The sequence below is a fragment of the Microchirus variegatus genome (assembly GCF_963457635.1).
Source record: "Microchirus variegatus genome assembly, chromosome: 23".
NCBI classification, from domain to species: domain Eukaryota; kingdom Metazoa; phylum Chordata; class Actinopteri; order Pleuronectiformes; family Soleidae; genus Microchirus; species Microchirus variegatus.
The window spans coordinates 9,336,071-9,397,018 of record NC_139824.1 but is presented as its reverse complement, the minus strand read 5'-3'; the positions used below and the strand labels follow the sequence as shown (position 1 = coordinate 9,397,018).

General features: G+C 39.5%; 2 protein-coding genes across 2 annotated transcripts; one reads left to right on the top strand and one right to left on the bottom strand.

Moving 5' to 3' along the window:
• Positions 1-865: 865 nt before the first annotated feature.
• tbck (TBC1 domain containing kinase) lies at positions 866-32,625 on the bottom strand (the record flags this gene model as incomplete). Its single annotated transcript, XM_083909752.1, has 25 exons — positions 866-976; positions 4,557-4,716; positions 6,321-6,484; positions 11,210-11,382; positions 18,921-19,082; positions 21,126-21,162; positions 22,935-23,020; positions 23,777-23,860; positions 23,944-23,994; positions 24,167-24,293; positions 25,094-25,156; positions 25,242-25,340; positions 25,478-25,607; positions 25,728-25,777; positions 26,749-26,848; positions 26,941-27,079; positions 27,773-27,921; positions 28,275-28,336; positions 29,020-29,081; positions 29,168-29,228; positions 29,340-29,481; positions 30,046-30,119; positions 30,241-30,355; positions 31,063-31,135; positions 32,433-32,625. 25 exons carry the CDS (start codon positions 32,623-32,625, stop codon positions 866-868), a joined length of 2,667 nt encoding a protein of 888 aa, XP_083765878.1.
• A 677-nt stretch (positions 32,626-33,302) lies between these two features.
• LOC310944062 (aminoacyl tRNA synthase complex-interacting multifunctional protein 1-like) lies at positions 33,303-44,301 on the top strand. Its single transcript, XM_083909769.1, has 7 exons — positions 33,303-33,413; positions 35,856-35,986; positions 36,893-37,006; positions 39,043-39,207; positions 40,599-40,810; positions 42,213-42,381; positions 43,999-44,301. Coding segments are annotated over exons 1-7 (960 nt in total). The 5' UTR covers positions 33,303-33,411; the 3' UTR covers positions 44,166-44,301.
• Positions 44,302-60,948: the final 16,647 nt, after the last annotated feature.

Genomic DNA, 60,948 nt, shown 5'->3' with positions numbered 1-60,948 from the left:
GAGAAGAACCCCTTTACTCAAAGAGCTGCACATCACAGCAAGACTGAAGTTTGCCCGTGAACATTTGAAAGTTAAAGATGAGCTTTGAAAGTCTGTGCTTTGGTCTGATGAGACTAAACTGGAACTGTTTGGGCACATGGATGTGGCGTTTGTTTTGCAAAGAAAGGTAGAGGCCTTCAACCCAAAGAACACAGCTTCCACAGTTAAACGTGGTGGTGGGAACATAATGCTGTGGGGCTGTTTTGCAGCCTCGAGCACAGGGAGCCATGTTCGGGCGCATGGCATCATGAAAAAAGATAATGATGTTGAAATTTTGAGGAATAATATGCAGAAATCTGCACGTAGTCTATCCTTAGGTCGTCTCTGGGTCTTCTAACAAGACAATGACCCGAAGCACACATCGAAATTGGTCTAACAGTTCCAGAAGGATACCAAAACCAAGGTCCTGGAGTGGCCCACACAGAGCCCAGACCTCAATCCTATTGAGAATCTGTGGCGGGTGCTCAAGGTGAATGTTGATGCTTGGAAACCATGCAAATTTGGACCAACTGGAATGGAAGAATGGACCAAAATCCCTCAGGAGACCTGTGCCAACCAACTCTTCCTGTTGCAAACCATTCCTGGTCTTTTGTTTAGATCAGTGCAAACCTATTTCAATGCATGACATGATAATCCAGTAAGAAAATAACAAATTAATTAAAAAATAAAACATTATTCATATGATTTCATTCCAGTTAGTCATTCACATTTAATTAAAAAGTGTTAAAAAAAAAAAAATCTAAATACAATGATGACATGTTTTCCTCAAAATGCAATATAGAGTCCTCCACGTTGTTCCCTTTGTGTCTGAAGCTGTGGAATGGAGTCAAATCTGAGGGGAGGGGACAGTCAGGAGTCCAGTGGGCTTCAGCTTGTTGATCCCTCCGTCCAAGATACAAACCCGTGGGAAGTTTACCTTGACCAGATGAGCAGCGAACTGAAAGACATTTAGAGAAGAGAAATATGTACTCAAACATTATTATGTGAAGACACCTGAACCACTGCAGTTGCGTTACAAGACTATATAAGGAAAAGAATGTGGTACTGTGGACCGTTGATACCTTTGATAATGAGGGATAGGTAGATACTAGAAAATATGTAGTAATTTGCCTCTGGGGACTTGTGTGTTAGAAGCTCTATAGATCATCACTCACAACCTGGAACATCAAGGGAATATTTCTATGTGTTGATCCGAGAGAGGCTTGGATATATGTGGATGAAAGTGTAACCTGGATGTACGGCAAGTGGAAATAAATGTGCTTAACCCTTTTCATGACTCTTCCCTGCCTTGGTGATTGAAGCAGTACCTACGAGTCAAGCCCATAAGAACCTGGCTACAGCTAACGACTTTGGCCGGCTTTGGAACTAAGTTTGCTACAGTATTGTTGATTAACTTAACTACCATATAAGGGAAATTTAGTCTATTCAAAACTTGGAGATTAACTGCGAGGAAGAAGACAGAGCAAGTCATTATACACTTACACAGAAATGAACAGCGGTCTTTGACCTAACATAACTGCACATTTTGAAGAACTGCTGCTATCACGAGATAGCAGTTCTTCCAGAAACGTGGTTACAAATCCTCTCCATTTACTTGTCAGTGTCTTGTCACACTGACCTGTGAACAGCTGATATTAAATGTCAACTGTGACATGTTCAGTGTGTGTGTTTATGCGTGTCCTTATGGGGAGGGGAGGTTTGTTGTTGCAAAACACCCAACTTCTTAATGTAGAGAGGCGATGTCGCGACCTGTTTTCTAACCTATTTCTTGTGCTCTCACGGTTGATTAAATAATTCCCAAACAAAAACTAAACAGCAGACGTATAACCTATTATTTTACCTGTGTAATGCAAACACTTCTGTGCTTAGATGCTGTGGTTGCACCAGTGACTGGAAATCTACTTAAAGGGGACATATTTTACCCTATTTCTCCAAGTTAACCAAGTTCCCTGGTGTCTTAAGGAACATGTCTGTGACATGCTTTGGTCAAAATACTGTTCAGAACGCTCTGTTTAGTAGTATCTCTTTAGGTCCACCTTAAAAAAAAAAAGTAAAACGAAACTTACCTGTCTTACAGGGACAGGAAATGACATCAGCCACAGAGGCTACTGGGAGCTAACAGCAGTTAGCATTTGTAAAAGTGATCATTTGCAGGCTCTAGCAGGCACATTGCTGTCACATAATAACATGTATCCACTGGGCAGATAAATCCTCTGAGTCTGGAAGTTTGTGTAGAACTCTGTGCTGCACTGTGGAGCACAGAGAATAGAAGAGAATAGACTTCCACTTTTCAGATGCCGTTGCTCTCTCCAACACTCTCCCATGTTTTACGGACAAAGCGGAGCTTCGTGAAACAACAATTCCAGGAATTTAGCGCATTGTGACGTCCCAGTGAGCGCGGAAGTCAACATCACGTCTTATCTCCTGTACTTAGACTGAGGAGGACCACAAAAACATGACATGAGTCATCGTTTTTCACACTTTGCCGACTGATAGGACCTCCAGAGTCCCAAATATAAGGATTTAAATGATTAAGAAGTTGATTTTGCATAACATGTCGCCTTTAAGCAAATGCTGTGGCCAAGATTTCAGATCTAATCTTGGATAAAACAAATTCATTCAGTGAAATATAGTATAAGTTGTTAAATTGTAAATTGTTTAACCAAGCTGTCACAAAAAACTCTCTTAAATTTGGCTCTAATACTGTAGTACTATTATTATTATTGGAAGATGAGGGTGTGTAAGATTTATATCATCTACTCAATGACTTAAAGATGTTGAAACAGTCAAATGGTTCATTTAACCTCATCTTTACCATTGAATTAACCCCTCACACACACACACACACCACATTCTATAGTGATTTGCTTTGTAAAACAAAGGTAGAAAATCAATAACTTTAAGTGCATCAAGCTGAAATGCAAAATTAAATTACTGATCCATTCATTTATTCCATTTAGTTGCAGAACAACGAGACCAAACCAGTTGCTTTGGATTAAAAACAATTCTGACTCAAATGACTGAATTGTCCACATAAATTGAGAGCATGAGAGATCAGTGTTGTTTCTGAATGCCAATAGGGTTTAAATGTTAAAGGTTTAACGTAAGGCCTCACCACACATGGCGTGGTCTTCAGGCTTCAGGCTTTACAAAAGGTTTTTTCGTGTTCTTATGTGTCGTTGAGTCAAAATTATGATTGATTTGATATTGCATATTTAAAAAAAAATATACCGAAATGACAAAATAGACTATTTTTCTTCTATTTTTATTTGTAAAAACGAGCCAAACGAACTTTGAAATGTGACAAATTTCCAAATAAACTGGCCTATAGGTTGTACTGAAAAAAAGGATAAGTCACTATATTGCACATTCATATACACTTTAATACAGTAAGCGTAAAAAAGTGGCCTAAATGCTCTGTGTTCTAAGGGTTAAATATGAAATAAAATAAATATATATATATATTTTTACTTTATTTCTGTGGAGGTGGTAAACTGGTGTATCAATAAAAGGTAGATGTGAATGTTGGGGTAAGTGCCAAGCTTGATGAGTGGATATGTTTACCATGTTGTTATTTGATCGTAAACACAATACGACAATAGGGTTGAAGGGACTGCCAGACTCTGTAGGAATCATCATCAGTGTACAATAAATATCCCACAACAATTGTTCCACTAGTTCAGACTGAACCAGTGATGCACCAACTAATAAAGGACACTGTGCCACCCCTAAGGCAGTGCTACTAGCAAGGCTACAAATTCAACAATAAAACTGCAGTAAACTAAAAGTGCCACAGGGGCTTTTAAAATACCAGGAATAGGTTTGCAGTAAGTGGATTCGAGTTTATATATATATATATATATATATATATATATATAAAAATATATATATAAATAAGTTACCCTCATTAAGAAGCATCTTGGTCAAAATGGTCACCTCATTACATAATGCTGGAATGACTAAATAAATAAATAAATCAATGAATAAACAAGCAAAGATGGGGCAAATTATAAACTCTTGGTGTGTCAAGTTGGAAAATGCACTCAGGTCAATGAAAATGTAGAACTTTAGGATCACATTAGGATACAGCAAAAGAAGAAGAAGAAGAAGAAGATCAGCAACAGTAGATGTAACTATGAGGAGGGCCTTGGTTGTGTCTTTTTGACAGAACAAAACAATAAACTAATAATAAACTACAAGCATTTCCTGGAGAAATGGAGAAATATCAGTTTCAATTTATATATTGTATTGTCTCATTTACTCGTTCTTGTTAATCATTTTTTTTCTTGCTTTTTGATCCTGGTGCTGCTTCTTGAAGCTTTTCATCTTGATTAATTGTCTGTTTTGCACCTAAATACCAAATACAAACGTCTTGTGTGTCCTTGGCAATAAAACTGATTCTGATTAGAGATTCAAATTGGCAAGATAACGCAATTTCTGTTAAGAAAATGATGTTGTTATTTCAGTCACGGTATTGTGCAATCATATTCTAAATGCTGTGTGGCTGTGTCTCTCACCATGGCTGCATTCTTCATGGTGTGGCTGATGACCACAATGACACGTCCCCTGTAGCTCTGCAGGATTCCTGTAGCAGGACATTGCATCAGTTCACCATCAGGGTTGAAGACTGTGCTGGAGGGAATGTTGATGCTGCCAGAAATATGGCCCCTGCTGAAGCTGGAGGCAGTGGGATTAAGGAGCGCACTTTGAAAAAGTACAATGCCCCATCAGCAATGATTTACACCTTGTGTTTTTAATGCAGTAGCACATTCAATTTCACATTTCGTAGAACGCTTGGATGACATTGTTCTGATAGTTATAAAGCGAGTGTATTCAGTCAGTTTCATAACACCCTAATTAGAGTGCTTGTTATACTGCGTATCAGACTGACATCCAAAACAAAAAGCATGTAAGACGAGTTAGAAAATAGCAGTGTTGGAAAATTTAATCTGTTAAACTGAGTGGAGGGGTGAAGAAAAGAGAATAAAAGAGGAGATAAAGGAAACAGCAAAAAAAAGGAGATTAATGAACACATCCCTTGGTTCAGTCAGAACAAACCAGCCGCTACATAAGGAGTCAGGATGTCACATAAAGCAGAACACAATAGCTGATGAATCTTATTGTTCTAAATTTGGCCATGGAACCTCAAGTGGCACATGCCTCTAATTTGACAGAAGACAATAATCCAGTCAGGCGACCGTACAGACTCACATTTAGATTATCCTGATTAGCCCCCACAAAGGCCTTAATTTAATCCACCCTTTGTAACCACAGAAACCCACAACAGAGCTTTAACTAAGATCACAGTAAAGAGTGAACAAAGGTTGCCAAATCCTGTGGAAGTGCTCAAATCTCTTTTATCCACGTTAGTTGGCCTGAGGAGCCTTCATCAATGAGGAGGAGGCGCTAGTGTAGGAATAGGGTAGGAACTACCATTTCAAAATTCCCCAGTCTATCCACTAATCCTTATTGATTAATGGCTGTTTAACCTCTCCATTCCACCAGTGAGCTGAAGGGTGATCTCCATTTCTTCTCGTGCCCTGCAAATGTATGTCATTCTAAGCCATTATAGCCATGTGAATTAAAACAAAAATCTGTCCAATGTTATTATTCATTTAAGAAATTGTGAAGAGTGTATTTTCATAATGGCTGTGTGTGTATGCATAAAACCATAAGACCATGCATGGCCCTATGGTTGGTGTTCTGCAGAAAACATCTATCCATCCATCTTCTACCGCATTTATCCTCCACATGAGGTTCATGGGGGGGAGTTGTGCCAATCTCAGCTGATATACGGGGTACACCCTGGACAGGTCACCAGTCCATCACAGGGCCACATATACAGTAGACAAACCATTCACTCTTACGATCACACCTATGACCAATTTAGTGTGTCCATTTTCACTTAATCCCCTGTTGTTAGACTGTGGGAGGAAACCGGAAAAAAAGGCAAGAGCACTAACCACATTAGCAACTGTGTAGCCCCCTGTAGAAAACATTTACTTCTTAAATGTCAAACTTTCAACCAAGCCGGTGTCTGATTACTACATTGAGCTCAAGCAATAGGAGCATTTTCTCAAGCATCCATTTAGGACCACTTTACCTTGAGTTTGCTTAAAAGTTATGAATTTTCCCCACTGCTACAGAAAAGGAGGAGGGCAAACACATTCAAATATTCTACAATATCTCGACATGACCTTATATACCCAGGAAAAGACTGTTTAGTTTATGCCGTATACAGACAGGCAAATGTCATAGCTACACAGAAATGTTAAGGATACTCCTCTGCACTGCGAATGTCGGCTGCGATGATTTTAGGCTTGCCGGCTTTGGTCCGCTTGGTGATTCCGCCCAAAGACAGCTCACATAGGTCAATTAAGTCCTCGGCCGAGATCCTGGGGGATACTTCTGCCTTCAAGTCACACAGTGCCAGAGGCTCTCGGGACTAGAGGAAGTCACGGATGAAAAAAACAGGACAGGTTATTGGAAGAAAAATAATTGAAATATCTAAGTAAATCAGTGTCAAATGAAAAAAAAGTAGAGATTTGTCAAGTAATTAAGCCTGCATATGATCAATCATACAGTATACGATACATTCCTTGGACAGTGTTTCTCTCCAACTCAGAGAACACTTGAGTTATCCAGCACATTACCATAAAAATATTACAGCAGTGAGAGAGAGAGCACCATAGATGATCAGCAGAAGCAGTCAGAACATGAGACTCTGCCACAGTTTCCACCTGCACTGCAAAATGTGTTCATTAAAGCACAGAGCCAGAAGCATGGCTGCAGGGGACTTGGACCCTGCTCTGTAATACTGAGCAAGCAGTACCTATAATCTACCTCTGTGAGTCCAAGATGCCCTAAGATGCCCTTGAATCTTTTAAAAATGATTAAAAATAACAATCATACTACACTCTTAGAAATAAAAGTGCTAAGAAGAACCACATAAGGTTCTTTCGGCTTTTCCTCATAGGAGAACCCTTTTTGCCTTCAGGTAGAATCTTTTTATAAAGGTTCCACCTGGAACCCTTTTGGGGGGTTTCACCAAGAACCCGTTTAAAACCCTTTTTTCAGGAAAGGGGTTTTAAAGTGTTGTCTGGATCAAAATGGTTCTTACTGGAACCATTATTGTTACCAAGAACCCTTGAAACCCTTTCAGAAGCAAATGGTTCCAGGTAGAACATCAGCCCTTGTAGAAGGACCCTTTTGGAACCCTTGTTTCTAAGAGTGTACTAATAATAGTTTGACTTCTAATGCTGCTACTACTACTACTACTACTACTAATAATAATAATAATATTAAACCCTAGAGGCCAACAGTTTCCATCCATTACAAAATGTTTAAGAGGACGTAACCCCACTCAGTGATCCATTATTTTAAAGCGAGTATATACAATACAAACATACTAAGGATAGTGGATAAGGCTGAAACAATGATTTACTTAATCAGTTATTAATCTATTATTAAATTAATTAGTCAATTAATCATCAACTATCAGTTTTATTAGATTTTTTTTTTCATTATTAAAACAGGTGTTCTGATTTTTCAGCTTCTTAAATGTGAATATAGTAGGATTCCTTTGCTCCATGTAGCAAAGCATAGCATTGCAAGCATAGCAATCACAGAAATCATTAAAACACTGCTCAAAATTATTTTCAGTATTTTATGGACCAAACAGATACTTGATTAATTGAGAGAATAAACAGGAGATTACTCGATTGTGAAAATAATCGGTAGTTGCAGCCGTAGCAGTGTATTTAACAGAAGTTTTACAATATTGGTATTTATTTGTCACACAGTGCTCGTCTCACTTTTTTTCTTTTTTTTTTTTTTTAAACTAAGGCCTAATTATAGTTATGTCTAAAACCCTCCTCTGGAATCCAAGGGAGTTACTTATCATATGACTGTGCCCTGAGATTTGTCACTGGTTGTGGTCGAACTCACTCATCACTAAGATACTTTATATTGAATCTGTGAATATGTCCTTATCTGAGTGTACGCAGACATTCACATTGGCTGTTATTCATCTATCTATAAGGCTCTTCTTGGCTGAGTTCCTACATATCTTCTCTTCGTTCATGCAAAGTTCTTTCTGCTCAACGTGTTACAACAGAATTAGAATTAGGGAATAGAGCGTTCTCTCCAGACTGAACTGATTTCACCTGGAGCGTTTTGTTCATTCGATCTTATTAGACAGACAAAGAGGTACCAGTGAACATTGCCCTGTGTTTTCAATTTATTACTGTGACCTCAACTCTTGCACTTTAAATGTCATGCAAACACTATACAGTACACTGTTACATTACATTGTTTTTGGTCAAAATTATTGCTTGTAACCTGTATCTAATGTAATATTTATGATGACGTGTGCTGCTGACCTTAAGGCCAGGTCACCCTTGGGAAAAGAGATTTCGATCTCAATGGGTTATTACCAGGTTAAAATAAATAAATAAATAAAGTAAGTAAGCACGATTAACATGCTATCATGTTTTCTGCATGCACACACTGCTTTCATGAGAAAGAACCACAGTTAAAGCAGAATGACTCTCACACTCGTAAAAATAAGGGTTACAAAATGGTCCTTCTACAAGGGCTGAGGTTCTACCTGGAACCATTTGCTTCTGAATAATCCTTTCCCGAAGTAAGGGTTTTTCAAGGGTTCTTGGTAACACCAATGGTTCAAGTAAGCAGCATTTTGATCCAAAGAACCCTTTAAAACCCTTTCCTGAATAAAGGGTTTTAAAAGGGTTCTTGGTGGAACCCTCCAAAAGGGTTCCAGGTAGAAACTTTATACAAAGGTTCTACCTGGAGCCAAAAGGGTTCTCTCTCTATGAGGACAAGCCTAAGAACCTTATATGGTTCTACTTAGCACTTTTATTTCTAAGCGTGTACTAAACGGATCAAAATTCCCAAATAGCACAGTATCTCAATAAAACTGAGGGTATTTTGGGAATTTTATTATTAATGTGACAAAAAAAAAAATTACGAACAATTTTTACTATAGGTTTAACTTTTGAATTATAATGGTAGCAGAATATTCTCTAACCTTTCTGCAGGCCCTTCATCCTCACTGCTCTCAGACTTTTTAGAACCAGCAGAGTGTTGAATAATGGGGAAGATTTAAATAAATAAATAAAGCCTTTTAAGCACATGGTACGTGGTAAATTTACGACTTGACAGGACCGCGTCTGACAGTTAGGCACTCTCACTCTCCTCACTGACTTGGCGTGATTAGCAAAGTGGCAAAACACACACAGAAAGTGTATCCATACACATAGTTTGACAGAAATGGGGGAAATATGGAGAGTTTGATTGTCTGATATAGGGCTGACGGTTCACTGCGCGGTGGCTTAAATGTCATGATGAGCGGTGTGTGCCAGCCAAGAACAGCTTAATCACACTTTCACATTTCACTAGCCTGACAGGGAGGAGCGCAAACTGAAGCCACTGATAAACAGAGTTCTCCTAATACTTATCGCCTGGAAGTGTTGTTCATTTTAGATTATCCCAGGCAAAGTTTCAAGTGTGGCACCCAAAACTGGAGTCACCAATTCGCCATGTATAAGGCCACATAAATTAGGGACTTTTCTCTTTGACTGTGGGTTTGTAGTATTGGAGATAATTCAGCAGGTGTTTTTGCTTGAAGAAGGGCACAGGAAACAAAGGTTTGATTAAAAAAATAGGGCTGTGGTTGATGAAAAAGCAAAGGTCCTGGGGAAAACAAGGATAAACAACCTCAAAAAATGACTCCCGGCAAACTCCCACACAATGCTCAAACGGCCCCTTATAACCCTTCTAGTCCCACTCTAATTGGACTGGACCTATTCATGAAGGTAAAAGTGGGCAAACCAAACCAGACAAAACTCAACATGTTGGACATACATGATTCTGTCTTAGTATTACACATACCTCTAAGCCTGACTCGCCTGAAAAGGTAGGAGGGAACCTTTTCACAAACTTATTTTTATTTCTAGCGCCCCAGGAAATGTTTGCTGGGATTGAACACTACTGCTGTGTCTCAATCCAGGGGCTGGATCCTCCCAAGTGCATCGCCGCCAGAGGAGATTATACTCCGTCGACTGCTCACTCAGAAGGAGATGGAAGTCATGTGCTGCGTGAAATGAAGCAGTCCATCCTACACAACACTGTACACCAGGCTGTACCAAGAGGATAATTGCCGTAGTCCATAGTTTGAAGTCCTGAATCAAAGTTCTTAGTGCGCCCTTAATCCCTAATAAATTCTCATATACTTAAACAAATCTGATTCAAGTATACTTCATTTTTCCATGTAGCTGTAAAACTCGATAGCGATTTTTCAGTCAATTCTAGTTTTGTATTGTACAAGTTGTATTTGTTTTGTGATTATTTATTAGTTTCGATGGACCCACCAGTGATTATTATTATTTTTTTTAAATATTTAACGCAATACTAGAGGAAATAGAGACGCATCATCCCATACTCCGGCATGTGATGTCTCTCAAGAACCCGTCATATACTAACCTGGAATATGATTTAAAAGCAAAACTTAGCTCTGATTTGGAACAACAGATAGAATTTGTAGAGAAATAAAACACTATTTCTCCAACAACAACACCATAAGTCAACTATTCAAACCAATGCAGTCAATTCTATAATTATTAATTATTCACAGCAGATAGTTTTTCGACTTAAAGCACTATGACATAGCTGTTTGTGAGCTTTCTGCACACAATGCATTCAGGTGTGAAAGGTGAAAAAGGCTGCTAAACAAAGACAAATGGGACTTCTTAAAGTAGCTTATTCTAACATGAAAGATTAACTCGGCTTAACAGGCTGCGATCAGAGCGCAGCTATTGAATCAGGCGTCGACTGTAGTGAAAAGAGCAGGTGTTGTTGATGTGTAGGTGTAATGTGTGCTGAGTCACATTATGCAAATCACTGTTCAATTTCAAACACAGGATAAAGTCTTGGAACAATAGTTGTCAAGATAACCAGATAACATTCACCTCGGAAAATCCTGAGAGCCAGTAATTTACTAATAAAGAATGAATTAATTCATTGTTACAGCCTGATTAACACCTCTGCTGTTGTTAGTTTCAAAAGACAGAATCACTTATTTCCTTGTCAGTGCCAATCATATGTAATCTTTACAACTTACTCTCAGTGTGTGTGATTAAGTCAAACTCACCAGGTCCGTCTTGGGCATGTCCTGATAGTCTGACGAGTAGTACGTTGCCGTTTTCCCAAAGCCATTGTCACCCGCGGCCTTTGGCGGCTGAGCGTGTTGTCGGTACGTAGCGCTCCTTGGCGTCCAGCAGAAAAGGTTGATGGATTCGTGGACGCAGCGCTCAATGTCGATTTCTGCGTAAGAAAAGGGGAAAAGTAGAAAAAAACAAGACATCGTCAGTGACAGTGGTGGAGCAGCTCCCGACCTGTGAGCCGAGTAATAACACAACAGAGGTCCTGATATTTTTGTGGTCCAGGTTTGATAACATTAACCTACTCCCTGTTAGTAAAATAGAACCATATAAGGTTCTTCGGCTTGTCCTCATAGGAGAACCCTTTATGGCTCCAGGTAGAACCTTTTTTATTAAGGTACCACCTGGAACCCTTTTGGAGGGTTCCACCAAGAACCCTTTGAAAACACTTTATTCAGGAAAGGGGTTTTAAAGGGTTATCTGGATCAAAATGTTTCTTACTGGAACCATTAGTGTTACCAAGAACCCTTGAAAAACCCTTTCTTCGGGAAAGGGTTTTTCAGAAGCAAATGGTTCCAGGTAGAACCTCAGCCCTTACCCTTATTTCTAAGAGTGTAGTGATCCACCAATTTATTTATGATTATATCATTATTTCCTTGCAATAGCACTTTAAGAAATGTTGTCTTCAACAGTATTCGTGGCATGGACATAAGACGGTAAACATTTCCCCCATTTTTCCCCTTTCCCTAGGGAATCTTCTCGAGCTGAAAGATGAGGCGCAAAAGGTTAGCACAATCCAATTTCTCCAAAAGGGTTCACATCAGTAATTATTGCGATTAACAGTCAGTTAATTCCAATTTTTGTGGTAGATGTATCAATGAAAACTGGCTCACAACCTCCTCCTCCAAAAGCGCAGCTGCCAGCGACGTGTTCAGGGAAGATGGACTGAGTGAAAACAGTCGTCTTTGTACTTGCTACTGACCTGACTAGACACTTTTTGTCCCCCAGAATAAAGAATGAATAAATGTTTTGTCCTGACAGCAGCACCAAATAAAAAAAGTTAAGGGATCATCAAGGATAATATCATTTAGACAAAGGTGAATGAACATAATTAGTTAACAATATAAGAACCTATCCTTTGAGTCAGACAAAAAGAGAAGATTATGTAAATGAGTTCTGGGATTAGTTGTAGAAATAAGTAGCTTGACCTTGGCATTTTGCTGCCATTAATAATCTTAAGTAGTCATCCAGCAGCGACAGCAGCTCTTTAAGATAATAAGTGGCTATCACTTGGCTGCTGTTCCTCATCTGAGCTCTGGTCTCAAAATAAGATTTTATTAGAAGGCAAGATTTCTCCTCTTCCGCCCATTGCCTCTCCCGCGGTATCCAGCCATCTCCTGGCCCTCACACGGAGAATAGAGGGGATTAGAGAACAGGAACTCAGTGGATTGGCTATGGGAATTGGGAATTAGGGGTTCTTCAGCAAGGCTGGCTAATGAGCACTCTTTGGTATGACCTGCACCTGGGCCAGACTCAAAAGATATTATAGGAAATGTATTTTTTCCCTCTTCTTAGTCATAGTGGCATCACGTTTGGGGGGAGGGTTGTCAGCTCTCATGGGCTAGGACTCAGTTGCAAGGTTCATTCCAGTGAAAAACCCACTCGTGGCCTGAGATTTCTTATTGAGTGGCTCATTGGCAGTTCAGGGGAAACACATTTTTCCTCCCGAGGGTGACAAATTCTACATGCAATCAGTCCTCCTGCTAAGAGAGGCAGGGCGGAGGATGTGGAGATTGATATGGGCTCTAACAAGCCTTGGGCTCAGCTGGGCATTCAGAGAAGCCAATTCTGTTACAGAGTCATTTTTCTTTTTAGTCAGACAAAATTACATTTTAGTAATTATGCAGAGGCATTGATTGCAGGCTGTCACTTGTTGCCACAAATAGTATAATAGCATGATTAGTTAAGATGAACTTGGGGGGCTTTGTGGAATTGAACTGTGAGAGATAAAAGAATTCAGTGAGTAAATTTAAGTGCGTACAATAATGTTCCAACCAGTTACTGCATAACTAACACACCATGAATTAAAGAACACAAAGTATAAGGCCAGCCATCAGTGCAGTAGTTGTGACAATTCCATTCTTTCCCCTTCTCAGTACTTTTATTTGTGAACCACAATCAGAGATGACATTGTGGTGTGATGAGAGTAGAAAGTGACTATCTTTTGTCCAGTGATGTGTTCATTCATCCATGAATCATACATAGGGCTGTCAATAAAACATGCCACTAATCACATCATGATGACACATGCCTTTATTGTATTCTATTTCAATAAACTGATCACGGTAAGATAGCATTCTAATGGTTCTGTCTTTGTTCTAATGATACTTGGATGGATAATGTCCTTCTTGTATGACTTTATGGGATGCACTTACATACTTGGTTACCATAATTACTGTATATTTCAATTTCAGTCATCAGTAAACGTTTTGGAGCTCCCATTTTTCCACCATCTCACGGTGAAACATAGGTCTTAGATCAGGTATATAAGGAATGCCGGACCAACAATGACCCGCTTTGTTTTTGAACAACGCAGACAGTATGGAGAGACCTTAAGCGTGGAGAGTGGGTCGAAACATTGCTGAGGAGAGTATAACTTGATGATAGTCAGCAACTCAAATTGCCAGAATCAGAACCTGCAAGTTCAAGAGCAACGAGGGACAGCTTAAGACCAGGTTATCATTCGTCCTGAGTGATCCCATCACGTGTCGACAGCACTAAGTACTAAGTACTACCTATGCATCCTGAATGCGTCCTCAGCTCTTATCACACAAACTACAGCTTTAATTCACTCAGCTCCAACAGACTCTTCTTTCTCTTCCTCTACCTGTCTCTCACAACACAGACACACACGGATACACACACACTTTTACATCAGACATACCTGCACATTCAAACTTGTTAAACACATCATTTTGTTCTACACTCTTAAAAATAAGGGTTCCAAAGAGTCGGTTGGTCTAAAACTTAGGTGTCGTCAGTCACACTGCAGTCAGTAATAATCATTAGTGCTTGGGTAAACCAGGTCTGAAGTCAGTGGCATAATATTGTGATGGTAATAAGCCCCCATAGACTGACGCACAACATGCATACACTCTGCCTGATGGTTCACCTGTGTGCAAATGGAAATGGTTTTCAGAAAAGCACTCTCTCACTGGCCACTAAAACTGTAAGCTAAGGTGCAAGGAAACCTGATTTCTAAAGGCAATGGGAGAGAGCACTCTGATCAACTTATTATATTTTACGGTCAAATCACCCATAATTATTTAAGAGGCTAATTAAGTCTATTTAGAACCGTAACACTCAGCATAACAACCTTTCATTTCCACACAATTGGATTCAGGGACGTCATGAATGCACTTGCACCGCGCACTCTTCACCATATGCTTAGATTGTTAATGTAGAGCCCTAAACTCTCAACAGCAATGCTCTACTTCTCCGTCTGCCAGTGTCTAAATGTGTCCCCAGATGCAGTGGAGCCACGAGCACTCTCAGCAGCCCATGGTTATTTTTCTCAGAACTAAATGTCTATAACCAGAGCTCATCAGTTCTGTGCCCAGCTCTGCTCATTTAGACAGACGCTAATGTCCCGTGAAGGCAAATGCTGCTGCATCATCAGTAAACACACGGTTCCTGTCAGCCGCAGAGCCTCTCTGGTCCATTGTGAATCAATGAAGTCTCCAAACAAGAGAAAGTTATAGATTGCCCGAGGCTACCAGCCTAAGCAAATGAGAACCACAAAATAAGATTAATTGCCAATAAACGGCAGGCTGAGACATATTGTTGGCTCAAAGGGAAAATCTTGCAGTACAGGTCTTACCTAACCAATTTTACATTTAATTCAATTTTACTTTGATATATAATACAAAAAAAAAAGAAACCTTAATTGAAAACAATTCAGCGGTGATGTAGTCCACTGTGTTACCATGAGGGTCAAGAGGAGTTTAGTGACATTTTTGTGTAGAGCAGGTCAATGAGTTACAGCATGCCATTTATTACTCAACTGACATATTGACATTTTAGGAACCAGTAGCTGAACATGACCTCAAAGTCTCTATCACTTCCCTTAAATCTAACCCACTCTCCTCTGTCAGCATATTGGCAACTATGAAGTTCACAGTGTTATGTGTAATAGGCTTGTCACTGAGAATTATTGTCACCGGTCCAATTTAGTGCCTAGAAAGAGACGAGTGTGTCTAAATCATTTAAGAGCCACTGTCCTGTGATGTTATCTTGACCGTTAACTTTTACTCCAACAGTTGCAGATAGGAATAGAAACAGAGCAAACTGTCTTCTTTTAATTCAACCACTCAAGCCTACTTAAGCAAAGTTCATCTGTCTCTCGAAACCTTAAATTCAAATAAAAACATGTCAATCAAGGTCCTTTAGATGGACACAATTAGATACAAGGTTCGGTAGGAAAAGACGCATTACAGAGACAGGTTTGGATTGGCAAAAATAAATAAATAGTGCGCAACTTTGATACGATGTTAGCTGATTGTTAAATATTAAATTCTTCCATGTGCAGCTTTTTCACCGCAGACATTTTGACAGATCACATTAGGAAAACAACAGTTGTAAATAATCAAAAACGGATCATGGCTGACTTCAATTTGGCTTCCACGGTTCCAAGGTGCATGCTGTAGCTCTGTCACACTCTCTTGACTTTCATGAACTGAAGGGAGCCACTATTCATATTATCAATAACACTTGTCAGAATGTCTGCTGTGACAAGGTTTTGCCAAGGCTTAAAAACAACATTCACGTCAAAATCCGTCCTCTATAATACCATACAGTATTTTTGAGTCTTGCGCAGACTCATTTTCTTCTGTCCAGCCAGAATCGGGGGAACATTTTTTTTTGGAGGGGCTTGACACATGCAGCTCCTGTATTTACAATCATGTGCAGCATGTGGAGTCGACTGTGAAACAAATGAACGTGAGCCTCAGTAGTATGAGGACATCAATTCTGCACGTCTTATGCCAGGAAGGAGCAGGTGCAGGCCACAAATGAAAAAATTGCCATAACTCACAGTCTATGTATTTTATGTGTGTGTGTGTGGGGGGGGGTGGTGGTGCACATTGGTTGCCAAAACCTTGCTAGCAGTAATATTAAAGACTTCTTTGTTCTATGCATTATTTATATATATATATATATATATATATATATATATATATATATATATATATATATGCACATACATATATACATATGTATATATATATATATATATATACACACACACACACACACACATATATATATATACACACATATACATATGTATACACACATATATATAAATATACGCACATATACATATGTATAATACATATATACACACATACATACATATATATTTATATATAAAAATGTTTATATTTATATATACATAATATATTCTAATTGGATTATTGGCATTCTAATTCCATATTGATTGATTACATCATGTCATTCCATTTGCACCACTCTTTCGACACTTATGTTATATATCACTTGTGATGCTCTTTTTGCGATCTTATGTTGTTATTGTTATTGCGATCTTATATTGTTATTATTGTAATTTTGGAGCAACCTGGAACAAGAATTTCCTTCGGGATTAATAAAGTTCTATCTTATCTTAATATTTACATTACACGTAAACATAGCATGAATCCTGTTTATCAGCATGTCTGTATTGCCGTGAACAAGCGCTGACATCTAGCAAACCAAGTACAGTTTATCGCATCAAATCCTTAAGGTCTGTGAGAAATCCATTACACTGGTTGTTGAGATAATGCAATCTGGATTACAGTGGTGGACAAACCCACAGGCAGACCCCAAATCACCATCCCCCATGTTGCTGGCACAGCTACCAGAAGAAAAAAAAAAAGTAAATGAAACACTTACCACTCCACACTAATAAGAACACAGTAGTAAGAGTGTTACTCCACTGCTGTCCAGCAAAAGGTGATGAACACTGTGTTGAACTTTGGTACTGGATTGGATTTAGCAGTCAGTGTCTGCAACAAGTCATATCAAACTATTCTGTTCATAATATTTTGTAGCTTACATTCGTTTCTTCTTTTTTTTCACGTGCAGCTTTATGCGATTCCATGGTTCCTGACGATGTTTACACGTAAGTTGTTCCTCCTTGCTCTCACAATGCGAATGAGTGTGGATCAGAACATGGCTGGAAGCTTGAGTAAACAAACACTGTTTGGGGCCACTGTTGTCCAGAATTCCTTCCTAATATAGTAAATATATAAATAAATACAAATATAAATATAAATATAAATATAGAGACTGCCAGATAGTACACCAGGTATGCTCACGTTGTGATAATGAGGCTGGCAGTGGAGAGAAAGAAGCTGGCAGAAGCAGTCGCTCTCAGGAAATCTTGCCAAAGAAGCTTACTGCAGCTCTAGGCCAACATATTTTACCTTTATAAGGCGAACTGGCTCTGCTTTTCCCTTCCACCTCAATCACATGAATCTGTTGGACTTTGGCAGTAAAACACAGTGAAGTATGGCAACATTGACTTAAGGCAGGAGAGGAGGCTGCTGGCCTTCATTTGCAGAGTCTTCCAGCATCCCTTTTAGACAAATCATCCCTGTCTATGTTGGTTTTAAAATCCCAATGTCATCCTGCCTTTTAGCTTAAAAAAAAAAAAAAAAGTAGGCGAAGCAGTTTTTGGAAATGGAGATGTAAAAGAAATTGTGTGAGCTATCCTCCAGGCAAAGGCATACATTATGAATGCTGTTCTCAGGTTTTATGTCACAAATACTTTGCTGGAGTAATCACTTTGTGAACCGGAGCTGTAAAGTGGGCTCGTATTAAGAGCCACTTTTAGAAGTCTTCACTCTGTGTGACGTATACAGTCGATAAAGACAGGAAAACCCACCAGCGAATGTGTCAGCGTCTGTCTCTACCATGAAACATATATTTGGTCCGGGAGACTGTCCATTAATGTTGTGCAACCAACAAAGCAAAGCTTATACTGTAAGCAAGCATCAACTCTGTATGATTAGAATCAACCCTCTAAATTCTTCCGTCCTTGCCCTCCTCCTGTGCATTATTTAAAACATAAAGCTGAATCGATGCTTTTGCTTGTAATGCACTGAAACCTTCAGGGATTAACAACCATACTGCTGAGTTAAGAGGCTTAATTTCCGTATTCGCCACCCCACCTGTATGCCAGACATTTTTGGTTTGGTAGTCTTTAATTCCCATGCTAATCCTGAAATTAATTTGCAAGAGTGGCCATACTACCATCAATAGCTCTGAAATTAGGATAAATCATGGAGGTGCTGATGCAGATGTAGTTGACTGATGGATGCAAAGCAGTATGAAGTGGAGTATGTCTGCATCAGGGTGCAGAGAAGCCTGCTTGAGAATACCATTAATTCATCCTCATTATCCCTATGAAACACTGTGTGCCTTTGGTAAAAATGGACAACCTTCAAATTTTGTAGTGGTTTCAACTCCTACAAAATCAACTCGTAACCACTGAGGTATTACAGATTAAAGCAAGCACAAGGTAAATGGTCTTGTTGTTAATCAGTGAGTAACAATTGGCCTAACCTGAGAATAGAATAGATCTGTAAAAAGGGATGAAGGCAGTGAATAAACAAACATGTATACACCAGTTCATATTCTCACCTGGCAGGTCAGAAAAGAGCAGGATGCACTCATTGAAGCCATTGGCCAAGAGACGATCCCGGAGTTGCTGCAATATTGCCACGCCGATGCAGAAGGGGAACGAGGAGTTACCCAGCAGCAGCGTGTCCCACAGGTGAAAGATCTTGTGCAGTGGAAAGACATCTACATGACAGGTACAGGAAAGGAAACAACAAGAGAGGATTTTATGATTTAACTGAAAACAAGGGAAAGGCAAATCCCCCAAGGCATGTGGGACAGGATCCTGCAAGTATGAATATAACATCCAACGTGCACGCAGTGGCAAATGGGGCATCAGCTTGTACATAATGATTATAATTTGCATGTGCATGACGCATTTACTTAACATGGTGCTATGGCTTTGCAATGATAAGCTCACTAAGCAAAATTTTGCAATGGCAAGGGTGCCTGGAGGGATATTTGATGTAAGGGAGGCAGCTGGGAAAATGTTTTTAGGTGGGTGTTGTTGTGGGAAAAATGACAGGAAGAACATCTGGGGGCCGAGAAGCTTTAGAGAAAAAAGCCAGCACAGGGTTATTTAGAGCAACATAAAACCTTGTCCTGATAATACATCCCACTGCGCTTTATAGTGTTTTCAGTCATATCACATTCAGTATTTGAAAATGTAATGTTTCCTCCTTTTTCTGATTTATGAAAACTAATCACTACTGTCCACTATGTGACACTGGGGTTTGTTAACATGGATGCTTGCCAAAGAGACGCTTGTTTGGGTGGGGTGTGGCCGCCCTGACACAGGCTAAGAGAGCAAGAGTGGTGGCAAAGTGCCTCGGAGGGTCGGCACCACATTAGCAGTCTGCAGCAGTAAGGCTAGTGCATGTGAGTGACAGGCTGTGCGTGTAAGTGTCGATGTGTGAATGGAGAATGACCCTCCAACCTTGTCTCATATTGGATTGGAAACATTAGCAGTCAGAGGGATGCACGTCCTCACAATGCCTCAGGGGAAGGGAAAGGGGTTAAAAGGGTCACACACCGTACCCCAATATGATGTACACAGTGTGGGGTTCACATAACTCAGTGTGTGGAGTACATCGAGAGTAATTTGGAAACAGTTAAAAAGAAAACATCACATGTGTTCTAACTGCAGAAGTGCTGTTGTAGATCTGCAAAATTAAATCAACAAGGCAAAAAGTTATTCAAACAGTTGGACTGTATGATGGAGCCGGGCCTAGAAATACGCAGAGGTTAATTGCGTTAAATTTAATTTGTTAAAATGATCTGTGACCCCCTTTTAATACGCTCGTAATTCAGAGCTCCAACTGCTCTCGGCGGATAGATAAAAGCGTAGCGCTGCCATCAGCTGACAAACTGCACACGGAGAACCTGCCAAAACAACATCTCTATGTACCTCTGACACAGCACAGCGAGTGAAGGGATTATACATTTCGTTAGAATCCCCAAAAAACACCTGTATCTGCTTTACAGTGTCGAGTTTACGGCTGTTAAGTGACAGTTGAAACAGATGTGTACCTCCTTAAAAAAATGTAATGTCCTATCAATACAATTCTGAAAAGTATTATGCACCACTGACTGAAAAATGATAGGTGCTCTACATTATATGGGAACTAAAACAACCCTGAAATTAACCCTGAAAACAAACCCTCATTAGCCTGCTGGACTTAAACAGTGGTAAAATATACTTTCAGATCATTCAAGTTAAGTCAAAAGTTGATCAAAGCAAAATGATAAAAAAACATTTAATGTTCTTAAAGTAAAAAGCCTTGTTAAGTTAAATTAATAATTATATCAACATATAAGCAGAATCTTATAAGCAGAAGTAAGCTATAAGCTATATTTGAGTTCTTTTGAGGTCTTTTTTCATGAGTCATGTAAAAGATAACCATGCTCCAAATGCTGGGGAAAAACAATAAGGAAAACTAGTGATATACTAGTGGCTGTGCTTAATTCCAATAAATAAATAATACAGATAAATGCACAGGTAGAAATTTGAGATGATGCAGGACTGAGCATTTGAGTCTTTCCCCAATTTCACCCAGGAATAGAATGAATTAGCAGCTGGAATAAAGGTCACAAATAGGAAAAAGGACCCTTCCGGCCACTTATATTGTGACTCTATCCTAAAATACCATATGAAGGTTTCTGAATTATGCAAATCATGCAGAGTGACACACCACATTCGCATTGTGAGAGCAAGGAGAAACAACTTACGTGTAAACATCGTCAGGAACCATGGAATCGCATAAAGCTGCACGTGAAAAAAAAGAAGAAACGAATGTAAGCTACAAAATATTATGAACTGATGTTGTGTTTATTTTTATGTAATGCTTAGTAAGTCAAACACTCAAATAAGATGAACGAATGTCTGCATCACTTGAGGGATTTCTGCAGCACACATGGAGGAACAGAAATGACAATAAAGAGCAAACTGTTTTTGGTTTTGTTATTTCCCAGTGGGGAGAAAACAAACAATGAAGTTTATTGCGTCAGTCTTGCCATCACTGCTTCTTCTCATTGTACTCTCTGTTTCATACTTCCCCTGGAGAGGACGCATACTTCGAAAGACCACACAAACACACACATACACCATTAGCGACTTGTTCCAACACCTGCCAATTGTTGGTCACAGCAAAGCAGCAAAGGGTCTGGATGTAAACTGTGTGCTAAATGCAGAGGAGCTGGTGATGGGACCTCTTCCGTGCCCAGGATTGATGAGCAGGAGAGAGAAAGCCAGCACACTCTGAGTTAAAGACTCAATCTGGACAGCTCAGTGGCAACACTGCAAGTCCAGCCAGATTGGATTAGTGGAGGTGTAAATGGCAAGCCCAGGAGAGGCGATGTGGCCAAATTGAAAATGGCCTAAATTAAACTACTGGCTTGCAATCTGACTCTTTCCCTATGGCATTACTGGAGAAGAGTCCTTGACGACCACCACCACCTCTCTACCATCATTCATGGTTCAATACATTTGCATAAGATTAGTCTTTTTCTCTAAGACAAACAGGTATTAATCTAGCTATGATTTGGTACACATTTATATAAAATCTAATGCATTTCTTACTGCAGTGATTTTTACAAGTCAGACAGATTTAAAAGCCTGAGTAAAGAGAAAAAAACAGTTCAGAGTGTTCTCTGAAGTTCAGAGGAAAATGGGGATTTATGGCCTGTAAAGTCTAATTACTAGGATTGACATCAAAGATGGAAGCTGTATCAACAAAGTGTATTGTAATATTACCCTAGTCTAACAATAAAAACGGGCTTAAGAGGTTTCCTCTGATAGGCAAGTCAGTGCTGGCACGACAGATCAACATCATAGGATCATGCTTTTCTCTGGGGAGCCAACATAGCAGCAGTGACATTGAATCACAGCGGACATCTGTTGAAGGTGATGGTTTTGTTTGAAAAAAAAAGAAAAAGAAAGAAAATCCATAGCAGCAGCATCAGAAATAGCAAGGAAGGAACATTTTAAATCTCTGTCTCCTCAGTGATGAAATGCCCACTTTTCATTGGGTAATGTCCCAGAAGCCGCTCTCCAGCTGACCCACATTCATCAGCACACTAACTGAAACCCTAGAGAGACAGTGGATACTTTAACCTTGTCACTGTTTGAGCAGAGTGTGCGAGAAGGCGGGGTAAAGGGCGGGAAGAGGTGGTACAGGGTAAGAAAAATAAGGTAAGTCTGGCAGCAGACAATCATTAAGTGTGCCTGGTAGACATTAGCCTTTGTATAAATCATTGTCAGTGGACTATAGGGAAAAGATGGCCCTGGCCACACACTCTGGAAAGGAAGATATACAACGACAAATATCAATGACAATGAAAAGATACCAACAGTTTTCTACGAATAGTGATTTACTTTGCTCCTGGTGCGGGGCCAGGAACTGGAATAATTTCTAACTCTCTTTGACTTTCCATTGAAGGTAAACTTGCAACAAAAGACAAAAGTGTTATCCCGCTACGTCCCCCACTACCGTTTATTGTTGTTAGTATGACAGGGCAATCGCACACTTGATAACTTACATCTGGAATGAAGCCAATCTCATTTAGGTGGTTGCTTAGCTCTGGGTCATGGAAGGCAATCATTTGAGAGAAAACAGTCAAGTACTCTGAAACACAGGCAGAAGAGGAAAAAGGTCAACATAAAACGCAGAGTTTAACTTGGTAAACAAACACGTGAAAGATGAAAGAATGAAAAGGTATTTTAAAAAAATAATTTACAACAATCATACTATGAGATTTTAGGTATCATTTACTTCCGTGTAATAAAAAAAAAGGTGCAACTGTGCAAACGTGAAGACTTAAAACTACTGTGCACGTCAAATGGAAACCCAATGCAGCAAAATCATGTGTTAATGCCATTCTTCACACTGTAGGAAAAAAAGGCTCTGACCAGATAGACGAACATTAGCAAGCTCTTCAGGGCATCTAGCAGTGGAAAGAAATGATAATAGCCATGTTCCCCACTGAGCTCAAGAGGTGCATGGTGTAACTGTTTATCAGTCATGTAACAATTGCTTCTGACATTTGTCTGCAGGCGTTTGCGGTTCCATTTGTTTCCATCTGCAAATGAGGTGGCTCAGCTGCAAACTCCATTAAGACAGACTGGAATTAGTTTTCACAGCTTACGAACAACACAGAGGCATAACTTAATCAACAGTGAGCCGAGGAACTTAGCTCAATGCTCTGACCATGTTCAATATTCATTAATTAATTTGCAGTGGCACTTGACTATGTTAGAAGTGGAAACGTGATGGAGAAAGGGGAAGCAGAGGGGTGTAATTGATATAACAAAGGGGCAAAAAAAAAAAATTCAATAAAACACTTGCAGCTCTATTCCACTCACAAAAAACTGTATATCTCACCTTGGATGACATGCGAGTTGTCCTTCAGGAAAAAATTGTACAAGTATTTAGGGATGAACGAAGACATGCAGGAATATGCCAGTGCTGTGAAGAATAAGACATAATATTAATGGAGGCAGAGCGGAAATAGAACAAATCTACATTATTCAACAAGTTCAAAGTCGTACCTTCATTGTTGAAATTCAAGTACAGGAACGGGGCACAAAGAGAATCCAAACCTGTAATGATAATATTAAAATAGTTAAGTCACAACTGCAGGTTAGAAGACAAGGCGTGATCACCATCTAGTGTTCAGTCTTGTGAAGCACAATGGAAATAAGTGAATATTTAAAAGGAAAAACATAAAAATGATTGATTGTAGGGAGAGACTGACACAGGGGAGACACTAACCCTGCCAGTAGACTAGGTCAGGGTGGGAGACCACCCATGCTTTCAGCACACGCCTGAACTTGATATGGCCCTGAGGAGATGACAGCAGCTCATCATACTGGTGGCAGCGTGGGATGTCCACCTCAATCTGTCCAAGAAAACACATAATATCTCATAAGAAAATTCAACAGGAAGTTACATTCTATAGAAAAATCCTCCTTTTGTCCTTTTTTCAAAATAAGGATTAAACATATAAATATTCTTAATTGATAAATAGCCAAACCCTCCAGCTCTGATCTCAAAAAAGGTGTACAATAGATTTGACAATACAATACCTTCATCGGATTTAACAATACCACAGATAGCAAAATATTAGAAATAGTCTTTAACCCTTAGAACACAGAGCATGTTTGCTGCTTTTTCCAATTACTATGTTTAAACGTACAGTATATACAGAGGCTTTAGAATGCGCAATATAGTGTCTTATACCCTATTTTTCAGCACAACCTAGACAAGCTGATGAAACAGTTCCTCCATTTTCACCAACTATATAAACACACCTGAGCAAAAAGTACTGAAAATGTTTAAAATCAGATCGAATTTGTGAAATTTGGTAAAAACGTCACAGTTCAACGTTCACTTGGCTCGTTTTTATGAACAAAAATAAAAGAAAAATGGTCTAATTTTGTGACTTCTGCACAATTATTGCTATTATTGCAACACATAAGAAGCCTGAATATGTGACCTATAGACACACACCCCTAGGATGTCCATATAAGGAGTTGTGTATTATTCCCATGGGTGCACCTGCGGCACAGATCCATGCGGAACGAGCACTAAGGGTTAACAGGAATAAATGTGTACATTTATCAGGAGTTGTTTAAGTACTTTTGACTTAACATTATTGCTAAAAAAAAAACAATCAAACAAAAAAACAAAAAAATGTACCTGTCTGTCGGTCGGAATGGGAGTATCCTTGTCTATGGTGTCATATCTGGCCTGAATGTCTCCCTGTGTGAAAACGTGAAAAAGTAAGTGTCCTCACAAAATAATAATAAAACCATTTTTTCCGACACAACTATGATTCATCTTGTACCTCAATACCCAGCAGTGCAGCCCACGCTAGTCCTCGAACAAGAGGTGGAATATCCACCCTTGCCTCTTTCCACACTAGGTTCTTCTTGTATGGATAGGCCTAATGACAAAGATTAAGTCACTCAGTTTTAATTCAACAATATTACACACATGTCTCCTGTGCTTTTTGTAAACGTGTGACTCATAGTATGTGTGTGCACGTGTATTGTGTATGTGTGGAAGGATTTGCATTTTGACCTTGAGCAGCCTGTCGAAGAGGATGATGCGGATGAGTTGGTACTCGGTGTCTCTCTCGCGGATGATGATTGGCAGCGTGACGGTGGACGACAGCTCGTTGCTGCTGTTGGACTGGGGCAGACTTGACTGTCTGCGGGAGGGAACAGTAAAGGGGAATATGATATTACCCAAACCAACAACAATAAATAACTGGCTGGTGTGAAGAATAGCGACAGGGGACAAATAATGGATGGGGATTGCTTATGCTTACTCATCTTCCAGCAGAGGGTAATAGGCTTCTCCTGCAACATCCTTCAGTCTCTTTGTAAGGCAGAGAGAAGCTTGTGTTAAATAAATAAAATAAACACATAACCATTTATTAAACTGATTGAACAGATCTGGTGTTGCCCATGGCCCAGTTTTATCAAGTGTGATAAACAAGCATAATAATGTTTAGGCAAATGATTGTCATGTACTAAATTGTGTTAACCTCTTCTTCCCTCTTGGTATCAAAATAAAGATAACACTTGTGAGATTCCACCAGAGGTGTAAGTTTTACTTTATATGTCTTTAAATGCATATGGAACATGGCATAAATGATTTTTTTTTCTCTCACCTTAAAAAATATATATTTTAAAGTAAATATCACCTTTAAAATATGCAGTAGGAGCTTGAAAACACATGTATATGTAACAACATGAGCTGTGCAAAGTCTGATGCTGCTGTAGTGAAGCAGAGTAAAATGACAGAGGTTTTAATAAAGAGTTGTCTCGGCGTTCTCTCGTTTGGCACAGTTTGGCACCATCTGTGCCATTTGATTTCTTATGTACCAAATTATTAAAAACCCATTTAATTGTATTTACATGTCACTGTTGCAAATAGTGTTAACATTTGATAATTCATTATTTTAATAAAACTTTTCTTTATTTTTTATTCTTTTAATTAATTAACTCTTTGTGCTATAAACATTCAGATTGTCATTGGTGTCCATGGTGATGTGGCTAAAATGTTTTGCTTTTGTCAACACACTAAAATCCAAAATCTGTTTACGGGGATGTAAGACAAGAAAATAAACATTCCTTCTCAAATGAACCATCAAATGCTTGTTTGTTTTTTTCCCTTAAAAATTATGATAAATGGTAACTAAGTAAGTAATCAATGAATCATGTATTAACAACATCAGTGCAGTCTTCAATCAACTCAGTAACTAATGCAGAGGATCAATTAGACTTTATGCACAATATTATAGTTTACACACTGTTGCATAATGTAGATTTTAAATGTTGTCTTACATTTCTGAGTTGGCAGAGAGACAGTGTGACAGTAGTGTCGTCAAGCAAGAAACTACGATCCCTGCCCTGGCCAAATGACTCCCCATCTTCCAGGACGAAACTACATGGGAAAAGCAAAAACAGAAAACATTTTTTTACTACAACTGAGAGCGAAATGAACTTATTTGTGATTCTGTTTGTGTTGTGATGTACTTGGGCAGTGTGCAGATTGGAGGTTTGGACTGTATGATCTCCTTATTGGTCAGCTCCTTCTCCAGGTCTCCCCCAGCCAGACACCACAGATGGTACACCTCATCTATGGCTCGCTCAGATAGGTAGTTGTCATCTTCGTCTAAAGGCAAACACACAGAACCACATAGAACCATAACACTATAACAGCGAGTTTAGTTGAAGGAACAAGGTGTAGCTTCTCGACGTTTAGTGTGGCAGTGGTTTTATTGACTGTACATTTAAGAGACTGAAAGAGTGAATGTTGCCTATAATGTTGAAAATAAACATCTTAATTTTTCTCTTAAACAAAAATATTAGCGTAAATGAGAATCAATGTAGCAACAATCCACTCGTTTTCTAACCCTGTTTCATTTTGGATAGGCTTGACATAATATGTATTACAGGTTTGTAGCAATGGAAGAATTAAGCTAAGGAAAGAATAATTTCAGAAGATTATAGCAGATCTATTGCGACTTCTGTGGCCTGAATTTTTCTGAACTTTTACCATCAATAAAGTATTAAATGCTAACCATGACCAATTGTCTAATGCTAATGCGTGATACGTTCTAATTTATAGCTCCGTATTGATAAAGATGCTTTGTTGTTTTCTTCCCCCCAGGACCAGCAAATATTTTTGCTCATTAAGTTTAAATGCTAGGAAAATAATTGAATTATTATATATAATTGAATTGTATTAATTATACAAAAATAGAATGTATGCTGCAGGAACTGTTGTTTTTTTAAGTTAAGTACAACAGATGAGCAGTCTGAAAATTATTTGATAAAAGGTTGATGAAGAGTTGTTGGTGCAGACCTTTGCAAAGCTCACTGATGTCCTCTGGAAGCTCCAGATGTGCACAACGGAGGGAGGAGGAGAAGAGGCTAATGGGTTTCTGGAATGGCGTATAGAGGTATGAGACCAAAGAGAACACAGGGTCTTCCAGCAGCTCTGCGGGGGTTGGTCTGGAGTACACAGAAGGATAAGCAGACACACACACAATCTTGTAAAAACCTCACTCACTCATTGTCTACCACTTCATCCTCCACATGAGGGTCACTGGGGGCTGGAGCCAATCCCAGCTGAGTGTCCAAATGACCTCATTACCGCTTGTAAAAAACAGAAATTATTATATTAAACCTCAAGTCAAATTAAGGTTTCAAAATGTCAGCAAACAACAGGCGTCTGCATCATCTCACCAACTGGTTAAAGCATTCATAAGATGCCGTAGAATCACTCCATAAAATGCGTGACCACAGTGTTTTGGAAACTAAATGTCCTTGAACAGAATGTGACATCAACTAGGGAGTGTATTTACCTTTTGGAAGGAAGAAAGGTCAAGCATTTTCTTAATAACTCCAGAACATTATCGGGCAGCGCCTGTAAAAAAAAAACACTTTATTAGCTGCAGTACAAACAACAAGCATAGGTCTCTTTCAGAATGCTAATTATCTCAAAAGGCCAAGAAAGTGTTTATACAAAATAGAAAAATGGTAGAATATCTGTGTGAATATATTTCAATAGTTTTGACTTTTTAGACATTTTAGAAACCGTTACAAAATCTATTAATTCCAGGCTTGAGTATCAAATATGAACACTTTTGAGTAGCAACTATATTATTCAGTAAAGGAAGGTGTCAAGTACAGTAAGCATGTTTTTTCTTTTTACGTTTTAGATCAGATAGTTCCTGATCTAAATCTGTAAATCTATCTTTCTTTAGAGAATATATAATTTATTTCAAGAAAGACCCTGAAGAAAGTACTGTGTGACTATCTGTTCCTGAGCTCAGGATCATGTTATACACACAGTTGGCAGTTTATTAGGTACACTGAGCTAAAGTCCATACAGTCTAATACAAGAGGAAAAAGGTTTCATAAAGGTAAAGGTTCAAGGTTTGGACTCAACTAAATCATTTTATGGGGGATGTGGTTGTCATATGATTTTATTTAGACTACCCGCAATTATATCTGTCATTTTGGAGGCCGCAGTGTGTGGTACTGTTGAATAACATTTTGTCATACTCGCTGGTGAGTACAAGAGTTCACCTGGTCATTTCGTACTACCTTAATTGCATCCAGGCACCCATGTTCCTCAGCAAGCACGGTGACGATATCATCCATGCAACCTTCGAAAGACACGTCACTCTGTAAGTCTACAGTCATTCAGCCTCAGTGCTTTAGTGCTTAAAACACTGATCCCCCGGTCACTTACCCAAGGTCAGAATAAATTTCAGTCTCTCGCTTACATCAATAGTCTGCAGCAGTCGTCGACCCTGTGAAAACACTCAGGGCATTAAGTTTTAAGGTGAAAATGATACGGCATGAGTTTAGGCAAAATCCTAAAAGCAACATCTTTTATGAAGTGGTTCATGAAGGATTCTTACAGCACACAGTTCAAAGAGCAACACCCCAAGAGACCAAACGTCAGACTTGGGTCCTGAGGGCAGAGGCGAGTCCTCATGAGAAGGGTCACTGGGGTGGAAAGAGCCTTGAGCGATCACCTCTGGTGCAAGGTATGATGGGTACCTGAGGTCAAGATCACAAAGCAGATAAGCACTTTACTTAGCCAATTAATAATGCTAATTGTAGATTCCTAGTTTACTAAAGTGATCTAAAGACATCAAAGTTACACAATAACCAAGTAATGCGCTCTTGTTGTTGCTTCAGGTGAAGCACACAAATTTATTCCGAAAAATAATTAGCCAAAACTGTTTATTATGTTCATCACATTTTCCATCCAGATGTTTTGGAGAAACTCATGGGCATGTGCGATCAATCTGTAAAAGAATATTAGGCAGAGATACTTGGTGGAACACAAAGGCCTTTGGATTAAGATAAAAGTCCACCAATATGTTACAGTCCCTCAACTAGGAAGCTATTTCCATGCCTCAAAAACCTGCTTTCGATGAAAAATGATGGACAATTACGGTTAAATGTTATGGTCAAACTGCCTTTTGTAACATCAAAGAGATACATGTGAACCTTTGACCTCGAACAGACAGCTCACATAGCTCAGTCAGAGCAGTTGAAGAGTTCCAGAGAAGCACTAATGAACCTTTCTTTGTGATAAATGAGGAGAAAGAGATGTACCCAATGGGAAAATCCACATCAGCCCCATGATCAGTCATGTGATAAAGGCCAAACTTTGCCAGCTTGACATTCCCCTGCAAATAGAAAATCCATCTTAGAAAGACAGCATTGCACTGAAGTAATCACGTTTTTTTTCTTTTAACCAAAAATACATTCAGACAAATAAAAAACAGATCCATGCGATAGATACGGTACCTTGCAATCCATCAGCACATTGTGTGCACTGAGGGCTCTGTGCACCATGCCATGTTTGTTCATGAAGTCCAAACCTTCAAGGATCTCAAAGGCGACCTGCAGCACCTGCACTGGACTAATGTAAACAGACAGACAACTGTGAGTCAGAGCTTTTCAGGATCAAGTTGTGACATATTCAGATGAAGAGATACTCAAAACAGAGTGTGAACAACTCTATACACCGTTCTTAAAATGCAAACCTAACCTCAGCCAGCAGATGGCAAGATTTTTGTATATCATTATACATATACAGAACCATTCAAAAATGTGGGGTCACTTAGAGATGTCCTTATTTTTGAGGGAAAAGCACTTTTTTCAATGATTATACTATTAGACTATTCTAACTGCAAACGTCTGGTTTTAAATGGAATATGTACATAGGTGCATTTCCAGCAGCCATCTCCCCAGTGTTCTAATGGTACATTGTGTTTGCTAATCGCACTAGAAGGCTACTGGATGATTAGAAAACCCTTGAAAACCCTTGTGCAATTATGTTAACACAGCTGAAAACAGTGTAGCTGGTTCTATGACAAAAGCAAAGTTATTATTTTGAATAAAAATCATTATTTCTAATCTTGTCAATGTCTTGACTATATTTTCAATTATTTCTGCAACTCTTTTGATGAATAAAAGTATGGAAAACACACACAAATTGTATAGGTGACCCCAAACTTTTGAGTGGTAGTGTATAGACAGATATAATACTCTGTAATCAACAGTAGGTTGTTTGATGAGTAAAAGTAAAAGAAGTTTCATACTGCATAATTGTAATTACAAACTCACCTGGCAGTTTTCCCCTGTTTTTGGAAATCACTTAAACAGCTTTCATAGTGTTCAGCGACAACAATCAGTCGTTCTAAAGACAACAAGAAGACACCAAAATGAGAAAATGCAGTTAATTTAGTATTACAGACTTTACATTAAACTAATGGGCTAATGAGTGTTGAATTGCAAAAATATGCAGTGCAGCACCCTAAATCCAAAATTGTATATAATGCATGTGCAACAAACATATAATATAATGTCATATAATAAGCCACAGCATTAACAAGCAACAAGGTGAAATTGGGTAAAACATGACCAGGGTCAAGTGTTAGGAAGATAAATCTGTTTAGCCTGCATAAATAAAAAGGCAGAGTATGTTTTGCATAAGATCGTTGTGAGTTCACATTCAAAGAAATATAGCATATTGAAAATTAAATATTAAATACATGGACAAGGGTTCCAGTTTTGGCTGTGACCTTCAGAGTGGAGTTTGGATGTTCTCCCCAGAAAATTGAAAGTATAAGGCATCGGATATATTCTGGCCCCATCTCCATGGATATTGTCATTTCTCATGAGCATTCTGCTGTACTGTCAGATTTTGAGTTTCTCTCTCTCTCTGGTCTCTCTCTCCATCCTCGAGAAAACAGTAGCTCACAGGATATCATCCACCTGCTCTCTTGATATCTTGCCTACTTGGTTTTTAAAAGGCGTATTTTATGTTGTAGGTCTGCACATCCTTTTCATTTTGAACAGTTCCTTCTCTTCTTGTGTAGTTCCCAAAGGTTTAAAACATACCATAGTCCAACCACTGCTGTATCATCAGTCCTCCATGAATCAAAACAGTTTGCTTTTCATTAGCTCTTACTATTTATAAGATGATGTGCTGTATTATTTTATTAACACTTTTTAAAAAAAGAAATGTTTTGAAATATGTTTATTATAATTGGAAGGATGTTTCTATAGCTGTTTTCAGACAGGAATTTTGGACCATGTCTAAAGCATTGGGGTCCAGACATCGTCCAGCAATAATGGATCCAGTCAGAGGAGGTGGCATCATGGTTTGAGCATGTAGGAGGTAGGCAATCCCATATGTACTTGCCAGGGATTATCCAAACTTTCTCCTGCTGCATTCACACATGAGCAAACTTGGACACTATCTGGAGATTAGACTCGGGAGCTGGCAGAAGAACCTCTGTCTGAATTTGCTCAGTCATTCCTGACAATTTCTGAAAAATCTCCACGTTTCATGTCTGAAAGGTACCCCCTGCGTCTCGTTCAATGTCCAGCTCCCCCCACAACACTCAAATAATAAGCTGCATTCAAGAGATTCAGTAAGAGATGCATTGGTGATGACAAGGAGGTATAAAGGTTTGATGTTAGTGTCATACCGTGTTTCCCTCTGGAGATGTCCACATATTGGCAGAGTCTGGAATGAGTGATGGTCTTGAGGATCTGAAAGCGTCCCAGGATTTTGATGGAGTTGGGGGTGAGAGGAAGGCCATTGCTCCCACAGACGTCATGAGGAAGAGCTGATGCAAAGAAGGTGAAGGCCCCCAGCTGAGCGTCTTTAAGGGGTCTCATCCTGTCACTGGAGAAAAGAGGAATAACAGCCTTTAGTACAATGTATGCGTGATATACGATAACATGATTATTACTGAGACGAATTTATGTCATTCTACATTAGCCAGCCATCATTAAAGCGAGATACGGGTGAATAGTACCGTTGTAATGACATCATACATCGGATGCACGAAAATCAAATCCGCTGTGTATGTAGCCGAATTAGCAATATACATGCCAGTTACATCAAACATATCATTTGCATAGTCTCCGAAAATGTATCTACTCACGCTTAACAGGAAGGCTGCGCGGCCATGTCAACAGAATAAACCTGATATTAAGTATTAAAGATATTTTAAATGAACTAGTACTTCCCTCCTCTTGCTATGTTATGGGAACAGCTGAGTGAAGTGAACGTGACCTGTGTCGTCAATTTTGTGCGACAGAGTCGTAACCCATAAAACAAGGGTTGTGAATTAAAAAAAAAAGGTACCGAAATAGTTTCACGCCGTGTTTGATCGAAATGATGATTTAAATTATTCTTAGTTTATTTTGTATACCTTTGTTTGACGATGTATTCGCTTTTTCCAGTCATTACTTACAGGCGAATACTGTTGCCTCCTCACGCGTTGTGTCGATCTGTAACATGTATAGGCTGGAGAGCACGTGAGCTCTGTCACATCCGGATTAGATAGAGATCTAGGCGGGGTCCTAAATTGGCGACCGTGCGAAGCCAACTTCAGCAAAGCTAGCACCTGTCAGCGCCCCCTGCTCTCCCTGAAACGTGTTGGGTTTTGTTCAGAGTCCATGTAAGTCTTGTGAAAAATCCCTCTTTCTTTCCGTTTACGGCTTCAACTAACCGTTGTTGTATTTAACCTTCGTCTATTGGTATCGTCTAACCAACAATACAGCTGGTGGCTAACCGACGATAGCTGCATGAGAGTAAAAGAGCTTGTTTTAACTGACGCAACATGAGGTAATAAATGATCACTGTAAGCTACTGAGCAATCTGTTCACCACTGTACACATGTTAACTTATGCACAATAGGAGTTGTGCATGTTATGTTTACGTTGATTTGCAAATCAGTGAAACTGCAGTACGTAACTGGTAATAATCATACATAACCATACATAACACCTTCTTTTTGTCCCAAATCCTAAAACCAAAACGTGTTAACTTGTATTCAAATTCGTACAAATAATAATTCCGTAGTCCAATGAATCTTCACCTTCCAGAAGGAAATTACAAATTAATAAGCGAGTAATTATTGTATCATAACAACTGTCAGCAAATACATTGAAATCAAACAATGTGTGCAGTAACCTGTTTAAATACTAATGTCATAAATCACTTCAATCACACATCAATCATTAATATTATCATGGGTTTAAATTTTATAATCACATAGTATTCTTCATTCTGAATGGAAATGGTCACATAAAAAACACACACACACACACACACACATTGTTGTCCAGTAATTTAGAAGAATATCTGATTTATACTAATCAAAAACATTAGCTGGGTTTTAGTAACGGTGGTCTCTTAATTCTCTTAACTGTATGGTTATGTGTCATAGTTTAACTGTTTCCATCACACTGCTTGTAAATAGCTGATCACATGCAAACTGAATATTTTGATGTTTATGTTGCACATGACATAATTTTATGTTTGACTGAAGTCAGTTTTAGGGGATAAGGCTAAACACAGGCATACTACATGTTTAATGTGTAGGTCCTCGTGATGCCTTCAGGTGGTGCTGGCATACTGCACTCTGTTCTTTTGCATCGGTCTGGTTGGCAGACAGGTATGGCCTCTTAAAGGATAAGGTTACTGGTGAATTGATGCATGAAAAAAGGGATGACACTTGTCTCCTGGTCAGTCTGCTGACATACTACCACCACAGCAGAGAATGCTGGGTTTGATCATGTGTTCAAACACATGTACAACTATGCAGCATTATCTTTAGCAGCTTAGTTTTAAAAAGTAGTGTTGAGGTTGTCTTCTGCAACTCGAGTGCAGTTTCCCTGCAAAATTTAAACCCTTCGATGGCATGGAAGAAATATTTCAATTCTGCTATTGTGAAGTCAGGTACATTAGGCTAATTGAAAGCCAGTGAAATCCTGGCTTGTTAACACGTTTAGCCATTTCAATCTAAAATCCTAAAATGCAATGTTCTCTTAATGTCACTATGCAATGAACCATACCTCATTCCCAGGAGCAATTTTCAGAGGTTATCCAAATGAGATCAGCCTTTTTGTGGCTGTTGTTATAACTCCATCACTGGTCCTGTTTAAATCAATTCGGTTTCTCCAAAAACAATTCTTTGATCCCTGATTTTATCAACTCCAGTTCTCTTGTGTTTCTAATTTCCTCATCCCCCACCATTTTGTTTTCATCTTTGGCCAGCTGTTGTTTTCCAGCACCTCCCTGTAATATGTGTTAGAAGTTTTCCTCTCCATGCCTTGGCCTGGAGAAATCTTTCTTTTCCTCTTTCTTCCAGATGTAATTTGCCAAATTCAGTGGATGAAGGAACACAACCCTTGAGTGTTGTGTTTGTGGAGTGCCACAAGTGTTGCTGATCTCCTAGGAACTTTTCTTTTTCCAAAAATGAATGCACAGTGATGCTGGTCGTATGATGCAAACGATAAACTGAATGCAACGTCACTACTTTTCTCTTGGAAGTGCGCACAAAATCATCCAAAAATGTGGCTTGACTGATTTGAACCAGAACTTATTATGGATTTCTGAAGAATTTAGAGATTGCATTGTAAGAAACATTTTGTCTTGCAATTCTGCCTAGTACAGCTTTAACAACGAAGCAGCCAAAAGGCTCATGCCACATAATGAATGTTGCACTTAAATAGGAAACCTAGCTCCGATGGAATGCAATCCTGTCGAACAATCAACCCATGCCACCTTTATGCAAATTACAATGTTCAGTTTTTGTTGAGACTGTCAAACAGGGGTTGTCTCTGCACTGTGGTCAATTTGGAAGCTGTAGTTTGTGGTGCGATGTTGCTGGAATGCAAACCATGTAACTCCAAACATGTTTCATTTGGAGACATTATGCACTATGGTGCTTGGAAATGCATCTCACAAGTTGATTTGAAAACAAGGAAAAGGATTTGACTTATTGAGGACACACCATTTTCCACATATTTGTACAACCAGTTATTCCATCGCTAATGTCTGCTTGATTTATCAACACTTTTTGTCCAAATCTAAAAAGAGCTCTTTTTCCTTTTAGGTCCTTGGTTCGCTCCTTGATCAACATGTCAAGTCACAATCCTTTGTTGAAGCTCGAGCAGAGAGCGGCTGAGGCTGACCAGATCATCGAGTACCTCAAACAGCAAGTCCAGCTGCTGAAGGAGAAAACCAGTGAGAGAGAGAGAGAGAGAGAGCACACCACAAATTAACACCCATACACTATAAGTCTGTCAGCCAATAAAAAGCGCGTTGTAAAGGCGCTATATAAATTCTGTCCGTTTACATTTAAATTGTTGGTGTCATTTTGTCTAGACAGAGGCCATAGGAGTGAAATTCCTGCAGGACCACACACGTGTATAAGTTATATAAAGGTGTCCTAAAGTTTAGTCTGAGGACAAATGAAATGCTTGCTGTTACTGTCAAGAAGTTAATCAGAGAGTATTTAATAGATTCCTGCTCCAAGTTAATCAAAATGATATACTTTTATATTATGTTGGAACAAATAATAGATGAATTTAAGGTGTATTTGAGTTGGATGTTATTCTTAATGCAGTTGAGTAAAAGAATAAATAAAAGAAGCTTATCTTTTGAACATCCCTTTATGTGTTATCTAGTGCTGTGCAAAAGGTTAACGCGCGACACGTTTCCATGGCGACTGACTGGAAAAATATGCGAATGTCGTCATGTTTACGTGCCGCGACACCGGAGTCCAGGCACCGTTAGCTCCGTTAGCTGCATTAGCTCCTTTTAGCGCCTATTAATAGTACTATTAAACATACTTTAGAGACTCGTTTTAACAATCGGGAATCACGTAAGCATGACGTCACGCGCGTCTTTTTCCGGTCAGTCATCATGGAAACGTGTCATGCGTTAACATCGACGCTGTTAAACGCAGTTGACAGCACTAGTGTTATCGCCTGCAAATTTCAAGAAAGATGAACTACGTAAACTATTTCTAATTAAAAATTGTAATGATTTCTAAATGAATGGCTCTATTTCCCAGTTGTCATATTTTAGTCAGTACATGTAAGGTTGAAATTCCTGTGCTGCATTTAACGACAACGTGTCTCCTTGCAGTTGCCCAGGCCAGTGTCAGAGAAGAGAAGAAGCTCATGGTGGAGAATGCAAAACTAAAGAATGACATAGAGGAACTGAAAAAACAGCTGCTTGAAAAGGAGAAGAGGAGGGGAGGTAAGACGCGTTTGTTTCCCAGCAAAGACGTCCATTTCAAATCAAAACGTTTGTTTGACTTTAAAGAAGACCTTGATGTTGTTTTCCCTTTTATATCCCGTTATAGACACAGTTGTGTCTGCCTGACTTCAGGAAACATTTGATGTCAGTTGTTGCTCATTAGAGCACTGTTTGGTTTGATGCTATCAATGATAGCATCTTGCGCATTCTCGCTTCAGCTCATTATAACCAGATCTCTTTTGTTTTTACTATAAGCATCCATAGTGCTTCGAGAACCCCCCCCCCCCCCCATTAGCGTGATGGGGACAACATGTGGGTCTGTGTGTGAGACATACGTTGACATTCAAGGGCAAACAGTTCAGATCACACACATTAACACACATTTAATGCTTTCCAGAGAGAATCTGCATTCAAGAATAAAGGAGGACTGGAACAAATAAGCAGTTTAACCTTATTGTAGGGGGGGACAAAAACTCAATATATTGGTGTTGGAACATTGAAGGAATGTGTTTCAGTACACCCGGTACTATTTTTTTATTCCCCACATATTGCATCTGATTGTGATATTTATTTTGGGGGTTTCTTTTATAATGGCTTTAAGGTGACATACAAGATGGAGAAATCAAAACATGGAAAACATGATTTAACACATCGACCCTTTAAAAAAAAAAAAAAAAGGAATTCAAAGTGACTTTGCTAAATTTGTTATTGAGAAGAGGGGGGGGGGGGGGAGTATTCAGTGTGACCGTAATTGTGCCATTCAACAACTTTCCTGCAGTCAAGAAAGTAATAAAAAACAGTATTAACTAAAGTTTGACGTCAAATTAGCTTTAAACCATTTTAAAGTTGAAAATCTACATGAGGTTGAACTACACCTTAACTCCAGTGTAGGTAAAGGTTCCACATTATGTCTGCTGTTATAGAAAATGTGTTTATATGAAATCTATTTGATATAATGGTGTAATTTATACAAAAAAAAAAGTTTTACTCACTGCAAGTGTCATTGTGTGATTTTGTGCCATCTAAATGTAAAAACCTAAAGTAGAATGTCAAGAGTTTCAGAGGTTATTGCCCATAATTCCAAGGTAAACTCCTTATCTCAGGTCCTAACATAGAATTAAAAGCATTATGGCGACAGTGGTGTGCCTGCAGACCGATGTTTGTCACTTGTGCCCAGACAAGGTTTTGTAGAAACTCAAACATCAGGCGCCTTAAATGAAGGGTTTTTTTTTTCTTTTTCGTCCTGGGGAGTTATTGTAGGACATTGTTCCCAGCTTTTATGGCTCCATTTCCTTGTTTCCATCAGATTGGACACTGTGTCATTTTCCCATCAAAACTGTTTGCATTAGAGCAGTCTTGCCACTGGTTGGGTAAATAAAGTTCCCTCTGTATCATTTCACCGTATTATGCTGATGCAACCAACTTTGTGTGAAAGGGCACAACTAAGAAAAAGTGTACAAGTTTGCAGCAGTTGAGATACGCTTTTCTCTGCACTTTTGTCAATATCACATAATGATTTTCTGTCATGAGAGATGCACTACCGTTCAAAAGTGTGGGGTCACTTAGAAATGTCCTTATTTTTTAAGGAAAAGCACTTTTTTTCAATCAATATAACATTAAATGAATCAGAAATACACCCTATACATTGTTAATGTGGTAAATGAGTGTTCTAGCTGCACACGTCTGGTTTTTAATGGAATATGAACATAGGTGTATAGAGGCCCATTTCCAGTGTTCTAATGGTACATTGTGTTTGCCAATCACGTTAGAAGGCTATTGGATGATTAGAAAACCCTTGTGCAATTATGTTATGAATAAAAATGATTAGTTCTAATCTTGTCAATGTCTTGACTATATTTTCTATTCATTTTGCAACTCTTTTGATGAATAAAAGTGTGACTTTTAATGGGAAAACACCAGCAAATTGTATAGGTGACCCCAAACTTTAGAACAGTAGTGTACTTGAGGTAAAAAGTCACCATGATCAAATGTTGCCACTGCTCCCTCCTAACACCTTGGATGTGTCCTTTCCTTAGTGCTGGATGTGGCGATGCCATCAGGGGAGCCCACTGTTGAGTGCAGTTCGAAGCCTACCCCTCCCAAATCCTCTGCTCCAGCACCCACTGCTGCCTCCCCTGCTGCTGATACCCAGACTCCCACTCCAAAAGAAGAAGGAAAGAAGAAGAAACCAGAGAAAAAAGGTACAAAAAAAATAAATAACGGAACACATTTTAGTCGCCTTTTTAAGTCGAGCCTCAGTTGGAGGACATCTGGTGAAGCTTTGTTTATTGAGCGATTTCGAAGGAAGCATTCTTGTCCAATGCCACTAGCGAACCAAAGTGTTCCCATGCAAATGTGTAATGCGTTTTTCTCTTTATTTTATTATTATGATTTAATAATACAAAACAAGAAAATCCCTGCCACAGAATTCCAATTAAGTAGAACTAAATCACTCAGATGCTTGGTTCAGTTTCAGTAATATGTTATCTGGACTAATTGTAAGAGCCGTCAGCCATGGACAGGGAATAATTAGAGTAATTAATCCTGCATGTATCAATGGGGCCGTTAGTCAGAAAGAGGAAGCAATAATTTCAAAATCTTGTCAAATACATTATCCAGATGTTAGGATGTTGTTATTAAGAGATATTTTTCTCTTGATAACAGGCTAAATTTCTGCTTTATGGAGCTTTGTTCTCACCTCCCCCAGTTGTCACTTGTTAGTCTACAAAGCCATGTGTAACCCTAGTGGAGTCCTGGTATTGGTACTGTCATCGCAGTGGTGCAAATATTACCTAAGGGAGGATCGTTGCATATCAAAAGCAGGAATCGGAACTTGTTTTGTTGAGTTGGTGTGTCCTCAAAGGAATGATTAAAGACTGTTGTGATCATTTGATCAGCGCAGTCCGCAGGAATGAGTGTGCGTATAAGAAAACCAGGCGAGCCATTGGAAGGTATTTCGGTCTCTTTGGGAGCAAGCATCTGTTATTCTGTTATGTCAGTGTGTCATTACTTTCAGCCACGAGTGGCCGCCAGTGTCATGGAATATATAATACCATGACGTATATTATATGTCACGGTATTATATATTCCTTGGATAAAAAAGTAGATGCAAATAATTGCCTTTTTCCTCATTTTTATTGACTTATGGATCACTTGAAATACATGCCACCCCGAGGCCTGTTATTGGTAAGTTTTGCTTTCAATTATAGGAGGAAATTAAATCCAATTCCAGACAGATGCCCAAAATTGTTTCAACTATGTGTTTTTTGTTTTTTTTTTCTTTATGGTTTTACTTGGAAAGATACCAGCTGTCTGAAACCTTCTCGGTCCTTTGCAGAAAGCATTTCTTTTAATATCGTGCACGTTTAGTGTAAAACCATGAAAACTCTCACAGATGCCTCTCCTCAGCAAACTTGTCTTTAACACATGATGGACAGCTACTGTCCGACTGTACGTCTGCATTGGACGCGCAACCGAATTGTCCCCGATGAACCTTCGTTACATTTTCAAATGAATAACATGAAAAATGAACTTTGAAGTCTTGAGTTTGGTTGTGTAACAGTAGGTTTTTTTGTCCACTCTTTGATGCCAGGAGGAGAGAAAGCAGAGAAAAAGGCAGCAGCAGCCCCAGCTCAAGAGGACGCCAAGGTGGACGTGTCTCGCTTGGACCTGCGTATTGGACGCATTATCACAGCAGACAAGCATCCAGATGCCGACAGTCTCTATGTGGAGCAGGTTGATGTGGGAGAGGCTTCACCTAGAACAGTTGTCAGCGGACTGGTCAAGCACATACCTCTGGACCAGGTACCTGCTGCGTAATGTCTTCTATAAGTTTTACATATACACTACTGTTCAAAAGTGGGATCAACTATACTATTTTTCCAAGATTTCCATTAAAATTCTGTGCTAACATAATTGCACAAATGTTTTCTAATCATCCAATAGCCTTCTAACACGATTAGCAAACACAATGTACCATTAGAACACTGGAAATGGGCCTCTATACACCTATGTACATGTTCCATTAAAAACCAGACGTTTGCAGCTAGAATAGTCGTTTCTGATTCATTTAATGTTATATTCATTGAAAAAAGGTGCTTTTCCTTCAAAAATAAGGACATTTCTAAGTCACCCCAAACTTTGAACGGCATTATATAGTTTGAAGTATTATGATATACTTTTAAATACTCTATATTTAATAGGAAACCCTTTACTAAAGGCCCAGGAGCTAATTTTTGAAGTAACGCAATATCACAAAACGCTGATGTCTAAGACGGATTTTCGCGGTTCATGAACGCTTTCTGAAGTGGTTCCAACATTGAAACTGTTATTCAGGAAACAGATAAATATATCCTAATGAATTAATTTATTGATTGAGTCGCCATCACTGATTGTGTGTTGTCTGAAACATGGTTGTTTAAGCATATTAAAGCATATTATTTAATTACATTAAATGTCAAAATAACTGCTTGAAAATATCTCTGACTTACTTCCCCTAAATTTAATTTTTTTTAAAGACATTTGTTGAATTCTTTCTCCTACAAAGGACCAATAAGAACCCCTTATAAAGTACCAGATCGAAAAGCAGCATTGAAAAAATTAGACGCAGCATTAAAATCTTGAAAATAATGGATTCAGGAAACTCAAATACTTGTTATTTAATTTTTAAATGGGTACAGGAAAAAAATTGAAAACCACAGTTTTCAACACGGTATTTTCGTAACAAAATGAATGACGAGTCTAAGTAAAAACACATTTTTGGATGACTGTGTCGCAGCACTGCAATTTAGTAGCGCCGTCTTATTAAGTGTTCTCTGATTACAGCTGGAAAGGTCGAGCTATTACTGCCTTTTGTTTTCATGTCAGTCCATTACTCACAGAAACAATGAATCTATATTCAAATTCCTGTTTGACTTTGTTGATAACCGTCTTCTTAATATTAGTTATCTTTGTCTATGTCGGTGAAGCAAGAAAGGAAAATCTGAGGACATAGTTGTCACATTCATGGCTCTACTTCTGAGTGTGGATGAACAATAGACACCGTTCACTAACACGAGTCTGCGACAGGCGAGACGTTGAATAACTGTTAAGACAAACGTCTACAGTACGGCACTGAGTGAATTAGGTATCATTTAGTTTTTCTTCACTATTGTGTAAAGCGTACGGGCTGTAAAACTGTAGTTTTTATCTTCTGTCGCCCATGCAGATGCAGAACCGCATGGCAATCCTACTTTGTAACCTGAAGCCAGCCAAGATGAGAGGAGTGGTGTCTCAGGCTATGGTGATGTGTGCCAGCTCACCAGACAAGGTTGAAATCCTGGATCCTCCAGCTGGAGCAGAACCAGGAGAAAGGGTTACTTGCCAGGGCTTCCCAGGTACTACTTCTCATTACTGCAACTACTAGACCGTTTGCGATATCTAGGAAATTCAAAAACTATGGACCTGTCTTGGGTGTGACCCCGCTTTTTGCCGTATGTCAGCTGAGACTTGCATGTGAAGGATAAAGTGGCAGAAGATGGACGGATTGATACCGGAAAAGCAGAGAAATGGAGCTTTGTGCCCATATAGTTATCCCAGACAAGATTCACCAGCGCGCCACACATTTGTGACGTTGTTATTGAGTTGAGAGTCCACTGAAAGAGTTTCTCAGAATAGTTCTCCACAAACTACCTCTGTCGTTAGGAAATGAAGGGTGTCGTTGAGCCTCCTTACTGCCAGAAACAACACTCTGCATCAATCGTGACGCAATCTCGAACTCTCAGTCGTGTTTGTTGTTAAGCTGAAGCTAAATGACCTGTGACTGCTGATTGTAATGATAAATATTCCAGATTTAATGGTGCATTATGTAATAAATCTAAAGCAACTGGCCATAAAATCCTCCTAATATGTCACAGAGACTCAGGAATAATGTTCATATAACAAACTGAACTCACCAACAACAACAGTACAGACAAAATATTTGCATTAAAAAAAAACATTTTGCTGACTGCAAATCATGTTTATGTATTGAAATCATGTTGTGGCATGTGGCGCCACCTACGGCCATCTACCAATCATTGCAGTCAGTAGAGTCTCAGCTGCCGAGGAACCACGGGTTGCCAGTTACGTCAGAAAACGAAATCTAAAAGACCTCTGTATTTTGAATCTGAGTGTAGTAACCGTTTTTGGCCACATTCTTACATATGGCACCTTTAATCACTGATAAAATGTTTGTTTAAGGAGCAATCCATTTGTTGTGTGTGTGAATGTGGCTATAATTGATAATGACATAAAAGGTAGGTTGTTTTATGAAGTTCATGTGATGACCAGACCTCTGTAGCACACATATTTTTCTTCCCTGACTAACATCTGCTCAAACTTCAAGAAGTTGTCTCACTTCGAAAACCTGTTTCAGGCTCCTGCTCAAAAGCGATCGTTGCTCCTCTTGAGTTGTGAACTGGCAGAATTGGCAGCCACTGTAAAACTGAAAATGTGTTTGTGTGTTCACATTCTGAGAAGGTTTAGGCCAAGAGGGATAACTTGACACTCGACAGAAGCCAGCCAGCCAGTATCAGCTTTAAGATGTTATAAATGCCAAGCAAAATCAAATATGTGTAAAAACACAACCCACCTCTTAATTGTTTTTATTCCCCCTCGTGTGCATATTGTGATTCTTAAGTTTAGCTTGGACGTTTTGTACAGCTTAGAACGAACTACAGTTTCACAGAGCATGGTAGACAGTTTCATGTTGGAGATTTAAACGTACAAATTGGCTTTAAATGTAGTGGTTGGCAAGTTACGGACAATTTTTATTGACTATATCCAATTACACCGACTCTTTCAGAGTGACTGTGAAAAGAAAGATTTAAAGTTATTCATATAGTGAAACATTGTCAGAGTAGCTTCTGCAAGGCCATAAAAAGTTCATAAAACATCCAGACTGCATCTATAAATTCTGCTTTCGTGACAGACGATTGGATAAATAAGTCTGATCTGTCGATTTTTATCTGCAGGTGAACCGGACAAAGAGCTGAACCCTAAGAAGAAGGTGTGGGAGCAGGTTCAGCCAGACCTGCGCACAGACGGTCAGTGTGTCGCAACATACAAAGGAGCTGCCTTTGAAGTGGCCGGCAAGGGAGTGTGCAAAGCTCAAACCATGAACAACAGCGGAATCAAATGAGATGACAAGAGCTGCTTGAAATAGCCGAGTATTTGCTTGGCAGCGAAGGCGATCATGGTTTTCGTGAAACGGGGATGATGGTGAAATGAAGTGAATGCTTTGAAGATGTTCAATAAAAAGGGATGTTGAGAATATTTTCAAGTGTGTCCGAAAAAAAATCTGTTCCTTAACTTTTTATGACCTCTGAAGTATGCGGCGTCTATAAAATGTCATCAATCAATACAAATGTGTTCGGTCTTTGATTCTCAAACTTTATGTTTCCTCCTGAGGAACATTATCTTGCTACGGGTCTGACGCAATAACTCTTGAAAGACATGCTGTACCGGACCGAAGTGAGCGTCGTCGGTTTTCGTGCTTCATCTCGTCTGCGGCATTTTAATGAACTGGAGATGGAGACTATACACGCTTTACGACAACGGCCAACAAAAACAGATGGGGCTCTCGAGCTCTTTGCAGAAGCTATTTACAGTAGATGGTTCTCAGCCCATGCACTCCGCTCTACAAGCCCACTGTCATTATCTCAATCTTGGCTTTGTGATGCCAGAGACATGTGCTTTGTTTTATTGTCCCCTTGGAAGAAAAAAAGTGCACCTCGGGAACCATCAGACTATACAGAATGAATGGACGAGAGAGCGCTGTGCACCAGAGCCTCTAATGTTGCATCAACAAATTATTCCACTTTAGCAAAAAAGAAACACATCTGCTTGAAACACTCGTATCATCATGCATGTTTTTCTCAAATCTTTTTGATAAAGAGTTTGATAAATAAGAACATTACTGAATTGGGCAACACATAACTCACAAGCTCACGCATCATGTTTATTGGGCCAATTTGGCTTTTCACTTTTGTACTTTGAAAGAACAGCGTCAGTAAATAGATGACCCAGCAGCAGCTGTGTTGCATCAATAGTCTGTGTGTGAAGGAAGCGTAACTCAAATTTCCTCGCTCTTTTAGCAATATGACATTATTTTAAGTTGTTACATATTGATGACACCAAACGGTGAAGGCAATAGATGGCGAAATTACGCCGTTCTTTTAAATCAAATGAAAATAATGTCAATTAATTAATCAATTAAAATATTACTTTTCCAGTATCCAGTATTAAATACATTAGGCAGTCAACCTCTCGTCATGATTACATGATTCATGTACTTGCCTTGCTATGCACTTCAGCCGTTATTGTGAATACCGGTGCCTTGAAATGAGGTAATGTTGAAATTAAGAAGAGACCATTTAATTCCCACCTCCCGTGTCGTATTCACAACATTGAAAGTTTCTGAAACAATGGAATTTGCAGGTTCACACAGTCCAGAAACATGCAGATTTGGGGATTAGGCAATTTGGACCATCTAAATTGACTGTAGGTGTGGGCCCTGTGATGAAATGGCAGCTGGGATTGGCACCAGCGACCCCCCGTGACCCTCATGTGGAGGATGAAGCAGCAGTAGACGAATCTGAGTGTATCGTGCAATCTGAAACTGGTCAGAACCAATCAGACCAAGACAACTGGTTGAATTTGCTGGTTGACTTACTACCTGCACCAGTGTGTGCAGGGCCAACTTTAGCGATATCGGTAGAAATGTGATGGATACACTACCGTTCAAAAGTTTGGGCTCACTTAGAAATGTCCTTATTTTTGAAGGAAAAGCATGTTTTTTTTCAATGAATATAACATAAAATGAATCAGAAATACACTCTATACATTGTTGATGTGGTAAACGACTATTCTAGCTGCAAACATATGGGTCTGTAATGGATTGACAAGATTATTTCTAATCTCGTCAATGTCTTGACTATATTTTCTATTCATTTTGCAACTCTTTTGATGAATAAAAGTGTGACTTTTAATGGAAAACACAACAAAAATTGTATAGGTGACCCCACACTTTTGAACGGTAGTGTATGTGTCATATTTTTATTTTTAAAAATCTTCACCTCACAAACTACCGAGTATGGAGCAATTCTGGAAACGATAACCTTCACAGCTGTTTTGATATGAAGCAGCTGTTCACACCAATGACCAGAAAGTGTTTGGTTCAATGGTGACAGTGAATAATAGGGCGATAGGTTTCCAGGTTTTGAAGTTCCACATAAAAAAAAAGCGATCCAGTGGTCAAAACATCATCAGACAGGGAGCACCGTCAGGAAAATATTCTCATTGCTGGGGCCAACAAAACAGTGTGCAAGTCAAACTTTTGACAGGTCTTTTTTTTTACGAAGGCAGGCGAACCTCTCAGATAAAAGACATGTTTACTGATTTGTATTTTTGTTTTCGCAGTATGTGATTTGGTGTGAATCATGAAGTCATTGTATGTTTTGTGATTACTTCAAGAACCTTTGGAAGGGTGTCGAGTCTTCAGAGTCACTTTGACAAATATGCTATTGTGTTGTTTTTTTTCTTTTTCTTTTAGGGGGTTTTTTATTTGTATTTGTTTTTACAAAGATGTTCCACAACCTCACTTTCAGAACATGATATATTAGCTGCTGATCTGTTTCATTGTGTTTGTGTGTTTGTTGTGTGCGATGCAACACCCCCCTACCCAAACCCCACCCCACCATGTGCAAGCTGACTCTAACTGTGGGGTCAACAATGGCCTCACGACTTCAGTCAGCGTTTTAATTTAAATACTGCATTTTTAAGCGTTTTACAGATCTTTTTTATTGTCGCCACGCTCGATCCTTTCTACGCGTCTGTATTTGGCCTTTTAGTGCCGTGTGCACCCTCGTAGTATAAGATTTTATACATGCATTTCATACATTCTTACATGGTGCAGAAATGCAAATATAAAACACAAAAATACATACGAAAAAGTCACTTACACTCAAATATGAATCAGTGCTGACAGGCTCCTTTTTTTTTACCTCTGAAGTAGGTTATGTTTTCGCCGGAGTTTGTCTGTTTGTCTGTCACGGACGGATTTGGATGAAATTGTGATCCGTAGACACTATCACTGGTTACAACACTCGCTGTCTGACCCAGGCGCGCAGGCACGGTGTATTTTATAGGCACTGAGCTGCCTTGGTGGAGGTCTGTGCTCCCCGAGTGCTTTTCTAGTTTTTTGTTTCTCTGGAGAAGGCTCTTTAATTTGTGTTGTGCATGTTCCGTTCTTTTATGGCTTGAATCTTGAATCTTCTGAAGGTCGGCAAATATTTGCTTTGTAAGACAGCAACAAACACGCAGGGCGACATCATTTGTAATAACTCAACTCTGTTGCTTAAGTTGAATAAATTAACTTTTCTTTTTAACTTGTTTGGATGACAACACGTTTACACAACAACAATGATCTTTTACAGTAATCGAATAACTCTGTAAAATGACTGGTGTGGTGTGTTTAAGGCCCTGTCACAGCACACAGCTGTTTCCCTTAGAGAAGAGTTTTCCTATGATATTCCACTGAAATGTATATAGATTCTCTAATTTCTGTGTTTTTCTTGTTTCCTGTTGAGTTAAGGTAATCTGACGGGAAGGTCTGCAAAAGTGCGTGTACTGGTGTTCCGTATGTGTCACAGTCTTGAACTAGAAAAGCACTCAGAGAGCGCAGACCTCCGCGAAGGCAGCTCAATGCCTACAAAATTCACCCTATTGTAACCAGCGATAACGTCTACGGATCACGGCCAAAATTGAATCACTTGTTCCTTGTCTCATTGTGGACATTTCCTGAAAATTTCATTGAAATCCGTCTGTGACTTTTCGAGTTATGTTGGTCACTAACAGACAGACAAAACATATACCTCCTTGGCGGAGGTCAATAATTCATTTTCCCATCAGAAAAACAGGTGATCGACATAAGACGCAGACATTTTGGTTGATAAGAAACCAGTGTTTTCCAAGTGTCATGCGTGGGCCTTTGATAGGGATAATAGATTTCCTCCAGCTGAAGAAGAAGAATGTATAATTTTGTCCATTGTGAACACAGATGATGCATGAAACTGCACACAGAGGAGCAACAGCGAGAGCTGCTCTTTCAACCGCGGCCAAAGCACATTCACACAGGGCTTTTGTCTTTGCCTCAACACTCTGCATTATTTTCCACCCAAACATGTTTCCGCCCATCAACAAAGCTGCCGATAATTTCATTTGTCAGTTGTTTGTTTATCCGTAACATGATCTCGATTCTGATTAGTCACGTTTGACAAATTTTTTCCTCGCGATGACATAAGCGGCCCAGCATGAAAGGGCTCCGAGAATAGCTCATTTCAATTAGATTGGGGTTATAAATGCGGTCTTCGTTAATTTAAATTGTAGGCTTAATAAGAGTGCCGTGTCACAGTCCATTAAATGCATTTATTGATAAATTGTGTTCATTATGTATTGCAGATGTACAGTGAGCCATGGGTTTTAGGCTTTTACAGTTATAAGTATAATTTCAGAAGCAAAAGATAAAATAGAGTATAGAGTGTAAGGATTGTAAGAATCAAAAGATTTGACCAGAGAGTTAAACAAACAGAGCACTCTGTAAACTACGTTATTTTCATTTCAATTCAATTCAATTCAATTTTATTTTAATATGAACCACAACACACATTATGTCAAGGCACTGTACATCGACGACATCATCGAGAGCAGAGAATTCACACAATGAGCAAACACTTTGCATCAGTGGAGAGAGATAGAAAAAAAAACTCCCTTTTAACAGGAATAATCTGCCTAGACCGGTTGGGGTGAAAGGAACAAGGGGGGACAGAAAGGTGGGAGAGTTGTAAGTTTAGTCCAGTGTTATATCCAGGTCACAACAACATCACGTGACACTTCTGAGGAAGATCGAAGTCGAAAACTGTTGAGGTAAACAAACTTGCACTACACTCTTAGAAATAAAAGTGCTAAGTAGAACCATATAAGGTTCTTCAGCTTGTCCTCATAGGAGAACCCTTTATGGCTCCAAGTAGAACCTTTTTATGAAGGTCCACTAACCCTCCAAAAGGGTTCCAGGTAGAACCTTTTTAAAACCCTTTATTCAGGAAAGGGGTTTTAAAGGGTTCTCTGGATCAAAATGGTTCTTACTGGAACCATAATGTTACCAAGAAACCTTCGTGTACCAGAAAGGATTTAAATGCTCTCTCCTCTCTCCCACTCTCTCTGCTGTTTCTTTCTTCTTCTTTTTTCTGTTTATGCATGTTTTTTGTTGGTCTATGTTGTTTTTCTTCACTTGCACTATAATAAGCTTCTGTCTCAAAAACCTTCTGTCTCAAAAAAAAGCAAGGCTTTCGCCTAAAGTACACATAGATGGCTTATTCTAAGGCTACAACAACCAAAGTTTTTTTTTTTAGGATAATATATTATATTTCTGCCAATTAACCCTCCTATGTTACACACTGGACCTTTGAAGTCATGGAAACGCTGGTGCCACAGGTCAAACAAGCCTCGAGAACAAGTTTCCTTCCCAGATGTTGGCAGCTGTTGGGATTCATAGGCGAGTTTCTGTCCGAGAATGAAAACACGATCGATAGTTGTACGCAAGAACATTTGAGTAAACGTGTAAGCAACGTCTCCACGTTCTCGGTTCACGTATCAGTAATACTAGTTTTCACAGTGGGAAAAGCACAACTGTTACTAAGGATGTTCATAAATAAGAGCCAGCGTGTGAAATACTAAGACGCATATATAAATGGAATCTGGTCATCATACATTTCAATATTTATACCTTTTTTTCTTCTTTTTTTTTACCTGCGTCAAAATGTCTTCATTGGGAAAACCATCTGCATGACTCCAAACATAAGGAAAATTTGAGCCTCATTATAAGATTCATCTCTTTGTTGCAGAACGTAGAAGCACAGAAGTGGATTATTGTACCTCTGACAACACCTTGAGTGTTGCCGTGCTGACCACAGGAGGGCAGAGCCCCACCACTAAATTGCCGTCTTTGCTACACAATGAAAAGGCATTTATTTTATTGAAGAATTAAAAGTGCTTGATTGAGCTGACCTCTAGTTTTTTTTTTTTTTTTTTTTAAAGTATGCCTTTCTTTCCTCCACTGACATTTAAGCCAATTTTTTAGTGGCAGGAGAGAAAAAAAAAAATCCTACTCATATGGATTTATTCATTGTTGAAGCGAAGTGTAAAAGGATGACAAAGATGAAGTATTATATGACTGTATAATTGTCCAGCAAAATGCTTTGTGTTTGCTCTTATCTGATCCATTGGTGATACTGATCCATACTGGGCTGGTTCATCCATTCATTCATTCATTCTTTCCTTATCAGAACAGATTAAATAAGGATGTGGTTAACCGGCCTAATTACCGAACTTGTTGCCAACACACAAAAAAACAGAAAGGAAACGGCTGCTGGAACATATGTTTGGAGTTGCAAGCTTCACTCATGTAACCTCATTTGTCTCAGGAGATGCCAGAGAAACACACACACACACACAAAAACATTTTTGCCATTTCCAAAGCTGGAAATGGCATTTAGATCGTATTACTATAGTATTACCTATATTACATTTATTCCAATGTTGTTACCATTTTTTTGAAATTTCAATTTCAATTTTTGAAGTTTCTCTTTATAATACAAATAAAACATCAAAGTTCGATAGCGCTATTTTCTTTTCTTTTATTATAATAAGGTAAAACAGTAAAAAATAAATAATTCAATTGAATTATGACTGTTGAAACTAATGGGAAAGCCAGTGGGTCTTGATCAGAGGATACACTCTTAGAAATAAAAGTGCTAAGTAGAACCATATAAGGTTCTTCGGCTTGTCCTCATAGGAGAACCATTTTTTGCTCCAGGTAGAACTTTTTTATAAAGGTTCCACCTGGAACCCTTTATTCAGGAAAGGGGTTTTAAAGGGTTCTCTGGATCAAAATGGTTCTTAGTGTTACCAAGAACCCTTGAAAAACCCTTTCTTTGGGAAAGGAAATAAAGAAAAGAAAATTGTTCCAGGTAGAACCTCAGTGCTTGTAGAAGGACCCTTTTAGAACCCTTATTTCTAAGAGTGTAGGTGCAGCGGTGGCGAACGTTTGGTCCCCCAAAGTCCGGTGCTTGAGCTTCATTTTTCAGCACAGTCTATGGACTTGCTTCCTGAAACGCTATTTCACGTTAAAAATACACAGTTCACACGCAAAACTGACCATGAATCACTGTCTGGGTTGAAACTATGGACATTATTCTGGGTCTGGAGCAACTTGATGAGCTCATGCAGTCATGCAAGTGACAAATAAGATATCCAGCAGAGCTTGGTCTTCTCAGACAGCAACTGGTGCGTATTAATGTTCCTTGACGTTTAATGAGTCAGTCTGAGTGTGTCTTTTAGAGCCCCTTGGTTGACGAGGTGGAGGGAAGTTCCCAGGTGAGGACCATAATTAATATCAAACAAGGACACCACTGTCCCTTCAGGTGAAACCCAAGATAACAATTGAATTGAGGCGTTAATGTTTATGGCTCCTTGCCTGTTAAATATTATAACTGATTTATGCCACCAGTTACAGTGATGGGATCTTGGATGCGATGGTGGCTGACAGAAGTAAAAGGTAAGGGTAATTTTATACGGGGCGAACTGTTAAGGAAAATTACATGATTTAGAGAGTTGGACAAGGAAGTCTTGTTTCGCTGTGGCGGTTGTTGTCGTCTCAGATATGTGTCATTATTCCGGAGAGCGTAAGATCAGTTTACCTGTCTAAGCTCAGTCAGGGATTTTGTTTGAGGACAAAGTCCAACTCACATCAAAGGGGTATGTTGGCGTATGTGCAGCCAATTACCATATAGTGATATTGTGATATTAGTGCGAGGCACCGCGTAATCCAGCTGTGTCTTGAATAACATGCGGTGTGTGCTCTCAGTGGAGCTGCTGTTTTAGGTATAAACAACAAAGACAGACACTATTGGTGCCCGCATTCTTCACTGTACTGTAGATGCCACGTGGAATATAATGTTCCCATTTGAATTGTCATTAATTTAGTAAATGTTGGGGGAAACCCCCCCTTTGTTGTTTGTGCTTATGCAGGATTTCTGTGTCCTGCTACTGAATCACTGAATAACCACACATGCAAACAATTAGACTGCAGACTGTGTTCTACAAACGTGATCCCTCATCAAATTATTATTTTTTTCACTATGCTGATGTGGAACAGGTAGTTAAATGTTTTAAATGTCACTGTTTTTGGCGACATTCTGTTTATTTGCATTCTGTTCTGGAGGCCACTTACGCACGAACCGTGCCATCTCTCCGGGGAACACAACATCAGGCAGACAATGGAAACACTGAGTGTCATGACTTCACCGTCTCCAAATAGTCACATGAACTCTAGAACCCCCCCCAAAAAACACACACCTGAACTATGCTGCTGACTCACCACACTGTCTCTCTCTCTTTATCTGTGTGTGTGTACGTGCACCCCATGAGTGGAAAAACACGTAAGCCATGACTGGTGCCTGACTTACCTCCTACTCTGCGGTGAAACGCTCACTTTGAGATTGTTTTTAGCTCTGCTAGCAGCGGGGGTGGTACTGTCAACAGCCTGTTAGTCAGTGCACCGCTTTCATACTAAAATAGCTCCACAACTGGGTGATGGTGACTCCTGATTTTTCAGTTTATTTTTCCTCGGTGATACTCTGATACTCTCTGTTTCAGTGCCAACATGAGGGAAAACTTTCATTAAGCCGTAGAAATAGTTATAACGTCTTCAAGACGCACTGGCACACAACCTATAGGCAACACTTATTACATTACAGTGACAATATGGTATTAGTATGGTAGTCAGTTTGTAACTGGGAAAGTCATATTTTGGAAATATGATCTTTTTTTTCTATAATAGTCACCTGGTAATAACAATAAAAAATGTGCAGGGCCTAAAGGAGGGTGAATTTTGACATTACATCATATAATATATAAATTGTCCGGCTTCCTCCCAGTCCAAAAACGAGCAATATGGGGATTAGGTAAATTGGACACTGTGAAATTTCAGTAGATTATTAACAAAACATCATATTTACAAAGAGAGGGAAGAGAACAAGATTGAGATTAAACAATTAGTAACATTAATAACAATGATCATCATCACTATTATAATTATTCTTCCAGCTCCTCATGTGACCCTCAGAAAAGGACACTGATGGTATAGCCCATAGTTACTCTCATCACCTTTCATTCCTCTGACATTACTCATTATAAGTCAGCCAATAAAGTTTTCAGCCCACATGTGTAAGCTATTATCTGTGTTACTACTTAAGAACTAACTGTAATATTATCTTCTCATTGCCACACCATTATTGTCACCAAGCTGGAAATGGCATTTAGATAGTATTACTATAGTATTACCTAGTATATTACAAAATGATGCTTATCATATTTATTCCAGTGTGATTTTTTTATTTTAATTTCACAATGTCAGTCTGTTTCTCTTCATAACGCAAGTAATACATCAGAGTTCGATAGCGCTATTTTATTATTATTTTTTAAATCATAAAATAAAACAGTATAAATAAATAATTCAATTGAATTATGACTGTTGAAACTAATGGGAAAGCCAGTGGGTCTTGATCAGAGGGTACACTCTTAGAAATAAAAGTGCTAAGTAGAACCAATAAGGTTCTTCGGCTTGTCCTCATAGGAGAACCCTTTTTGGCTGCAGGTAGAACCTTTTTATAAACGTTCCACCAAGAACCCTTTTAAAACCCTTTATTCAGGAAAGGGGTTTTAAAGGATTCTCTGGAACCATTAGTGTTACCAAGAACCCTTGAAAAACTCTTTCTTCGGGAAAGAGATTTTCAGAAGCAAATGGTTCCAGGTAGAACCTTAGCAGGACTGAATACCTGGTATCATCCGTATCAGCATTTTCCCTGTGAGCATGTTTTGCCCAAAGACTGCTTTTCCACGACAGCGTGACTGTTGTCTCTCAGACTTGTTTCTCCTCGGTGAATGCCACAGAGTGGTGTGCCAGACTACCACATTGCCTCAGTCAACCTCACAGTCTGAAGTGCCAAGCGTGTAATTTGCGGGTTAACCATGAGAAGTCTCGGGCTCTGGATCGTGTATGGTGACCCTCACTTTACAGCCCTGTCAGTCACGTCTGCCTTATCATGCAGCAGTCGATTGAGAGATTATGCTTAGTGTCACGCAGGAGCACAAAGCCAACCCCACCACTGATGTTATCTCGCAGTGAGGCCTCAGATTACGTTACGGGAGTAAAGAAAACCAAACAGCAGAGATGAACAGAGCCTCCATATCGACTCATTCCTTCATGCAAATCATTTACCTTCATAAACAAACATTTATTGGATCCAACAGAGTCAGATTAAATATTATTTTATAGATGAGGTCAGTTTGTACTCCATATTTGTTGGTTATTTTTAACAACGATTTGAGGCGTGTGTACGTGTCAATGAAATGTTTCGGATTATGTCGCATCAGACATGAACTAAATGAGCTGTCCAATGTGCTGAAGTCCACAAGGATGATAATACGAGGAACTACGATGTGCGGGATGCGGTCACGCAACTTTACAGATAATCACACAAAATAATAATCACACATTATTTCAAATTGCTGTCATAAGATAGTTGTTGTGTTTATTTTATTTTTTAAATGCTGATTTTTAACCACAGTGCATTTCACCTTTTGTAAGAATAGTGTCTTATATCATTTTTATGAACAAAAAGAAAAAGAAACAGTCTATTTTGTGACTTCTGCACAATTATTGCTACTTTATATCACTACTAAAAATCCAATATAAAATGAATCATAACTTTGACTCAACAACACATAAGAAGACGAAAAAAACCCACATTTTTTAAAGCCTGAATATGTGACCTATAAATACACACCCCCAGGATGTCCATATAAGGAGTTGTGTATTATTCCCATGGCAAATTATCATGGGTGCACTTGCGGCACAGAGTCTGTAAATATTTTCCAGATTCATCCATTAAAGGTGCACGACAAATACCAACAAATGATATTATCCTCCTTCAGATATAATTATAATCTGAAGGAGTAAGTAGGTTAGTTTCTATTTGAATAATTTAGCATTAAACTATCCCAAAGGACATACAAGATGGTCCCTGGAATATCTTTTTATCTTGTAGACTGAAAATACATTGAGAACCTCTGACCTAGAACATAGGTAGCATCTATATACTGTGTGTATGTGTGTGTGTGTGTGTGCGAGCGCCAACTGTTAGCTGTGTGAGAAGAAAAGATTGCATGGGAATCCTGCTTTTTCACATAGTGGAACACTGAAAGGATGTCCACTAAAGACTCGCATCGGCCTGTCCCATGGAGACACTTAGATAAACACACAGCTAAAATAGAGGGGGAGTCAAGTTGCACCATGAGGTATTGGTAAGAGAAAGGAGAAGGAAAAGGCATTGTGAAAGCATTGTGGTCGCTCCATTTTCTATCCCAGGTAATTTTTTTTTCCCCCTCCTCCTCTTTTGCAGACCGGACACCCGCAATTTTTCAAACAAACACAAAACAACTTCCTCCAGTGCCTCAAAACAATAGCCTGGAGACCTGATATAATAATTGGAGTTAAGTGAATGTACTGGGTTTCTCTGAGGAGTCACTCATGGCCTGAGGAGACAGCCGGACCAAGGAAGCTTTTGGAGGGGGCATTTGGCCAAGTGTATCAGTTGATGGTCAATGAGGTCATGAATGAACAACTGTCATCACTTAAGGTGAATAGTGAGACTGCCACTGACAGATGGTTGAGTCACTATTTGCTTTGCAAACGTTAAGCGTCTCCCTAATTTGCCCGAGAAGTTTCTGTAGTGAGTTCTGTGGTGTTTTGATGAAGTGGGAAACAAATAACTTTTTTTTTTTTGATTCATTAAAAGCCTTTTGAAAGCGACAAGTAAAATGCGCTCAAAGGATTTGTTGATGCTGACATGGACAGAACTTTTTTAATTTAAACTTCAAAACCTTCACTTTTTTTTCTTCCTTTCTTATTGAGTGTGAAATGATTGGAACATGAGAAAAATGTGTGACAGTAAAACCAAATCATCACATATGATGTCAACACCTTCTTTAAAGCGCGGATTAGCTTAGATATTGAAAAAAATACATACTTTTTCAAGTATAATACAAATGTACAACTATCCAAAATAAATAAGACAACTGTATAATTCTCTAAAAAGGTCCTGGCGATGATGAGTACTGATGATGACAGTTAAGGGACCCCAAACACGCAAACATCCCTACGCTTGCAGTGTGCGATTTGTCAGGGTTCATTTTCTACTCGGAGCACAAAGGCTTGCAACAAGATCCAAGACATTTGTTGTATACTCGTAGTACTTTTAACTGCAGCAAACATGAATTCATTAAGTTTGATGGCTGACTTTTAATCCCCCCGCTGGGGCTTTTTGCCAGGATGCTGTGAAACAGATATGCGAACACGTACAGTATAAACTTGCAACGTCTGACTCGAGAGAAATCAACTCTGTCAGGTATACTCTGCCAAAGGGAAGGAAAGTAATCATTTGGCGTGGCTGTTCTTGGGTAGAGTTACGAGAGAAAAAACACCAAAGCTCATTAATAATACGCAGAGATCCGTGAATATACGAAAAACACCAAACGAAACGTAGAAGGACTCCAGCGTATAAACGGTTTCAGGTCTCATTACACTTTGCCAGTGGGTGGCAAAGTGTTAAGACTGTGAATCTCTTTTATGTCACATTTAAGGAGTAGCCCTAATGACCCAGCAGCTCTGCTCAAGCATCAATTTGTTTCAGAAAATCATACGACAGTCACTATGGCTACTCAACATGGCGCTCCAGTAACATTTACCATATCTCTTCCCCCCCCCCCCCCCCCGTATCCTGCACAATGTCTTGTGGGAAACGGAGTTGTTAATTTGTTATGACAGTGCAGAATATGGTTTCTGATAAAGCACCGGGTTCACCTGCCAAACGCTACATCATTCCTGCAGCAGGACACAGACCTCCGACTTGGCCTGGACTGGATAAACACATTTTGTAATTCCTGGTTCTGTACCGCAGGGTGGCAATAAAATCTCTAAATAGACCTGGATGCATTGTTAAACCTTAAAGGTGGATTTCAAAAAGAGACTTAATGACCCGTGCAAACTCAGGAGTCATAATCAGCCCACTTAACGTCTCGAACAGTCCTTCTATAAGTGAGAAAACAGAGCAGAGAAGCATTTCATTTTACCTACTTAATATAGGAAAATGACACACATTGCACACTGCGGCTAATTGAGGCAATGCTTCACGATTCAAAATGTGCCGATGAAACTTTCATTCGTACGCATGGAACTGCTTATTGTGCTGCGTTCAAGACATATAGGAACATTTCACATAGATATAAATCACACCATTTGTCATGTTCCGTGACCTCCGGTGAGTGCCGATATGAACTCCTGTGGATCTGTTTTTTTTTTTCCCGTTGTTGTTCACATGTGATTAATGGAGTGGCAGATCATCTGGATGAGAATCTCTGCGGCATCCAGATGGGGAGGGGGGAGGAGAACCTGGCTAGAGAACGCAGCAGGAACACGTGGTTTACGGTGGATTATCCAAAAATATTCGCCTGCTACGTTGCTCAGTTTGTGTACTAGGGAGCTGCCAGGAAAATATCTGTAGACAATATACAGATACCTTGGATACCTCTGTTCCTCTATTGTGTATAGTGATACATAAAAAAACAACACATTTAATGTACAATTTAATTTAAAACAGAAATCCAAACTATGTACAGTGCACGTTTTCCTGTGCACCAATTAGCCCAGGGGTGGAATTCACTCCCTATCAGTTATGGTAAAGGAATGGGTGGTAGCGCTGAATCCAGAGGCAAGTGGGACGCCACGTTAAGTGTCTGTGAGAACCACAAAGCCTCCCAGTTTGGTGTGTACGGGTGTATGTTTATGTGTTTGTGTATGTGAGAGAGAGAGAGGAGACGAGGGAAGCGCGGCTGACTGGTTCACAGTGTGCACACGGGCATTGCTGTAAAAGAAAATTAGAGGCCGATGTAAAGCTGAGGGTGCAGTCCTATGTGTGTGTCTGTGTGTGTGTGTGTGTGTGTCTGTGTGTGTGTGCAGCTTCTAAAACATGTGTGGTGTCTATTCAAGTGGAGGAACGGGTGGGAGGGGGAGCTGTCTTTTTAAATGACCAGAGAGAAAGAGGAAGGAAGGATGTCTCCAGCCTTGACTGTGGCGTCTCTTTATTGTTCTTGAAAACAAAACAAAAAGGAGGGGAGAGAGAAAGAGAAAAAAAAAAGAAGAAAAAAGAGCACAAGGGAGCGGAAGAGATGAGGGATGGAGAGAGGGAGGGAGGGAGAGGTAAAGCAGAAAGTTAGTCAGTCACGGACAACAATACAGTCTGCTCTGTGACAGAGACATGATGTCATGTTGAGTCCCTGGTGTGGGGGTGGGAGGATGAGCTGGCTGGGTGGGGCCATACCCCTACCCTCTCTGTCTCCCTGTCTCCCTCTTTCTCTTTATCTGAATGAATCATAATGGGCCAGGCCTGCAGCTCCACTTCCGCACACCCGCCATTTCAAACAGTTAGATTTCCAGGTCTTTCATTCATGCCAAAGTCCCCAGTGAGCATGCTGCTCACAGACTGAGGGAAGCCTGGTAAAGGATCGCCCTCATGGGCGTGTGTGTGTGTGTGTGTGTGTATACTGGGTAAGATCCAGGTGAGAAAGAAGAGGAGGTGTATGGTTTATAGGATGTCCCTTTTTCATTTTTACGTGCATCAAAACACTGGTTGGTCCAAAGCATAATCGCATTGTGGCGCCTCAAGATAAACAATGTGCTGAAGCAGACCTCATCTGAAGGCCAACTGATGCAGATCTACACTTCAAAACAATGACAACAAGACATTTGCGTGACTTAAGCCTTGTTCAAACTCGCCGCAGTGTGCCGGGCGCGCGCCAACAATGACGCCATATCCTGTGTCGCGATGTGCGCGTGAGCTCCGAAAGGTGGCGCGGCGCTAGGTCGCGCACCTCTGAATTTGTGTAACTTTGTCGGCTGCGGCGAGCGCCAACTCTTCATTTTCAATGGAAGGCTGGCCTTGCAGGTTACCTTGTACACGCATTTGTATGACTCTTCTGTCCGAGAGCACCGAGACAGTCACATGACCTTATATTCATGGATAAAGACGATGTTTTTTGACGCAGGACGTGGAAAAAAAAGAGGGATCGCTTTGTGAAGGGTAAAAGACGAGCTCATAGAAAGAGTGGTGACCCAGGGGGAAAAGCCCTCCCAGTGATTCTGGTGGATTATGGGATGTTTGTCCCAATACGTGAAACAGAGATAGACGGACAGTAATTTTGAGACCATTGTAAGCGATACGCGGAAAAGCTGTTGTTTACTACTGTTGCTAGGCAGCGAAAGTTTATCTGGCAGTAGCTGTTGCTTCAGAAAGCAGGAAACATCATGGATTGGCCTCCATAGAGTCCAGACTTTACCCTCATTTAAATTATGTGGGAAAACCTAACACGGTGATCCAAATATCCCATCAACTTAACAAGATCTTGGTGAAAAAGTAACCTGTGGACCGAAATAAACGTCCAGCGTCCAACTCGGAAAGTGACCCATCGGTATGTCTTTAGCACACCGGTATTTTCAACTCAACTACACACAAGTGTTCGTAAGGTCAAGATTAGGGCTAAAAAAGACAAGGCTGTAAGTTACAGACAATGACTTAAAAAATGTAGTGTATCACATTTGGTTGGGAAGGCTCTACGCTGGCTGGCCAATCACAACACAGTCTGTCTTCTGGGTGTGAGATTTCAGTCTGAAACACCGCGGCTGAGGACAGCGTCAGTAAGGAGAGATTTCTATCGGCTCGTTTACAGAAACTATGAGGTTTTTGACCATAAAAACAAGTTAATGTATGTAAGTAGACCTCCATAACGTACATATGTGCAACAGGACCACTCTATGTGAGCTTCGATAAAAAGAAAAAAAACTTACATATGTTCCTGCTTCGTTGGAGTACACAGTCTCAAATAAATCTTGTGACATTGCATCGAAGCAGTGCACACGGAAAATACATGCTGTAACCAAGCTAAAGGCAGTTTTGAGATTCAAATAATAACACAGGCGTATGAGTCAAAGATGTCCTTTCACACTTGCAAAACAAGTTAACAGTGTTAACAAAACAAAACATTTCAAAACAGAATAATTAATTACAGGTACACTGCACGGTTATGATCTTCTGGTGCTTCCTGTTCATGCTCTGCAGTTTCCTCTCTTATAAACACACACAGCCGGCGGTTATGTAATCTCCAAGTTTGATTAGTGTCATTGCAAAAAAATGGAATCCAAACACATTTTGTGCATGTGCTCGGAACACCTGGGTGGCCCCTCTCAAGTACAAGGAAAAACAATTAGCTCTATTAATTTAGCTGTAACACATGATCACACACACGAGGCAAGAGTTCAATCCCCATGGTACATGTAGTCATGTTTTTTAAATGAATTGTTAAACGAATGAATGTGAGACAGGAACAGAGCACAGTTGGAATCCAAACCATCCATCAAACAACCTTCAGTAAACGCTGCGCGGCCCTGGCTGCTGTTGACAAACTCTCATGCAGTAATCAACTGAAAAAACGATTTCAGCGTTCAGCAACATTCTCATCTGCCCCGCACAATTTGCGCTACATAAACGACCTGAGGGAAGCTTCACAACAGAGACCCAAATGTAATGTCAACCGTCTGCTCAATTAGGTGTAAATGGCATGAAGAAGACATTTGGACAAAGGGAAAGGCATCTGATGGTATAAATAAATTGTAAATATGAGCGTGCATGACTTTAGAACCCTGCATGTGTTTGTCTCATTGTCTTGATTGCTTACAGAGGCTGTTGGCTGGT

Coding starts and splice junctions, on each gene's coding strand:
- LOC310944062 (XM_083909769.1), top strand. Junction 37,007..39,042: donor AAAGGAGAAGAGGAGGGGAG/GTAAGACGCGTT, acceptor TCCTTTCCTTAG/TGCTGGATGTGGCGATGCCA. Junction 39,208..40,598: donor GAAGAAACCAGAGAAAAAAG/GTACAAAAAAAA, acceptor CTTTGATGCCAG/GAGGAGAGAAAGCAGAGAAA.